At 41.4% G+C, this 72,089-nt stretch overlaps 2 protein-coding genes and 1 long non-coding RNA gene across 3 annotated transcripts; 1 reads left to right on the top strand and 2 right to left on the bottom strand.

Moving 5' to 3' along the window:
• Positions 1-2,875: 2,875 nt before the first annotated feature.
• On the top strand, positions 2,876-38,579 carry LOC311057420 (pancreatic secretory granule membrane major glycoprotein GP2-like; the record flags this gene model as incomplete). The annotated part of the gene is made up of 11 exons (XM_084074379.1): positions 2,876-2,915; positions 3,205-3,389; positions 3,811-3,962; positions 4,253-4,504; positions 4,598-4,748; positions 4,892-4,967; positions 36,320-36,344; positions 36,575-36,634; positions 37,515-37,558; positions 37,868-37,983; positions 38,511-38,579. 11 exons carry the CDS (start codon positions 2,876-2,878, stop codon positions 38,577-38,579), a joined length of 1,170 nt encoding a protein of 389 aa, XP_083930505.1.
• Positions 38,580-43,073: 4,494 nt separating this feature from the next.
• LOC311057421 (pancreatic secretory granule membrane major glycoprotein GP2-like) lies at positions 43,074-44,320 on the bottom strand (the record flags this gene model as incomplete). The annotated part of the gene is made up of 3 exons (XM_084074380.1): positions 44,051-44,320; positions 43,299-43,452; positions 43,074-43,160 (listed from the first exon to the last, which is right to left on the bottom strand). The coding sequence occupies exons 1-3, from the start codon at positions 44,248-44,250 to the stop codon at positions 43,074-43,076; spliced, it is 441 nt and encodes a 146-aa protein (XP_083930506.1). The 5' UTR covers positions 44,251-44,320.
• Positions 44,321-44,456: 136 nt separating this feature from the next.
• LOC311056568 lies at positions 44,457-45,801 on the bottom strand. The gene is made up of 3 exons (XR_014601892.1): positions 45,765-45,801; positions 44,919-45,121; positions 44,457-44,597 (listed from the first exon to the last, which is right to left on the bottom strand). It is a non-coding gene; the product is annotated as an uncharacterized lncRNA (long non-coding RNA).
• Positions 45,802-72,089: the final 26,288 nt, after the last annotated feature.

Raw genomic sequence — 72,089 nt, forward strand, 5'->3', positions numbered from 1 at the left:
AAAATTACATCTTCCATAAATAAATAAAAACATTAGTGACCGCCTGTCCCCTTGGCTGAGATGAGACAGATACTGGCCTCAACAAGAAACATATCTGCTGTAAACTGGCTGCAACTTGGCTTCAGCAATCAGAAATATATCCAAATTCGGAGAACAATTTGCTGAATTTCTGTACTGCCGCCGTGGTCTAAGTACCAGAATGCCACCTTACCTTGAGTAATGGTGTAATTCTAAAGGCATTTCAGCCCAACCTCTGTCTCATGCAGTCTCTGACCAAGGGCCAGATTCTGAAGTGCAACACACACTTTAACCCACATCCCAAAGGACCGTAACCTCTTTGCAGAGTACTGTATATCTCCTTGGCCTGCATTAAGGTTTGTCTAATTTATTCACTAATAATATCAATCCAAATGTTAAACATACATAACATATAAGAATCCGATTTTAAGTGCAATAAATGCCTCTGGTGCATTATTCTCATTACCTCACCATTGGGCGGGTGTTTTCAAACATAATTTGTTAGTAATCTCTTACAATAGAAGTGTATCATCTTGGCCTGTATTAAGGTATGCCTAAATGCTCTTCATTTCTATAGCACCTTTATCTGAAAGCATTTCACAATGTGCCAGGTTCCTTCCCATTCACACACACATTCGCAGCCAGAAGAAAGGATGGCACACTGCAGAGTCAAGCTGTGTGTGACACGATTCACCTGTTTGTGGTAGACGATGGAGCAACCATGCAAGGTACAGTATGACTCTTATGGGGGGCATTTAGGGGTTCAGTGTCTCGGTCAAAGATGCTTCCCCACACAGCCAGGAGGAGCTGGGAATCAAAACCGGGAACCCAAAGTTCCCAAACCGCTTGTCCACTTCCTGAGCCACATGGCAGCTGCCTTAATGATGAATGGCATCACTAAGACACACGACACGTAGCAAGACATGCACGAGACATTATTGACCAACTGCATGTAACATAACCCGAAGATAACAGTGAAACCTGGCCATTTTCAGATAACAGCCATTTCCCCCCCAGAAGGAAGGATGGATGGCACATTGCAGAGCCATTGGCACGTTGTCACGTTGTCACATTGGCACATTGCAAAGACATATTGTTGGATCAGTTACAAGATGACACAGGGATACTGCAGGTACAGTATATAAGCTCTTACTTGCAGGTGATACTCAAACACATCCTACTTCAGGTAAGAGAGGCAATTGCATTGGCCGATGGGATTGATGTGTTTAGGCGGTTCTGCACCTTTTTGTATCCGTAAATCATTTGTGATTCTCTTGGATGTGGGCATATCTGTGCATGTTGAATGAATGTTGCATTCATCCAGTTTACATTTTCTACGCATTGCTGTAGTCTGTCTAAATGCCTTTTTGTTGTTGTTTTCACAGGTTTGTGTCTGATCTCCAGGATGTGCACCATGGTGAGAGTGTCTGCTGTTCTGTTGGTCCTGTTCATTCAGACTGTTACTGCCAGCCCAGGTAAACTGCCTCTTAATGTTCTTTCAGTAGGATATACATGATATGATGCTTAATATTATGGGGTCTTGTAACCACAGCCATGAAACTTGCGTACACATGCCTCATGCACACACACACACACACACACACACACACACACACACACACACACACACACACACACACACACACACACACACACACACACACACACACACACACACACACACACACACACACACACACAGCACCACTAATTGTTATAATTGTTTCAGAAGTTTTCAATGTTAAAATTGTAGTTTCACCTTTTACTTTTCAAATCAATTCATTAAAGGTGCAGTCAGTGATTTTCTTTAGTTAAAACAAGTGCTAAATACCTCCATATTCTGATAGTAGTCATTGTTATAGAATTCTTGACTTTTATGTCCTACTAGGGCATCGCAATAGAATCTGTACATAACTGTAGTCCCAGGTTCGTGACAGAGGCATAGTACCCATTTCCTGTCCCATAAATTCCACCTCTTCTGTTATTTTGAAAAATCGCTAGTTGTCCTAGGATTTTTTAATAACTTGCTTATACCATTCTACACACAACCTAGGGACCAATATCTAAAAGGGATAGTTCACCCTCACAAAATAGATTAGTCACCCCATGGAGACTTGAATTCATGAATATGGATCATTTTGTTTTTGTCGCATTCCTAGGCCAATAATATGATGACTAGCGGACCGGTAGGCAGCGGTTCCGGTAGGGAACACAAAGGTTAAAACAAAAACATATTTTGAATTCAAGTCTCCATGGGGTGACTAATCGATAGGAAAAAAAATCCTTTTGGGGGTGAACTATCCCTTTTAGTCCCAAAAAGTATCACTTACACTAACTTTAATTTGAAAATAAATGTTTCTTTCTTTCTCTTTTTGTAATATGAATACAGCCGAAACCCTACATGAGCCTGAGCAATCTGTGACAACTGAAGACCAACCCGACCCGAACCCACCAGGTCCCATCGCGCCCCGACGGGTTCGACGTTGGTTTGATAACTGGGAAATTAACCTTTGGTGGGACGATCCAGGTGATGCTACACCAACAGATGCAGCTCACTCAAATGGTAACTACTGTATAACTACATTAATTGAAAACTTCAGGTAGCAGGTAACCACAAATACATATGTGTTGCCATCTTTACATGATTCTCTTTAGTTTAATAAAAACAAACCCCATAAAACCTTCCGCAATATGGGGTACAACTTGAGAGTATGACATCAATGTATGAGACCCGGGTACTTATAATAGGAAGGAGAAAGCTATTACTAGTAATAGGACGCACCCGCTATACAGTCAATACCACCTTTTACCATCAGGACGACGGTAAAAAACAGGCCCTATCTCAGTTCTGCACATAATGTGTAATGTGATAAGTGATGCCTCTCGAACTTTGACTGGTAGCATATTCCATTTTCATCTCTGAGGTGTTGTGTAGTACTGTCAATGTATTGTAGCATTGTCAATGTAGTCTATAGTGTGATATGTCTATGTATTGTGTATTTCATTATGTTTTGTGATTACTGTGTCCTGATGGCTCCTTGCTGCAAAAGGATTTTCCGCTAGGACAAATAAAGCATCTCTCTAATTCATAGGGTTAGGGCTCTATATGCCTTTTCTGTAACATCATGGTATTTCTATAAGGCTGAGTCATTTTCTGTATTTAGAGTAAATCTTTCCTCTTTTCAGAATTTCTTGAATGTGGCCAGAGTCAAATCCAAGTTGGCCTGCGACTGTCTAGCCTGGTGACCCATGGGTTGGATGGATTCTCCGGTCACCTGGACAACCGCAGCTGCACAGATTTCACAAAGCATGATGGGACAGTGTGGTACCAAGTGGCCCGTCAGGCTGACACCTGTGGAAACACACTGACTGTGAGGATTTGTCTGTCTAATTCGTGGCTCTAATCTCACGTGACTGTGGAAAATAATTCAATTCAATTCAATTCAATTCAATTCAATTCAATTCAATTCAATTCAATTCAATTCAATTCAATTCTCCATGTCTTCTCATGTTGCATGACCCTTTTTTTCCCTTTTTTCTACAGTATTGCTGATTAGAGTTTGGCTCAGATGGCTACTGTTGGCCAGACAGAGATAGATTCCGATCACTGTGTGTTTTATTACAGGTTAAACCACGGGAGTTTAGTATATGAAATGCATTCTGTTAATAGTAATTAACTACATTTTTGTATATTATTTCAATTCATGTATAATAATGTGAAATATACTGGTACTTAGTCCCCAGCTGGTGAGAAGATTACTCAGGTTGTCCACTTAACCTCTTGTCTTTCAGACCAACAGCACTCATGCCATCTATTCCAACACTTTATTTGTCTACCCTGCAAATAACACCTCATCAGGTCTTCCAGTGAGTTTTCCCTTCTCCTGTGTCTATCCTCTGGACACGGAGACCAGCCTAGATGTGGCCATCGGACCAGTCGGTCGGTAAGTAACGTAATTTATAGACAGTTTTATTTAAAGGTTTTTTACTCTTGTTAAGAAAACAATAGTTATAGGTAGTTAACACAAAAATGTTGTTTTTCTTTTTCACAATGTGTTTTGTAATATAATATTTGTTAATCTGTCATTGAGGTGATGGCCTTTGTCATTGCCATGCAATAGGTCACATTTAATATGTTATAAAGTCGTTTTTCAAGTGTCATGATATCCTGAAATGAAAGGATTTGTTCCAATACTACAAAACAGATAACGGTCAAATGTCATATTGTGTTCAGCTCCAAGGTTCGCAGTGCCCTTTCAGGTCAGGGTCCACAAGCCAGAGCCTCCATGTCTTTGTTCCACGACTCCAACTACACAGAGCCTTACCCACCAGGCCCGGTCACCCTGCCACTGGGTTCTGCCCTGCATGTAGGAGTGTCTGTGGAGCAGACCGAGACGGAGCGATTTGTGGTCGTTCTGGACAACTGCTATTCCACTCCCTCATCCAACCATAATGACTCCATGCGACACTTCTTCATCCAGAACAAGTACGTCTTGATCCTCAGCAGTTGGTTTGTGCCAAAAACTAAACTGAATAGAATGGCATACTGACCAGCATTATAACAATGTCTTTCTTCCAGGTGTGCTAGCAATCGTGGTCAGGTGACGGTGGATGAGAACGGCTCGTCCCTCCAGGCTCTTTTCTCTGCTCAGCTCCAGGTTGCCAACAGAGGCGTCTTCCTTCACTGCAGCCTCCACCTGTGTGACCAGACGACCTCCATCTGCTCTCCTGTAAGTCTCACACTTCCTCACTTCCGCACAATGTTAACAGCAGATCACTTTGAAGTGCTGGTGTCAGACCTTCAAACAGACTTATGAGTTCCATAATTTGACCAACTCTCAGCTCACTTCCATTACTGTTACATCTTTTGCAGGTTTGCTTGGGGAGGAAGGCTCGTTCAGTTAAGCTTGCCATGAACATCCAGCCTCTCACCATCGGACCAATCACCTGTGAGTATTAAAAGCTGCAATTATGAACTTGTATGTCCTACTAGGGCCTCGCAATAGAATCTGTACATAACTGTAGTCCCATTTTCCCATAGCTTTAATTTATTGGCTTATTCTGGTTCAAATCTGCTGCCAAGCTAATCAAACAAATGGCAAAATGAAGCGGAACAGGAAATGGGTATGACACCTTCGGGAAACTGGGACTACAGAGTTAGAGACCAAATGTCTACAACTCACAGAGGCCCCTTTTGGAACCTTGGTGCTTTCACGGAACCGGCTGCGAACCGACCCACGTTTATACCAGTTTTAAGCAGAACCATTGTAATAGGCTCTATGCACAGCAGTCATATTGGACAGAAATTGGGCCCCTTCATTGCTTCCTTCACAGGTGTTACCAATGACACTAATGGAGGCTCTGTTCCATTTAGTGTAGCACGGTGGTTCTCAAACATTTTAATTTCAAGGACCCCCATAACTCTCAGAGTTACACCCTCTCAAGGAACCATGAGGGTCCCTGGACCACACTTTGAGACCCACTAGTATTTCTAGTGAGCCAACATGCACAATATCAGCACCCTGACTCTGTTTGACCAGAATGGAACAGAGCCTTCATTAGTATCATTGGTAACACCTGTAAAGGAAGTCAGAAGAGACCCAATTTTTCTCCAAAATGGCTGCTGTGCATAGAGGCTATTGGAGGCAGCAGAGAGTTACAGAGCACCCAGTTGCCACTGGTAAGATGAATTGGAAGTTACAGTTTCCCTATTCGTTTCTATTTTTTTAAATGATGGTTTTTCGCTTGCTTTTGCCATCGTTTAAATCGCATCTGCATCTTCCAACCTGTAGAATAGTGACACCTTTTTTTGTATTTGGGAAGGCGATATCCAGGGTCCCTTGACGCTCAAACCACTCTCTCTCGTAGTCGCGGCTACCACTGTCTGGTCTCGGGCTAATAGCTCGTCACTTAGAAGTTGCAAAGATTTCTCAAAGGTACCCAGAACTGCAGTAGTAATGCGCGGAAAGCTGCATTCATTCGCGCGGATCGGCGTTGCCGTTTAACATTTTTAATAATTTAGTAAAACTTAAGCTCCTCTCTCACACTCTGCTCCACTTCCCATGTCCCGCCTCCCCGCGTTGTGATTGTCACGCAAGCATGTATGAGCTTGGCTAATAAGAGCCAGTAACGTAGGACGCCTAGCTTGTCAGTCACAACGCGGGGAGGCGGGACATGGGAAGTGGAGAAGAGTGTGAGAGAGGAGCTTAAGTTTTACTAAATTAATACATTTACAAAAAAGGTAAACAGGGTCCCAAAAGGGGCTAGTGACACGCCCACTTTGGTTCCAGGTTCAGGGCAAGAAAAACCAAGGGTCTTTTGGTTTAGTTTCCGAACCAGTTCATTTGTATCAAAATTAGGCGGGAAAGAAGAATGGAACCGGTTGAACCCCGGTGGAAAAGGGGCCTTTTGGAGTTAGTCCCCGCTTGGCCTGGGGAGCTTCATGAGCTTCATGCAGTACCAGTTGTCAATCAGTAGGTGTCCCAACCGACACCTGAATGTCTCAATGGAAGTTTAGGGAGACCAGCTCCAATCAATGCAGATTTACTAGTTTTGGGATGAAAATGATTAAAATTTAAATTAAAATAGGTTCCGGACAAAGTATATTTATCTCACAAGGAATATTAACCTTTTCCTTTTTTATCCTTTTTTCTGTCCCCCGGATCTTCAGGGAAAAACGTGGCGGACTGAACCAGAGGAGATTCTTCAATGATGCCAGGAGTCCCAATATATGACTTCAATTTTTGATTTGTGATTTCTGTGATTCATATTAATACTTAAAGGGCAAGAGGTAGAGGTTTGGGTTGTGTAGTTACCTTGCCATGATGTAACTCCAAAGATGGACAAGAAATCAAAAATAATTGCTCCATTGATTAGAAATGAATAATTCAAAATATGCTCCTCATTGACTTGAGGGGTAAAACAGCTCTCAGTCACTCTTTTAGCACATAAACGGACACAAACAAAGCTGATTCAGACAATATAGAACATCACAAACCCTGCACTGTTTATTTAAAAATGTCAACTTCCTGATGATTTTACTATTTGAAGATCCGGATCTGGATCCAGATCCACGGATCCAGTCCGGGGTTTTCTTCTTAACAATCAACAAGAAGTTAGCATTTTTATTTATTAAATAAACCGTACTGGGTTTGGTGATGTTCTATTGCCCTTCCTCTTTGTCTGGCTTACTTGTTGTTAACTAGTTGTACGAACTCTTGTTTTATTGTTGTACTGTTTTATTGGATCTTGTTTAGTCGATACACTTTTTGTATTAGCTCGTGCTCATTTGATTTTGCTATTTTGTCTCATCTGTTTAAGAAAATAGGTAGCTGATATATAGCACTTTTACCTTAGCGCTAGGTATACTCTTGGTTGCTTGTTTTTGCAGGAAATGCACTTAAGACTTCTGGTGATTAGTAGTTTCGTTCCCTACCTATGTTGAATGCACTTATTGTAAGTCGCTTTGGATAAAAGCGTCTGCTAAATGACTGTAATGTAATGTAATGTAATGTAATTGTCTGAATCAACTTTGTTTGCGTTCGTTTATGTGCTAAAAGAGTGACTTTAAGAGCTGTTTTACCACACAATGTAAGTCAATGAGGAGCATATTTTGAATTACTAAATACTAATCAATGGAGCAATTATTTTAGATTTATTGTCCACCTTTGGAGTTACATCATGGCAAGGTAACTACACAACCCAAACCTCTACCAAAGTGGTCTTACCCTTTAACAAAATCAGCATTTATTTTGTCAACATTTATACAAATGTTCTTTTGATTTCTATATAATATTCAACAATCAAATCCCAATCAATTAATAAAATACTTGAGCATTCATTTCTGCCTGTTTGTGTTTCCTCTTAAGTGCTGATAGTGTGTATAAATACATTATATCTATATGTACCAGTAGTGGCTCAGAAGCCTAATATCTCTCCCGTTTAAGGGGGAATTTCCCGTTAGGTTATAGTGCATGGGTTTTCAACTGGTGGTCCTCTGTAGGTATTGCATGTTGTCCCTGACTAGTTGAGAAACAGTGCAGTAAATGACCTGGTGACGTATGATGACGCGTCAATGTTGTCAGTTACTGGAAAGTCGGACGTCAATAACAGAAAAGGGAATTAGAATCTCAAGGGAAACTGTACCTGATTGCCTGGTTGAGTCACCATTATTAGGAAATGTGCCCATAATCAATGGCATGTGTCTGCTCGCTCATACATACGTTACAATGAATCAGTTAACATGAGCTTAATATGGAAGGTTAAGAGAACAGAATAAGGGCAACCATGGGAAAGGAATAGATCAGGGGTTCTCAATCTTTTAAATAATTACTGTTAAGGGCTTGATTTAATTCACCTCGAATTAACAAATTCAATTAAGCCCTTAACAGTCATTATTTAATTTCCCCCACACCACGCCCATACCCCCACTCCCAACACAACAGTGGTCCCCAGGTTGATTCTCAGTCAGGGTGGTGGTCCCTGGTTCAGAATCAGTTGAAAACCCCTGGGCTAGTGGTTAAGATGTTGGCTTTCCATGCGGGAGACCAGGGTTCCAAGGGTTATAAAACAGACAGAATAACAAACAGAGGAGATGCATTTATATACACAACTTGAAGCTTCACAGATGGAGAATGAGCTTGAGTACGGATGTACGAAAGCGAATAAGGGGTTTCTGGGTAGTTCTGACAGGGTATAAATAGCGCCAGGTAGATTGGTGTGTGGGCGGAGTAAAGTTGTGTTTCTCCGCCTCCTGAACATCTGTTGTTCCAACGCCATTTCATGGATATTTTTTAGTTTTTGTCGTATTCCTACAGTAAGCCAACAATTTGATGACCGGCAGCGGTTCCAGTCTCCTTTGTGTCTCCTACCGGAACCTCTGCCTACCGGTCGGCTGATCATCAAATTCTTGGCTTAGGAATGCGACAAAACATATCCACCAATTCAAGTCTCCATGGGGTGACTAATCCATAAATATTTTTTTTTGTGAACTATCCCTTTAAGATATTGGTCCCTAGGTTGTGTGTAAAATGTTATATGCAGGTTATTCAAAAATCTTAGGAGAACTATAGGGATTTTTCGAAATTATAAATATAAAAAAAGAAATAAATAAGGAATACAATTACCACAAGAGTCTCTCTAGCGCCCAATTTTGTTTTCGTGGACCAGTGATGGAGGGCCTGGCTCTGCTTATATCTGCTGATAAGCCTTCAACCTTTTGTAGTATTATGTGAAAGCATGTGTGAGTACATTCACTGATTCGTTGAGGCTTATTTTTTTCCCCTCATACAAACTTTTCTTATGGTGGTATTTTAGATATTCGTCCACTGATTGTGTTCGAGCAAGATGTAAGTGTTTTTCAAACTATTCAAAATGGCGGATCACGTGGCAGATTTGTACCTCATGAGGCATGTGTACGCAAGTTTCATGGCTGTGGTTACAAGACCCCATAATGTTAAGCATCATATCATGTATATCCTAATGTAAGAACATTAAGAGGCAGTTTACCTGGGCTGGCAGTAACAGTCTGAATGAACAGGACCAACAGAACAGCAGACACTCTCACCATGGTGCACATCCTGGAGATCAGACACAAACCTGTGAAAACAACAACAAAAAGGCATTTAGACAGACTACAGCAATGCGTAGAAAATGTAAACTGGATGAATGCAACATTCATTCAACATTCACAGATATGCCCACATCCAAGAGAATCACAAATGATTTACGGATACAAAAAGGTGCAGAACCGCCTAAACACATCAATGCCATCGGCCAATGCAATTGCCTCTCTTACCTGAATAGCAGGGCGGGAAATTGATACCATAGTGCACTTGGTGATACAAGCGAGAAATTTGGCACAGATGTCCTTCATATGACCCAAATTGATAATCAACCTCTGGCCACGCAAAAATCCTAAGATTTCAAGATGGCCACCACCGGTTTTCAAAATGGCTGCAACTGGGCCAACATTTTGGACACTTTGCTGGGGCTGTAAATCTTTGATTTCCCCCTTATTTTAATGTAGGAGAATATGTTCTGATGGTATTTCTACCAAATAAGATAAAAAATTATAATATTAGGTTCCAATATGGCGGCATATTTTCCAATATGGCTGCCGATAAATTGCATAAATGTACATTCACACGAGCTTGTAGCACATGTATTTGTATTAATTACCATACCCAGAATCAATTTATAGCACATTTTAAAGTGATTTGGTAGCTTTTTAATGACCTAGGGCAACAGACTTTTCAATATGTTCACCAATAAATACAAAAACTTATATATACTGTATATAGGGATATTTTCTCAAACAGGTGCTGACCCTTTTCTCTTTCCGTGGAAGGACAAAACTGTATGGCATCTGCTGAACGCATGAAAGAAGCAAAGACCTGATGACTTTGATCCAATAGCTCATGCATTTTTTTCAAGGGGGATCCATCTGAGGTTCTTCAACAGCTTTTTCAAGCCAAGTCTTTGTGTCTGGGTAGCTCAGTTGGTAGAGCTTTCACCTTCGGATCACATGGTCATGGGTTCAGTCAGGATCAGTGTATGAGTAGGTACGGTGAGTGTGGCGCTCCACCTCAGCAATACCAGGGGGTCTATAAGACCCCTGCGTTCTCAGCTGATACTGACAATAAGTCTCAGACTTACTTAATATGAACAAGTGCAACTGCTATGACAACAACGTCAGTATTTGAGCTGCGAATCATGATGTGTCAGATGCTATCCTCTGAGCTCTGCCTCAGATACTGACATTGTTGACATAACAGTTTCACTTGTTCAAAGACTTGGCTTGAATTAGCTGTGGGTTGCCTTTGGAAGGAGGGAAGGATCTCAGATGGATCCCTGTTCATGAAATTGCATCAGCTATTGAATCAAAGTCATCAGGTCTTTGCTTCTTTCATGCATTCAGGGGATGCCACACAGTTTCGTCCTTCCATGGAAAGGGAAAAAGGTCAGCATGGCAGACAACTTCTCCAAATTAGGTTCAACACCTTTTGCAATAAATGATAAACATATGCAAGTCATTGAGGAGTTCATAGTACTCATGTACGATAGAACTTCATAGAAGTAGTTCCTATAAGGAAGTGAATGCAAGTGAAGTGCATTCCAAGCAGGACATATACAGGGCCAGTCACTCTTGTGCAGTCCTGTTTGCCAAATTATGCCAGAAGCTGACACGATGTGGATGTAAAAAAGCATGTTCTGGACACTGCAAATGCTTTAAGTTTGGACTTATCTGCTCTACTTATAACAAAACAAAAAGTAAGCACTAAGCTTTACTAAGCTAATAAATCACTTTCAAATGTTCCATAAATGGATTCCGTGTATGGTAATTAATACACAGACATGTACTACAAGCTCATGTGGATAAACCATAAGCAGATGCATATTGGAAAACATGCCGCCATATTGGAACCTAATGTTATTTTTTATCGTACTTGGTAGAAATACCTCCAGAACATATTCTCATATATTAAAATAAGCCCCAGCAAAGTGATATAGTCCAAAACATTGGCCCAGTTGCAGCCATTTGAAAACTGGTGGTGGCCATCTTGAAATCTTAGGATTTTTGCGTGGCCAGAGGTTGATTATCAATTAGGGTCATATGAAGGACATCTGTGCCAAATTTCACGCTTGTATCACCAAGTGCACTATCGTGTATTGAAAACGGCATATTCCCGCCCTGCTAGAAGTAGAATGTGTTTGAGTATCACCTGCAAGTAAGAGCTTATATACCTACAGTATCCCAGCAACTCCCTCCTTGCTGGTGCTCCGGCATCAGCCATCAGACCTCTGGAGCTTGTTCAGAAAGCTGCGGCTCGTCTGGTGTTCAACCGCCCCAAGTTCTCCCACACAACTATCCTTCTCCGTTCTCTGCACTGGCTCCCCGTAGCAGCTCGCATTCAGTTTAAAACCCTGGTGCTAGCCTATAGAGCAGTGAAAGGAACAGCTCCTTCTTACCTCCGAGTTTTGGTCAATGCCCACACCCCTGCCCGACCACTCCGGTCTGCCACCTCGGGGCGACTGACTCCCTCGCCACTCAACGGTCCTTCTGGTCGATCGACACGGTCACGACTTTTTTCTGTTCTGGCCCCACAGTGGTGGAATGAACTTCCCACTGAAGTCAGGACAGCAGAGTCACTGCCCATCTTTCGCCGCAGGCTGAAAACCCACCTCTTCAGGAAACACTATCCTTCCTCTTTGCCTGGCCTACTTGTTGTTAACTAGTTGTACGAACTCTTGTTTTATTTTTGTATTGTTTTATTGGATCTTGTTTAGTCGATACACTTATTTGTTTTAGCTCGTGCTCATTTGATTTTGCCATTTTTGTCTCATCTGTTTAAGAAAGTAGGTAGCTGATATATTGCACTTTTACCTTAGCGCTAGGTATACTCTTGGTTGCTTGTTTTAGCAGGAAATGTACTTAAAACTTCTGGTGATTAGTAGTTTTCGTTCCCTACCTATGTTGAATACACTTATTGTAAGTCGCTTTGGATAAAAGCGTCTGCTAAATGACTGTAATGTAATGTAATGTAATGTAATCCCTGTGTCATCCTGTAACTGATCCAAGAATGTGCCAACTTGCCAATGTGCCAACGTGCCAATGGCTCTGCAATGTGCCATCCATCCTTCCTTCTGGGGGGGGAAATGACTGTTATCTGGAAATGGCCAGGATTCACTGTTATCTTCGGGTTATGTTACATGCAGTTGATCAATAATGTGCTCCAAATACATGAGTGAACTGGTGCATGTCTTGCTACGTGTGTCTTAGTGATGCCATTCATCATTAAGGCAGCTGCCATGTGAATCAGGAGGTGGAGAAGCGGTTTGGGAACTTTGGGTTCCCGGTTTTGATTCCCAGCTCCTCCTGGCTTTGTGATGAAGCATCTTTGACCGAGACACTGAACCCCTAAATGCCCCCCATGAGAGTCATACTGTACCTTGCATGGTTGCTCCATCGTCTACCACAACCATGTCACACACTCTCTGACTCTGCAGTGTGCCATCCACCATTCCTTCTGGCTGTGAATGTGTGTGTGAATGGGTAGGAAACTGGCACATTGTGAAATGCTTTTAGATAAAGGTGCTATAGAAATGCAGAGCATTTAGGCATACCTTAATACAGGCCAGATGATATACTTCTATTGTAAGTGATTACTAACAAATTATGTTTGAAAACACCCGCCCAATGATGAGGTAATGAGAATAATGCACCAGAGGCATTTATTGCACTTAAAATCGGAATCTTATGTATGTTTAACATTTGGATTGATATTATTAGTGAATACATTAGACAAACCTTAATGCAGGCTAAGGAGATATACAATACTGTGCAAAGAGGTTACGGTCCTTTGGGATGTGGGTTAAAGTGTGTGTTGCACTTCAAAATCTGGCCCTTGGTCAGAGACTGCATGAGACAGAGGTTGGGCTGAAATGCCTTTAGAATTATACCATTACTCAAGGTAAGGTGGCATTCTGGTACTTAGACCACGGCGGCAGTACAGAAATTCAGCAAATTGTTCTCCGAATTTGGATATATTTCTGATTGCTGAAGCCAAGTTGCAGCCAGGTTACAGCAGATATGTTTCTTGTTGAGGCCAGTATCTGTCTCATCTCAGCCAAGGGGACAGGGGGTCACTAATGTTTTTATTTTATTTATGGAAGATGTCATTTTATTTCTTCCTTCTATCTTGAAATAGAATTTATAATGGAAGAGGAAGAACATCAAGAACGTCAATTAATGTGCACTAGAAGCTCGGCCGCCCTTCGGGCGGCCGAGGGTCTAGCCCTTCGGGTGGCCGAGGGTCTAGTCGGGGACCGGCCTACACAGGAACGATGTAAATAGGGAATGAATGCTCCACCCTTTAAATCAAACCCCATTATACCTGTTGTCATAGGACCCGTTTTGGCCATCTGTTTGCCTGTGTCCATTTATGCCCATCTGTGTGTGCATTTATGCCCATATATGGAGCTATCTGTGTGGAAATAATCTATGATTATGAAAGATAATTGTGGATTATTATTAATGAGATAGTAATGTACTTTGTTTCAAATGTCCTGTTGGAGAAATTGGTAAGTTGGTCTAGTGGAACCTTAGCAGGCCATAATAGACCCCCTGGTGAGCTAGCAGCTTCAAAGGGCTCCTTGCATACCAAGCGGGGGAAGGTTGTGGATAAGGGACAATAGGTGGACAGGGCAGAAGGCCAGTGCTAGCCAGCCCTTGTGTGATAAGAAGCAGTACATGACCAAGCGCAAAGCCTTGTGGGTAACCAGAACTTCCTGTTGCTTAAGATCTGCCCTAAAGGCGGACCTTATGTGTGAAGTTGATATAATAGGCTGTCTGGGTACTAAACCTCAGATTCGATTGAGCTGTGCTAGGGTATGGGACCTAGTACAGTTTGCTAACAACTTGGCGAGAGAATGGATGGACTAAAGTAAGTGATAATTAACTATGTAACGATTATAACTCTGATGTGTTCATAATGGGATGAGGATTCACGTCATTTAATATTGTTGTTCTCTGTGTTTTGTTTTCTTACAGGTTTAATAACCTAACCGGTCTGTCTAAGTGATGTAACTAACGTCTGTTTATACCATAGCCTGACGCTGACTTAATGAACCAGCGCCAGGTCTATCTGTAACTGACCATGTAACTTATGTATTCGATTTATGTATTATGTGTGATTTAGTGAATAAATATCTAAAAGACAAACAGTTTGAGTGATTAGCTTAAACACCAACCTCTCTCGACCCCCTTTTTCATTGGGCTTTAGCAACCGTAGCTCACTGCTCAAGGCAGGAAGTACGTGATTTGCTACAAAAGTGAACAATCTGTGTCTGTGATATATGGACATCTCTGTATGTGTCTGGGTGTGTCCCTTTTATGCCCGTATATGGAGATCTCTGTGTCTGTCTGTGTCCATTTATGCCCATTATCCTAAAGGAGTTCGCTATAAACAATGTTGTCAGTAATGCCCTTGTCATTATCCACAATGAAAACTTTTACAGCGCTGGCTCTCTTTCCTCTAGGGAAGGCTGTGTAGAGTTGGCCATGAGCGAACACAGGTTTAGGCAAGTAGATGCCAACTCGTTCATTCTCTTGGCCCTGACCCTTATTGATTGTAACAGAGAATGCTAAGCGGATAGGGAACTGTCGTCTAATGAAGGTGAAGGGAAGCTCACCTCTGTCATAGTGAGGTATTCTTGGTAGGAAGATTGTTTCACCCCTGTTTGTGCCTACTGCAATCTCACACTCAATGACTCTGTCCATCTCTGTATCTGGTTGTCTGTGTCCCTTTATGCCCATAATGGAGATCTCTGTATCTGTCTGTGCCTTCGACTGTGTTGCAGACACAGTGCCGGTTCCCCCTTTAATGCAAACCCCATTATACCTGTTGTCATTGGACCCGTTTTTACTTTATTATGGAGATCTCTGGATCTGTCTGTCTGTTTCCCTTTCATGCCCATATATGGGGATCTATGTATCTGTTTGTATGTGTCCTTTTATGCCCATATATGGCATATATCTCTGTCGCTTTTTGTTTGTTTCTTCTTTAAGCAGAATATGCAGCCTGCATAAATCTGCATCATTCAAGTCATCATCCCAGTCCCACGCTTTGTTGCTCTTTTCTTTTTTGTAGCGGGAGAATTCAGCTTGAGTTTTTTTGGAGAACTTGTTTTTTGTTGGTCTTGTGCTGTTGATTTAGCTTGTCTTATGTTTGTCTCCCCCGTCTGCACCTCATCCAACTCAGATCTTGACTGATCCTTGTTTTCTTCAGTAAAAGCAGCACAGTTAATTAATTCTTCATCACCGATCTCATCAAAAAAACTGTCTCCTCCTCTGTCTGCTCCTCCTGTCTTCCCACCAGATGTTGACTGTTCCATCTGCTCCCCAGGAACACTGTCTCCTCCTCCGTCTGCTCCTCCTGTCTGGCCAGCAGATGTTGACTGTCCCATCTGATCCCCAGCAACAGCCTTATTAGCTTTCCATTTCGCATCCCAATCGAGTTTTGTAATTCTTTGGTTCATTTTTCTTTTTTCCTGCTCCAGTTTTTGTATATAAAGAAGGACTTGAGTCGATGTCTTGAAGGCCTGCTCCTGCAATTCCTTCCGGCTTTCCATGAACTTGCACTGATAATTTAGAAGTACCAAGTTGTTACGAATTATTTCTCCTTCACCGGGGTTTAGCTTTGGTAGCTTTTCTGGAGTACTCATTTTTTTGAGAGCTGCTTATAGACTATATGCAGAGGTCTGTCAAGAGTGCTGGACTTAGCTTAGAAGCCGGCTTATATACTTTCATCTGTCACCTCGGAGTGAGAGGAAGAAAGACTATAGTTTATGCCACACTCAGAGATTTTTTGTTGACTCATCTAGTGTATGTGATGCCTTTTATGAAGTTATGTCACAATGAGTCAGCGCTTGCTCCGGAACAGCCCGATGTCAGTCATCTCCGCATACGGAGATTCCAAACCTTTCGTGCCGGATCCGAAAAACTGTGTATCGGGTCGGGTCGATCGTTGGACAGAGTTTGGTTGGTTTGGTTGATGTTCTATAATGTCTGAATCAACTTTGTTTGCGCTCGTTTATGTGCTAAAATAGTGACTTTGAGAGCTGTTTTACCCCTCAAGTCAATGAGGAGCATATTTTGAATTATTAATTTCTAATCAATGGAGCGATTATTTTAGATTGATTGTCCACTTTTAGAGTTACATCATGGCAAGGTAACTACACAACCCAAACCTCTACAAAGTGGTCTTGCCCTTTAACAAAATCAGCATTTATTTTGTCAACATTTATAAAAATGTTCTTTTGATTTCCATTTTATCTTTTCTATATAATATTCAACAATCAAATCCCAATCAATTAATAACATACTTGAGCATTCATCTCTGCCTCTTTGTGTTTCCTCTTAAGTGATGATAGTATAAATACATTATATCTATATGTACCAGTAGTGTCTCAGAGCCTCTGCCTGATGACCAAAAGCCTAATATCTCTCCTGTTTAAGGGGGAATTCCCCTTTAGGTTATAATGCATGGGTTTTCAACTGGTGGTCAGTGGACTTAAACTTAAATGCTCTGCCTCCTGTTCTAGCTTTTTGGGGGTTTCCTGGAGCCGTAAGCATTTTTTCATACTGTGGACGCAATGGTGTTCTGGCTGGTTTATAGGGCTCGATGAGTTCTTTGAGATATACTGGTGCCTGTCCATTGAGAGCCTTGTATGTGAGGAGGACAACTTTAATCTCTATTCTGTATTTAACCGGGAGCCAGTGCAAAGAGGCCAATGAAGGAGTGATATGATCTCTTCTTCTGGTTCCTGTCAGTGTGCGCACAGCGGCATTCTGGACTAGCTGCAGGTCAAACGTGACTCGCAGATTCTTTACAGTGGCCCTGGAGGTCAAGGTAATACCATCTAGGGTAAAATTCTCATCGGCTAATTTATCTCTGAGGTGCTTAGGGCCAAGTACAATAACTGTACAATAACAGTTTTGTCAGAGTTGAGGAGTAGGTAATTACGGGTCATCCAACTCTTGATGTCTATAAGACATGCTTGAAGTTTAGCCAGTTGATCTGTTTCATATGGCTTCATCGATAGATAATATAATTGTGTATCATCTGCATAACAGTGGAAATGTATAGAGTGTTTCCTAATTAGCTCACCTAAAGGAAGCATATATAGAGTAAATAGTATTGGTCCAAGTACAGAGCCTTGTGGGACTCCGTATTTAACCTTTTTCACATAACGAAGGTGTATCGTTAACGCTTACAAATTGAAATCTGTCAGACAGATAAGACTCAAACCAGTTCAATGCAGCACCCTTAATGCCAACCAAATGCTCTAGTCTCTGCAACAAAATATGGTGATCAATAGTATCAAATGAAGCACTGAGGTCCAACAAAACCAGTACAGAGAGAAGGTTGTTATCTGATGCAATCAGGAGGTAATTTGTGACCTTCACCAATGCCGTCTCAGTGCTATGGTGTGCTCTGAATCCTGACTGAAAAGCTTCAAATAGCTTGTTGTTATGTAAAAAGTCACATAACTGCTTGGCGACTGCTTTCTCAAGGATTTTAGAGAGAAATGGAAGGTTCGATATAGGTCTATAGTTAGCCAAAATGCCTGAGTCGAGAGTAGGCTTCTTGAGGAGAGGTTTGATGACAGCTACCATAAAGGACTGTGGTACGTAGCCCGTCACCAGAGACATATTGATCATATCGAGTAGGGATGCACCAACCGGGGTCAGGACCTCTTTAAGTAATCTAGTTGGGACTGGATCCAAGAGACAGGTCATTGGTTTGGAAGATGTGATCATTAAAGTAAACTCAGCAGGCCTGACACACGTTGTATCTATTAGCATTGTCTTACTGTAATTGTGACTAGTGTAATATTTTAACACTGTACTTGTTTACACTGTAATATTTAACACATGTCTTAGTTACTGGTAACTAGATGGTGCAATAGAAAACTATAGTAGCAGAATGTGGACTGCTCTGGACTTGAGCTGGAAAATAACTACTGGTGACAAGCTGGTACAATAAAAAAAAATAACAGTCACCGCCTGTGTTGTGAACAACGGTAGATAATGCTGTTATAATGTCTCCATCTAGTGGTACATCTCTGTTCTTGCAACCAGGAGTAAACACTTAAATGATGATTGATTGTGTGTGTGTGTGTGTGTGTGTGTGTGTGTGTGTGTGTGTGTGTGTGTGTGTGTGTGTGTGTGTGTGTGTGTGTGTGTGTGTGTGTGTGTGTGTGTGTGTGTGTGTGTGTGTGCGTGCGTGCGTGCGTGCGTGCGTGCGTGCGTGCGTGCGTGCGTGCGTGCGTGCGTGCGTGCGTGCGTGCGTGCGTGTGTTTTTGACAGTTTTTGACTGGTTATTATGGTTGTGCTCTCAGTGCATTACTGTGTATCATCTACTGTCAAATACATTTTGACTTTTCAAAGGGATATTGATAATAAATATGTTTACAATGCTATTATTAAGTCTTGTATGGCATTAGCAGTGTTGGGGGTAACAGCGTTCAAATTAACGCCGTTAATGTAACAGAATACTTATTTGGGTAACGAGTAACCTAACAGCGTTAGTTTGCAATTAGGGTACTCGGTTACTAGTTACCTTTTCCAAAAGTAATGGCGTTACTTAGTTACATTTAAGACCTAATTTGTTGCCACAAATGAAAAGGAAAATCCATCCGACACATTTGCGAGGTTTCCTGATCAATGAGCTGAAAGCATTAAGCATTAATATATTGGATTTGTCATTGTTTGAAAGAGGGTCTAATGCTATACTGGATTCGGCCCTGACGCGCGCCAGTAAGTCGTCCATAGTGGTCACTGTCGGGGGCTGGTGGCATACAGTAGACATACTGTAGATAGGACCTCTGGAGACATTTGTATTTGGCAAATGAGTACAACACGTGCGTCTTGGCTGCATATAGAAGTTACTATGTTTTTTTGGCTCATCCAATGGGTCACATTTCAGCCACTATCATTTTTCCATCTAGCTTGTTAAAGGTAGATTATGAAGTCTCTTTGTTCATACAGCCACTATCGTCTTTCCTTCTTACATTTCAAGTGCTTATTATTTCCTTGTTGCAGGACATTTCTATGGTTGTTGGTTCATCCAAGGGTCATATGGTTACTCTCAGTCACAAAGAGGTACAAGCATAGCTGTACATTTTGGTCAGATTAGTCCATCTGCTTTGCATAGTTGGATCTATGAATTATATCATAAAGTCAACAACATTTCAGCACAAACCACACACACAAACACACACACACACACACACACACACACACACACACACACACACACACACACACACACACACACACACACACACACACACACACACACACACACACACACACACACACACACACACACAGGAGTGGGCACCAGGAGGCCTTAACAATGGTGATTAGGCAGGAAGTCATAGCTTCATAGTCCAGTGCCTGGACAATAGGTCATGTGTCCTTGACCATGGCATTGTAGCAAACACTTCCAGAGTGTCTGTAACAGATAAAAGTGTTTGTCAAAAAAAACAAGCTCCCTCAAAGCTCGGTCTCTGATCGCCATATATGCGTCATCTGAATTCAGTCTCGTAAACACTCCAGTCCATGGATTGAGGCGACCCTCCAGCATGGGTGCTGTGCTGCTTCAAACATATTATTGCTGTTGTACTTGTTTAGATTAGATGCATGTCCTTTTTGTAATTGATTATTTTTTGCTAGGTAGATGTATAGAATGGCCTGACCAGGGACTGGGGTCACAAATTAGCCTTGGCTATAAGCCCGACATACAATGCAACGGGAAGACCTTTTAGGTTGCGCGCGCGTGCATGAAGATTTTTTGCGCGGTTCTGGGCGGATTGGGTTCGTTTTTTTCCCAGTTTCTTTATTTTGGTTTTAGGGTTAGGATTAGGGTTAGGTTAGAGTTATGATATTTAATTCATATTTTTGCCTGATTTTACCGATTTATTATCAAAAAAAAGAATTTCTTTTTTTGATGGGGGGGGGGGCGGGTACCTGGGGGGTACCCGCCCCCACCAGCACCCCTACTTCCCGCGGTACTGTCCCCGTCAAAAAAAATCATGAACATAATTAAAACAATTCTAAAGTCTGGGAGTGAGGTTGAAAATGTTGACTTTAGGGAAGGGGTGATGAATGGACTGCTTTTACACCTGAGTAATTGGGGAGCGTGGACACAGACAGGGACATTAGGTCTCCCTGTTACACTGATGTTACATGGCCTACTTAATCACAACACAAGGTAAGGTTTTTGACACATACGTATTGATATGCAATAACGTGCCTTCAAAGAGATGCAATAGATACACGCACGTGTCACACACACACACACACACACACACACACACACACACACACACACACACACACACACACACACACACACACACACACACACACACACACACACACACACACACACACACACACACACACACACACACACAGATGACTAGTGTGACTCTAACCTAGCGTCTCTATATGAACAGCTTTTTCTTGTTTTGTCATTTGGACGTCTCCCAAAGTGAACTTCATGGGTAATTGAGCTCAGACAAACATCACATGACTCTGGCCAGATAGGATTCATTTTCATGTAGTTTTACTTCCTTATCATCTGTAGAGAGACATTTAAACCGGTGGTTCTCAAACTTTTTCATGTCAAGGACCCCCAAATTGACACTTATTACCCCACGGACCCCCATTTGAAAAGATAAGCCAGGGACCCCAATAAGAGAAGGTTTTTATGGCTCTCTAGCAGTGATTCTCAACCATTTTAATTTCAAGGACCCCCAGTTTGACATGCATTAGGCTACGGACCCCCATTTAATGGCATTTATACCTCTGGGACCCCAATTCATATTGTAAAATCAATGTTAATTTAACTCTGAGAGTTTGTACACACTCAGAGTTACAGACCCATAAGGGTCCATTTGGTTCCTGTCCATCATTTAGCTGGGGACCCCCTGGAACCCCCTCAAGTACCCCTAGGGGTCCCCGGACCCCACTTTGAGAACCAATGACTTAAACCATAGAACATTAACGATGAAAATAAACCGCTCACAAAATGTAAGGAAACTTGAATTTGGGCCATTATATCTCCCCTTTACTAATACCATTCAGTAAAGTGTTATATATCATTTTTATCGTTGATTAGTCTCCTTTACAACGAGGTACAGCTTGTAAGCATCGGGCATTCATGGAATGAGCAACACAGGCAAACGTGTGGGTAGCGCCGAGCAAAAATGTGCCAAAATCACCCAATATGCTTTTGCTGGTAATCGCTCTTGTTTTGAGCGACCTGCCAGCACACACCTGCTGAGAGGTGGGTTCTGCAACTTTGCGTTCTGCAACATGGGTTCTGCAACTTTGCTGAGTTTGTGTATGCTCCAAGCAGCAACACTGCCCCCATGGAAAGATGCCACGTTTGTCCCTTCAGGATAAGGCCCGTGCAATAGGGCAAGTGAAGCTGGTGTTCCGTTACGCAGATTACGCATTATTTGATGTCAGCCCTGGTAGCATTTGCAGGCCGGTGTGTGCCAGTCAAAGGTGTGTGTCTGGCACCTGAGCATGGGCCCTGCAACTTTGACATCTGTCTTTGGTACCGTTGTGCAAATCTTGCCTGTAAATCTATGGTTCCTCAGTGAAGCAAGGGGTCTGGGTTGTTGTCTTCCTTGTTGACTTCACCAGTCTCACAGAACTTAATCCTAAGTTTGGAAATGGTACCAGGGCTAACACCAAATAATGCTGTCACTCTGCATAACGGAACACCAGCTTCACTTGCCCTGTTGCACGGGCCTTATCCTGACAAAAGTGGCATCTTTCCATGGGGGCAGTGTTGCTGCTTGGTGCATACACAAACTCAACAAAGTTGCAGAACCCATGTTCAGGTGCCAGTCACTCACCTGTGAGACAGTCACACACCTGTGACTGGCACAGACCTGAAGCCCATTGAATGTCATGAATGTCACAACATTGAATGTCAGCAGAAAAGTCTAACAGGCCATTTTGGCACATTTTTGCTCGGCGCTACCCACACGTTTGCTTGTGTTGCTCATTCCATAAATGCCCGATGCTTACAAGCTGTACCTCATTGTAAAGGAGACTAATCAACAATAAAAATGATATACAACACTTTACTGATTGGTATTAGTAAAGGGGAGATATAATGGCCCAAATTCAAGTTTCCTTACATTTTGTGAGCGGTTTAGTCACACCATCACCGACGTTGTGTATATTTTATCCAAATAAATATATATTTGGGGGTCCTTGAGATGAAAAGATGTGAGAAACACTGCTCTACACCACAACATAATCATATTTGAACTGGGGACCCCCCACCCTGACAAGCACTTGGAATTGTAGGCATTACATTTAGTTTGATTCAGTTCCACAGATAAACATTGTGAAAATAGCCGATCTACAAGTTCACAACGCCTCGAAGTGCGAGGCGTTGTGAGCCTGTGTGTGTTTGTGTGTGTGTGTGTGTGTGTGTGTGTGTGTGTGTGTGTGTGTGTGTGTGTGTGTGTGTGTGTGTGTGTGTGTGTGTGTGTGTGTGTGTGTGTGCGCGCGCGCGCGCGCGCACACACACACACACACACACACACACACACACACACACACACACACACACACACACACACACACACACACACACACACTTCATGGGTAATAACACCTTCTCTGCATCCTCATGTTTGGTTGTTATTGAGCTCAGACAAACATCACATGACTCTGGCCAGATAGGATTAATTTTCATGTAGTTTTACTTCCTTAAAAATATATATATCATCAGTACACTGACTGCTATTTCTGTCTCTTAACAACTTAAAGGACAACTTTGTTTTTTTACAACCAATGTTTATGTTTTAGATTGTAATTAAAGTAAATAAAAGATGAGTGTTAAAAATTTTAAATTTACTGCTTTCTATAGTTTTAGCAATTTTCACAATCTTTTTTACAGTGTTTTCACAGTGGGCGGGGGCATTCTGTCCGGTGGCTAAATATGTATTTTTTTAACACATTAACCCGGCGTTTTCTTTATTATTATTTACAGTAGCTCTTCTAGCCCCCAATAACTCACATCTGGCCATCTCAGACAGCCGGACCTTTTTCATTGTGTAAAAAAGGCATATTTAGCCACCGGACAGAATGCCCCCACCCACTGTAAAAGATATCGCAAAAAATGCTAAAACTATAGAAAGCAGTAAATGAGAAAAAAATTACACTCATCATTTATTTACTTTAATTACAAGCTAAAATATAAACCTTGGTTGTAAAAAAACAAAGTTGTCCTTTAACCCCATGAAGACCTGAGGCCCATTCAAAAAAAGGCTCAAGGACCCCCAAAATTATAAGTATTTGGCCGCGTACCCCCCCTATCCTCAAAAACCTTTTGTCCCAGGACCCCCAGAAGCAAAGATTTGAGTTTAAAATTTTCGCTTTCACAAACATTTAAAGATTTGCAAACATTTTAACGATTTTCAAAAATAGCAGATGTAAAAGCTTCTAGCGCGGCACAAAGTACCCCCCTCACCCCCTAAGGACCCCTCTTTGAGAACCAATGTGCAACAGTATCTATAGTTCATAGCTTAAATCTAAAATGACACAGATGCTTTCCCATGCAGATTGAATGGGTTAAACATATCACTTTTGGGGTCCTTGACATTAAAAACACTGATCCACACACACACACACACACACACACACACACACACACACACACACACACACACACACACACACACACACACACACACACACACCTTTTGTATACGAAAACAGCAGATCTACACCATCATAATGCATCACTTTGTGCAAATCTGCTGGCTTGTACATCTGAGATGAGTAAATCTTTGAAAAATATATAATTTATATATATATAATTTATATATATAATGGGTAATAATCTTTGTATTTTTTTAACACAAATCTTCACTTCTAGGGGTCCCCTGAATCAAAACATTTTCAGATGGGGGTCCGCAGTCAAATAAATATCAATTTGGGGGTCTTGGACATGAAAAAGTTTGAGAAACACTGCTCTACACCTCAAAATAGTCATATTTGAACTGGGGACCCCCCACCCTGACAAGCACTTGGAATTGTAGGCATTACGTTTGATTCCACAGATAATCATTGTGAAAATAGCCGATCTACAAGCTCACAACCACACCTCGAAGTGCGAGGCGTTGTGAGCTTGTAGATCGGCTTTTTTCACAATGTTTGCTTCTTTCATAGTGTGTCGTGTGTGCGTGTGGCTGCGCACACACACACACACACACACACACACACACACACACACACACACACACACACTTGAGCTCGACCAAACATCCGATGACTCTGGCCAGATAGGATTGTTTTTCATGTAGTTTTGCTTCCTTAAAAAGATTATATATCATCAGTACACTGACTGCCATTTTTGACTCTTAACAACTTAACCCCATGAAGACCTGAGGCCCATTCTACAAATGTTTCTTAAAATCCTAACAGTTGTCTGAAGAAAAACGTATGTGGTGCTCAAACTTCTCAAGGACCTCCAAAATTAGAAGTATTTGGCCGTGTTAGAAGTATTTGGCCGTGGACCCCCCCCCCCCCCCCCCCCATCCTCAAAAACATTTTGTTCCAGGCACCCCCAGAACCAAAGATTTTAGTTAAAAATGATCACTTTCAAAAACATATACAGTGTATATAAAGTGACACGCTGTGAGCTTTAATGTGATCTGTTCTGATCTGTTGGCTAACAGATCCAGCTTTTACTTATGATGCTTGCAATAACACTTTAAGCCACAAGATGGCAGCATGCTGAAATTAAGATTAAAACCACACTAAGCTAAAATAAACCATGTATTAAAACTTCAAAAGTGTTCACGTGGACAGAGTGTCTATATACGTGCTCAGGAAGTTGCAAAACCAGACAGCATTGCGAAACCAGACAGTATTAATCGATGAAAGTTGAAGGAAAGTTCAACTGATGAAAGATGAACCAGGATGTTGGAACAGATGGCATGACCGATGGCGAAATCTAATAGTTTTCTAGAATCGCGTGACTTGGCTAAAAGTTTCACTCACGCCCAGAGGAGTACACAAATTAACCCAACGGACTGATTGGCTTAGCCAAGGGACCCCCCACAGGGAGGAGACTGGCAGAGCCAATTAGGAAAAAGACTCCCCTCGATTGTGAAAAGTATAAACGAGCTTGCACGCCGACGGGGAGACAGAATTCTCCAACTACTAACTTGCTTATCCGGTTGCTGAGCGCGTTCCTTAAAGACTGCTGTTGAACTGAACTGAACTGACCGTTCGTGATACCACAGGCTTGTACTTTTCATTGACATTTATATTGTATTCTGAAAATAACATTGCGGTATGTGTTATCTTTAATTCATATGCCATCTAAAAAGGGCTAACCTTATACAATTGTTTCTGTCTCCATGAACTGCGTGACCAACGGACAACAGTCATGGTGCAGCAACAGTTGGCGACCCAGACGTGATTCGTCCGGACCACAGTGAGTGGATGACCATCCGGTCTATTGACCCCGTTCCAGGCTTTATACAAGGTATCTGGTGGCACTGATCAAGGGTTCCCTGTAAAACAAAGTAAGCACATGTTCTGTGTAACAGTTAGAACTAGAGAACAAAGCGGGGCTTGCAACTCACCTTGTTATGCTCCAAGGGTTATTTTTTTATAACGAACAGGTACTGTAGTATACAACGTTTCGACCCTTCCGGTCTTTTTCAAGTGTAACAAAAAACTAGATATATCTTTTTATACGAAAAATGATAAGTTGGTTATCAGCCCCACCTGGTGATTAGGGGTGGTACCAAGACTTTTTAGAACATTCTAGAATATTTATTTTTTTAAATACTTCTTTTATACTATATATATATATATATATATATATATATTAGAGGTGTAACGATATAGTAACTGCATCGAAAAATCGTTTTGAATCTTCAACGATCTACTATATCGATATGCAAACAGCAAAATATCGTATCGTTTGACTTTGTATCGTATCGAATCGTTTTGCAAAGCAAATAATCGTATCGAATCGTTTGGCAATGCAAATAATATATTTTATCAATACAAAGTACTTTTAAGAAGAAAAAAGAGAAAGAGTGCTTTATATCTAGTATCCAGGTATTTATTTTTCACACAGATTTTTTGGGTAAATAAATAGTTACTATATCGATTTTAAATCATTTAATCGAATCATATCGTTCTAAATTAACCTGTCCTGTATCGTTCATGTATCGTATCGACTAAATCACTGAATCGAAACGTATCGTATCGTTCTAAATTAACCTGTATCGTTCATGTATCGTATCGACAACCAAGTATCGTGATACGTATCGAATCGCTGTTAAAACGTATCGTTACACCCCTAATATAATATATATATATATATATATATATATATATATATATATATATATATATATATGTATATAAAAACAGTAGTAGATAAAACTCATTAGACCTACAAACAAGTCCTACAAAAATCTGAGTTATTTTTGCTAAATACTTTCAGAAAAATATAATTTTGACCCGGTCCAGATCCTAGTCAGAGAAAACAAAAAGGAATAACCCAAAATAAAAAGTTTTAAAGACTCTACATATAACCATTGGCTTATTTATAGATAAGGCCTAATATCAAAGTCCTCATTGAGTCCTGTTGGTGCCATAGTTTTGAGATAATGGATCCACCATACTTCCCTCCTCAATAGGAGATTATCTATATCTCCCCCTCGTCTCGGAAGATGTACTTTCTCTATTCCTATAGTGTCTTAAAGATGAGACATTGTGGTGTGCCTTTTTAAAATGTAAAGCTACTGGGCTTTCTCTATTCCCATTACGTATGGTACTCCTGTGTTTTTAAAGCCCGTGTTGTCTTACCAACATAGGCTTTACCACATGGACACCTGAGTATGTAGATTACATGATTCGTTGTACATGTTATTTTGCCTCTTATTTTTTCTCTTGCCCCATTGATGGGTGATAGAAAAAAAAATGCATTTTTCTGTAAAGTGACACTGAGCACATGAACCACAACGTCGGTTTCCATCTGGCAGGTCATCTAAAAAAGTTTTTTTTAGGAGGCAGATCAGATTTGACCACCATGTCTCTGTATATGTGATCTCTTGTATAATAGTCTAGGGGGGATCTGAAAAGACTTATCCAAAGATAAGGATCTGAACTGAGAAGATGGCAATGTTTTTTTTTTAATCATTTTCTTAAAAAGGTTGCCTACAGGTGAGTATTGTGTAACACACACTGTATAGGTTGTGCAGAAGTAGTTTTATTTTTTCATAGATTGTAAGCACTCTTCTTGTTTTTTTTGGCATACTTTCAACGCTGCCTTGTCTACAATGTGCTGTGGGTACCCTCTTGTTTTGAACATGGTTTTTAAAGTATCTGTCTGTTCCTGAAAAAAACATGTCTGTATTACAGATTCTACTTATCCTATAGGGCATAGCAGTAGCGGCCATTTTCTGGTTCCACAAAAAAAAGCCAATGCATTTTCACATAGAGATTTCCAAAAATAATGATATCAATTATTTTAAGCCTAGAATCAAATCATATGTATTTAACCCCAGTCTGTAAAAAGTCCTGCGATGTACTGTACTTGCTCTGTTCGTTTTAGTCAATGATGACTATGTCCTTTAATTCCTAGGCTTCTTTATTTATATCAACCAGTGAACCACATGTGTACAATGTTTGTCAGAAGCATGAACTCTACTGTATATAGAACTCACTTCCTGTCTCTTTGCATTCATTATATAGGTACTGACACTACTGACACCTTGTGGCTACAGACAATAGATCATGATCATAGCCTCAGACGAGTTTTATAAGAAGTTGATACTTATTTTATTCTTGTTTCCCCAGATCCTCCGGTACGATTTTCATAGGACAAGGTGAGTAAAGTGGTGAATGATTTAGAAATTGTAGAGGAGTGAATGGTGAGGCGCACTGCATTACACAGATAGACATTGTTTGGTATGATAAATTATTGAACATTTCATCGACGGGTCCTGAGTCCGGGACGATGCTGGGAATGTCTAATAATCTATCAAGGAGTTAACCATATAACTTGACCAAACAAATCCCATTCACTAGGACTGGATTGGGGAGGGCATTGTTAGAACATCACTGACTATTGACTTCTCTAAGAAGAACACCTTATTGGCTTGCCACAAAACTGAGGACCCCCACCACTCAAATAGCAGAGAGTGGCTCCAACCTCTTTTTGTGAGCGGAAGTAGCCAAAGGTAGTTGCTTAGAGTTAAGACCTGGGCAACCAGGCACATAGAACTGGAAAATACGGGTTGGGTATTAGACGTCTGTTTTTTGTGTAGACCTAATTTCACCGGGTTAGATTCTGTCTATATTGTAGACTGAATCTAGCCGATTGAATTTAATCCATTATTCCCTTGATTTTAAAAAAACAACTGTAAGTTGCACAACTGATGTCCAATTATTGGACTAAAATAATTTGAATAGCCATTGATCAAAATACAGTATAGTTTAGATTTAGCCTCGATCTAAACGTTTAAATCAAAATCATGTATCAACGCCTAGATTTAGACCAGTTTTAAAACATTTATTTTAGTCATGTTGTTTGAAAACGTTTATTTTAAGATGCTAACGTTATGTTTCAAAATGATTAGATCTCACTATTATAGCTAAATAAAGCAGTTTGCATTAATGGTGATATAGGCAAAAATATTTTTGAAAAATGTATAAATAAATAGCAAAAATAAGGGCAGTTTGCACTAATGGTGATAGGGTAATAAAAACTGAGGAACGAGTGAAAGCCATATAGACTGGGAGCCAGGCCCAGCCCTCAGGATGTTCTCTGCTAACTTTTTTTCACTATTATTTCCTATTAGCATATACCTTGGGCCATCACAAGTTCATACTGAACACCCCCAACTCAGGGCCGTTTGGCCTCAGGGGCGCCAAAACACCTTCTTTGGTGCATGTTTCTGGCAAAATGGTGTTAATGGCAATATTAATTTACTAAATTGTCTTACACATAATGAAATTCGGCCTACATCCACTTAAATATGACCTACATGTCATGTGTAAGACAATTTATGTAATTTTAGTAACTTATAATTGCTATTACATAATTTCGTCAGATGGCTCGAGTTGGGGGTGTTCAGTATGAATGGCCCAAGGTATATGCTAACAGGAAATGGTGAAAAAAAGTTAACAGAATATCCTGAGGGCTGGGCCTGGCTCCTGGACTAATAGAGTTATAATGGTGAAAGCAGTACCAAACCGCAGATTGTTTTTGGAGGTCGGCTTATTTCTCTCACGAAACTTAAAACTCAAAACTATTTACAAACTATAGACCAATCTCATTGCTTTCACAGATTTCAACAATTCTAGAAACATATTTGTAGACAGATTGGATCACTTTGTGTTAAGAAATAACCTCTTAACAGAGAATCAATACGGTTTCAGAGCCAACAGATCGGCCGCAAAGGCACTAATTGAATTAACAGAAGAAATCATTAGTAATACTGATAAGATGTATACAGCAGGAGTTGTTGTAGATTTAAAGAAGGCTTTTGACACTTTGGATCACGATATCCTCCTAAAGAAAAAGGACAAATATAGGTTCAGAGGGGTTGTGTCAAATTGGCTAAAAAGCTACATAAAAGACAGAACCAGTTTGTCCAACTTGGACTGCAAATAAAGCTGTGGAACAATTACATGTGGTGTCCCTCAGGAGTCTTCTTAAGCCCAAAACTATTTGATATATCAATGATTTGTGCCTGTTATCAAAAGGTACTGAAATGTGTATTATTTGCTGATGACAAACATATTGTACAGGGGAAGACATCTAGCAGCTTAGGGAGATTGTAACAACAGAAATGGGTAAATTAAAACATTGGTTCAATAAAAATAAGATATCCCTAAATTTAAATAAACAAAATGCATGATGTTTGGAAACCGGCAGATAAACAGACATCCTCCAGTTGATGATAAACATTTCAATAGAAAGAGTATATGAAAAAAATAATCTTAGGGGTCCTGTGCTGGCTAAGAGCATCTCAGTTATAAGTAGAGCGAGAGATGTACTAAATCTTAAGTCATTGCACACCCTCCACTGTGCAATAATATTAACATATATGCACTACTGCTCGGAAGTATGGGGTAATAGACAATACATTCACTAGTTACACTTAAAAAAAAAGAGCAACAAGACTAACAACATAGGCTATCGGGACCACACACACAGATTGTTTCTGGAATCACAATGTCTTAAAGTTTAATGACCTAATAAAGTTTAAAACTCTGCAGGTAATGCATAGAGCTAGATATATCCAACTTCCTGTAAAGGTATGTAGTAACTGGAGCTAATAATATGCTTGACTATGCCACCTCCCGCTTGTGGAGGGGGCAGGAGGAACCCCTAAACCTTAGAATGTTCAACACGGTGTAATATGACCAACTTCCCTTAAACGGGAATAATTTACCTGAGGCAGTTTGTGTAAAAATAGAACATACTTTATTAAACAACTATGTAATACAAGGAGTATTACTATATCAGGCAATGGTCAGTAAGGCAAAGATGTTATCAAATAAAGTGACAAGTTAGTTATTCTAATAGGGAAGGGTGGGTCGGCCCGTACACACAGTACTACCAAGGTAACTATTGGGGAAAGAGGGGGACAGGCCTGGCACCAAACTCATGCAATAAAACAAAGTAATCAATACAAAAACATAATAATGATATAATACTTTATTGTCAGTTCACTGAAATTTGTCTTGCAACCCAGCAGCCATGTATGCAGCACAAATACAAATACAAGTTACAATGAATGTCACAGGTACGAGTACACAGTTACTAAAAACAAGGCACGCTTGGTCACAGTGCAGTGCACCGGTCATGCAGTGTCAGGAATTAACTTACACACCAATAAAACTAAGGTCCCACAGTGCAGTCCCAAGAGTGGAAAGTTAGCCGTGTGTAACAGGGCGGACCCGGCCTTGAACACGGTTACACTGTAACATAAGGAGAGGAGAGAAAAACGATTAAAACCATATGTCACCATGAAGGAAATCTATGCCTAACGTACCTACTATCAAATGAATGAACTCAAAATAAACAATAAATCAAAGTAAAATTAACAGTGGAAACAGTGGCTGGACTGGTCCCTTTAAGGAAACAGACAACACATTAGCTGCCCTAGTATTGCCCTAGTATTTCAACATAATGCAAAAACTATTCAAATCATTAAAAAGAACAAACAGCATAAACCTACTTTGATTTGCGGTGAATGCACACAATGCAGCACAATGCAGGGACAAGGGCGGGGGACAATTCCAGCAACACAGCTACAAGATAGTGATGTTACAAAACTAAAAATACATTAAAATACACAAAGAGGCATACACTGCGTCTAGGTCCACTTGGTTATAGCCTCTTTCTATGAAGCGGTTGGTGAGAAAATTAATACATTTGAATAAAACACAACAATGTTGATAGAAATTAAAGTGCTATAGGCATGGTAGCATCCATGTGCTCAAACAGTAGGCTAACAAACAAAGTAGTAGCATGTGCTCAAACAAACAATAGGCTAGCAGTAGCATTAGCTGCAACAGACAAAAGGGTAGCCTTACACATGGTTATGATGTGCTACACAAAGTTGAGCTTTGGCCTACCATGCTTTCTCCTTCACCCTTCATGAGAGGGGAAACACCATCCTCTGCAGCAGAGTCAAATGGCTCTCTAGTGGGAGGAACTAGACTTTTATACTTCCTGGTCATGTGACTAGGTCAGGTGCAGTAGGTGCACCATTCACCTAGATTCCGACACGTACAACATACATTTCTGGATAAGGAGGGGGGCTACAACCTCAGGAGACCACTGAACTTTAAATGACATGTGATGCGAACTAATCTGAAAATAATGTGCATCTCTTCGTATGGTGTACAGTAACTATATGGAATCAATTAGAGAAGGAACTACAGTACAGTATAAACATTAAGCAATCTTTGAAAATCTTTGGGGAAAAAATCTCAGGAAAAAATCTTGGGGGAAACAAAAGAACTCTAAAACACTAAAAGAACTGAAAAACGTTAATAAAAACTATGCAAACTAAGCAATATATGTATCTTTATACTCAAAAAAGCACAGTATACAGCATTACAGATAACATAAGGAGAACATAGCTCTGGTCCATAGCCTAGAAGGAGTTCTCCTTAAGGCTATGGAACTTTCGAGCCTTTGCGCATGCCTCTCGTCTCGTCTGCAGTAAAAATAAAAAATACACTTAAGCTACTCACCAAAACAAAGACGGTTTTATGGAGTTGAAAGCCAACTCTACTAAGTGAGAACACTCTGAGCCCCCCACCTCACGTCTAAAATACACTTTTTGTCCAAAATGGTTGTAGTTAATAATGAATGGCTCAAGCTGCTCTCAGAGCCCTTTTTAAGTACAGGTGATGGCCCAGACCCCGACCCCTGGCTCCCAGGAAGACAAAGGCATATATCTGCATCGCTATGGGCGAGGGGTGCTCTGCTGAATGGATACGTGGCGATTGGCTACCTGCCCGTGAATGAGACAGGTATTGCTGCAGACTGCAGTCTCATGTCTCACCCCTCTCGTGTCAGCACATGGGAGGCGGAGAGAGAGAGAGAGAGAGAGAGAGAGAGCGAGCGAGCTTGCAAAGCAGAGGATTTGAAATGTGCCTAATTTTTCGGTGATAATTAATGAACTGCTGTGTCATTATCAACCGGTCAGGATGTCCGGAGAGATTTATTTTTTCCGGTCTTTGTCCCTATTAAAAAACGGTCAAAACCGGCAAGACCGGAGACTGTGTGCAGTCTGGATGGATGCGCTGTGAGGCGTGTAAATTAACGAAAACGAACAAAAAAGGGGGGGAAATATATTTGTTATTTACTTTTGTTTATTATTTACTGTTAATTATTATTATATTTATTTTATTTTATTTCTTTATTGAAAATATTACCAGGGGTTCAACCTTACCCTTTTTTCAGGGACTTTGACAATTATTATTATTGATATTATGATTATTATGATTACTATGAATGTTATTGTAATATTATTGTAAACATAAACCAAACGAAGGAATTGTATGTACATATATGTATATACATACATATACATATATATATATATATATATATATATATATATATATATATATATATATATATATATATCAGGGGTCGCGCTAGGATTTTAATCTGCCGGTCCCAATGTCCGGAAGGATTCAAATTTACCGGACATCTGACAAAAATAACGGTCATAATTATTTTTATGCATTAATGACAAGCAGGTGCGTAAATACAGCATAACACTTAGGCCTACAGCATTATATTTTGGATTGAGCTATTTGAACATGAACCATCATAATATACACATTTTATATAGCAGGGTCATCGAACACAAATACATTAAGTACCTACATTACCATTTGCGCATGCTGCGTGCGTAATGGTTTCTCAATAATCAATTGCGTTTGTATGCATTTTCTAATCAAAGGGCACTGCACAAAATTGGGCATTTCAAATTAATCCTTCATAACGTGGCTCAGCTGACCTGTTAGGGCAATAAATTATAGACCACTACTCACTCACAGGAGGAGGTTATGCTGTATATGTAGCCCCCACAGTCAAATTAGCCAAGAACCGGCGTGCAACAGACCTGCCAATCGGGCTCAGCCCTATTGGCATGACTGGTAACATGTCGGACTGGCGAGTGGGACCCAGCTCACTGCGTTCCACTACAATCTGGCGTAGTCGGCAGGACGAGGAGCGTAATATCCTCGCGTGAGGGACATGAGGGACGTCGTGTACGGTGGTCCGCGGCGTGAAGTGCGAAGCGCGAGGACGCGCTCCAAAGATCGGGGGGGGGGGTGATTATAGCCCCCACAGTCAAATTAGCCAAGAACCGGCGAGCAACAGACCTGCCAATCGGGCTCAGCCCTATTGGCATGACTGGTAACATGTCGGACTGGCGAGTGGGAGCCTCGGGTTCAATCCCAGCTCACTGCGTTCCACTACATATAGTTAGACAGAGGATGCTGTCCGTGCGTCTATTGGGACAGCCGTGGGAAAGTTGATGAGTTGTGAGAATCTTGTCGTCTCCACATAGAGCTATTCAGTTCAAAGTGGTAACGTAGAGTTAAAAATAGGTCCACGATTATGATTAACGTCATGTTTCACCTCGTTGCCATAGTTGCAGTAGCCTATAGCTGTTGTGAAGAGTATTTACGCATCTGTGTTAGATTTCATCTTCAACCTGCACTGTTGTTAAACTGTAGGGCAACTTGCCAACTTTACTCACAAGTGCCCTTGTATTAGCCTAGTATCTGTGACATATTCTAACTCGTAATGATACAACTTGTGTGTGACTGGCTGTTAAATACACAACTTTATATAATGTAACTTGTAAGCGGACCGCGGACTGCCGAGACCGCTGTCTAGTGCAGCACATTTTACACTGGTTATTATTAACAGGTAATAGGTGTAACCTAACAGCGGGTGACAAACTCTGTTCTTGCTACCGCTCTCTCTCTCTCTCCCAGAAACACGTGACTCCATAGTCTAAACCAGTTGTGCATGATTGGCCAATACGCTTGTGCAAGGACGCGCTGTGATTGGCCAGTAGCCACTTTGAGTGACAGTTGGGGCAAACGCTCTCACCAAAACATTATTTACTATTCTGTCCCTATCGGTACATAACTCGAACGGCGCTGAGTCGACTAGCAGACCATCGGCCGGTCGACGCGGGCACTCGCGCCTGGAGGCGGTCGGGCGCGTCTCCTCGGCCTCAAGGTCTGCTGAGTCGGTGCGCCTCCGTTATGGTCCAAAACTATACTTTATCGGGGAAAAAAAATAGTCTGCGGTTGTTTGAAAAAGGCACTTCCGCGTTGGCCACAGAAGGGGGCGTGTTTATAGCACAACTGGTTTAGACTTTGTAATGTCGCCCCAGAAACACACGCACGCTGTTAAGAGAGAGAGAAAAAAAGAGCGAGCGAGAGGGCGAGAGAGAGAGAGAGAGAGAGAGAGAGAGAGAGAGAGAGAGAGAGCGAGCGAGCTTGCAAAGCAGAGGATTTGAAATGTGCCTAATTTTGCGGTGATAATTAATGAACTGCTGTGTCATTATCAACCGGTCAGGATGTCCGGAGAGATTTATTTTTTCCGGTCTTTGTCCCTATAAAAAAACGGTCAAAACCGGCAATTATCGGACTAACGCGACCTCTGATATATATATATATATTTTGTCCTTGTATACTTGTCCAAAGGATCTGAAAATAAAGCCGAACTGAACTGAACTGAACACTGATTACCCAACGACACATCATGGCAGCAACGTGTCTGAGACGCTAAAGGCAAGCGGTACACTGAACTGATAAGAACAGAATTGCAAAAAACATTCATTCTGAACTCAGTACATTGCATAGGTGAGTGCTAAAGGATAATTTATTTTAAGGAGATGTTTATGTGTTGAAATAGTTGGTCATGTAAAAGTTAGCATTAGCCAACTACCAGCTAGCTCACGCCCAACACTATTTAAATGGCAAGATGACTGAAGAGGTGAGTATTCTTTGCTTGTTGATTTTAAAACGTTTCTTAAACCACTTGCAAGCGTATAACTGCTAAAGTTAGCTGCTAGCTGCCAAGCCTCCAATTGCAAATATCAAATATAGCATTCAAGTGACCCTGAATTATGTTGGTGGTTGTATGTCTTTACACATTGTTATGCCTTTCAGCACCTCAAAAGATGATCAATCACCAGTGAGAACACAAACGCATGTTGACATTATGTTGACACACCAAAATGTAAGAGTTCCGGAAATTATGACCATTGATGTTACTCAACATTGTATTTCAAATGTTTAAATATTTCTCTTTTATAAGTCTTATTCAAGGGTGTCCTCCTCCTTTTTAAACAACTATTTCATTTAAGGGTGTGTCCTCCTCGTTGTAGATAATATTCAACCCTGATTTATGATTTCCGTCCTCAGGTACCACGCCAGCTTCACAGAATACCACGTTGACAGCCCCTATCCACACCTCAACACCAGGTCTTACTAGCAATCGGCTGTAAACACCACAGAGGTGTTTAAAACAAATATGTTATGTCTCCTTGGTAGATCAGCAAAATTGTACATTTGAATTAAACTGCAATTATAATTTCCAGGAGCCTCTTGTATCACCTATGTTGAGATGTAACAAATTCCTACTAAGTTAGCTCGTGCCAATCAGCAAGCTAATGTGCTCACAGTAACAATTAGAATGGAATACTTTTTATTAGCCACTTGTACATTCAATTAAATGACATGACTACAAACTGAAATGTCTTATATCATATAGAAATGCATCTTTCTAATAATCTCAACACTAGTTAAGAGTCCTTCCAGTGTTGTTTACTCCCCTATGAAACTCGTTAATATGAAGGAGGAGGTCAACAAGGGAAAGGGAGTTCAAAAAGACAGCTGTATTCAAAACTAGTGATGTTGCAGTAATTGTCAGTGCTAAAATTATTTTTAGTTCATTTTCATGTACAGCCTACACTCTAGATTACATAACCTCTGCTATTGATACTATATTGATTGTTTGGCCAGGCTACGGAGGAACAGGGCTGTTGTGGATCCATTTACAGTGGAGTCAGTACTGCTATATGGGGCTGAGACGAGCTGTGAGATTAATAATGACACATACAGGACACAGAGATCACAAGGTATGTGTAGATGGTAAAGTGGAGAGATTTGGAGATGACATTGAAAACATTAAGTTGGATGTGTTGGATTTCATTATCTTCCACCACCTAAAAGTGAATTGTGGCTTCAGTCCGGTGCAAGCAAGTCAGGACTACACAATGTAGATTTTGATTTACTATAGCTGTGAGCACAATAGTGAAGGTGTAATTAAGACATGTAATTGACTTTGTTTTCTCCTCAACAGGCGTACTCTGAGCCAAAGCAGTGCCAGGACGTCACAACCACAAGGTAGAATTTTATTGAGTTTCGCAGTGATATGGTGAATTTGTAAGTGAGATGAGTAAGTCCCCCCACCAAACAGAGAATCTTAGCCCTACTCCAATGTCTTATTTATTTACTTTACCCCCAACAGTCAATCGAAGGCTTACTCCAGGCCTCAATGAAGACATAACGCCACATATATATAAAATAACTTTGTCAGTGCTAGTTATGTTGCACACGTGTGACTGACATGTACTAGATAACTACTGTAATGTCTACTGTCAGTCTGAGAGTTTTATGTCATTGTTTAGATTTTTGTCATTGTTTTGATTGCAGAAGCCGTTCGGAAGACATTCAGAGAGGCATCAGGACCTGGTCAGCGCTGCCATCTCGACCACTTCAAGCAGGCGCCTGGTCGAAGTGGTGGAGGGGGTTACAAGAAGAAGAAGAGGGCAACGACTTGAAGCAAATCCAATATTATTATTTGGTCAAAATGTTTTGTGAAGACTTGTCTTTTTTTTGTTGTTTAAAGCAATTCAAAACGATTGTACAAGCTTTGGTATGTTTATTTGCTGAAATGTGAAATAAATAAGTATTGTGATTGAAATTATAGTTGAAGGATAGTTATGTTCAAATAGAAGATAACATATCCACTACCTCACACACCCCACCGCTGCTACCTTACTTACGTACGTACATACTTATAATAAATGTAGTATTTATAATAATAAATAATAATAATGGACTTTATTTATATTCCACTTTACATTCGTAAAAATCCCAAAGTGCTACAATAGGCAGTTGCATAAAAAGAAACATCACACCATTAAAAACATCTGAGAAACTGAAACAAAACAATGAAAACATGGGGGCATAAAGCCTAGAGGTAAAACCAGTGTAGCTAAAAAACAAATGTTTTGTTAAAAAGGTAGGTCTTTAGTCCTCTCTTAAAGGAGTCAACCGACTGTGGTGCTCTCAGGTGGACAGGGAGGACAGGTTCCACAGTTCGGGGGCGGCCGAGCAGAGGCAGAGGCCTTGTGAGTTTTGAGGAGGTTGGTGTTTGAAGAGCGGAGGTTGCGGGTCCAGGTTGTAGGGAGACTAGTTCCTTGAGTTAGGAGGGAGCGTTGCCGCGGATGCACTGATGAGTCAACAGGGATATCTTGTATTCGATCCGGAGAGTAACGGGAAGCCAGTGGAGTGAACGGAGGATGGGTGTGATGTGTTTGTGTTTGCTCACTCTCATCAGGATCCTAGCAGGGCTGTTCTGGATATACTTTGAAGGCTTTTGCTAGGGATGTGCGTTGCAGTAGTCCAACCTGGAGGAGACGAAGGCCTGGACGAGTTTTCCTGAATCTGCTAGCGTGAGTGTGGGACAAAGTTTTGAGATGTTTCTGAGGTGGAAGAAGGATGTTTTAATAGATGTTTGATGTGGGCCTCGAAGTTGAGGGTCCATTTTCACCCCCAGGTTGGTGACAACCGGTGAGAGGGGAAGGTCCTGTCCGGAGAAGGTGATGCTGGTTATGGTGGATGTTTTTATCTGGTGTGGGGTGCTTTCATCTCCTAGCTCTCCTGCTGTGAAACTAACTGTACACTCCTCATACTGCTAACAGAGAGACTAAGACTGACACCAACAACACAAACTTATCCATTGCCGCGATACTAGCTGTGGGAGCCACCCTCTGTGTAATACAGTATATGTTGCCACAGGGGTGTTCAAACAGACTAGAAGGTCCAGGAGGGACAACAACGCATTGATCCATATGAGATGAGCCACCTACAAGAAGACCACGGACAAAACATAATAGAATGACCCAACTAAAGGAGGCTATCTAAAAAAAAAAACGGAGGGCGCGGCACTTGGACCTTGCAAAAGGAACGGGAGTCCCCTCCGGGAAACACCTGAAGGAGGGTCTCGTAAATAATAGCCATGTGAGGTGAAAGGTTTGTTTAAAGGAACTACAGGACTGCCTTGTGTTGTTTGGGCCTGGATCCAGTTCATGTATGGAGCAAGATGTTATGTACTGTTGATCATCAATGGATGATAAAGGAGGGATTAATGTGATTTGTTCTGATCTGTTGGCCTGGCCTTCTATAATAGGTTAACAGATCCAGCTTTTACTTATGATGCTTGCAATAACACTTTCGGCCACAAGATGGGGGCATGCTGATGCAATTGCATGCTGCAATTGCATCAGCTGACCATTGTGGGAGTATGGGATTCTTTTTTACCCTCTAACACTAACCATAGGTGAAATTCACCTGAAGACCACCCTGTAGAAAAAAAAACAGGGACGGGCGACAGGGAAACAAACCTACCTTCTATGACGTCAGTGAGCATCCTGAAGGTACCCAAGGACCCGCCCACCTCAGACATCAGGCAGCATTATGAAAATCACCTAATTACAAATGTTCGGGTGACATTCACCCATGGCTAGTGTTCTAGGGTTAAGATTGCTGTGGAACTGAACTGACCATTCGTGATACAACAGGCGTGTACTTTTCATGGACATTTACAGTATATTGCATTCTGAAAATAACATTGCTGTATGTGTTATCTTTAATAAATATGCCATCTAAAAAGGGCTAACCTTATACAATTGTTTCTGTCTCCATGAACTGTGTGACCAACGGACAACGGACATAATGCAGCAACAGCTTGTACATGAACCAACCCCCCCCCCCCCCTTTGCCCCAATTTGGGGGTCCTTGACATGAAAAAGTTTGAGACGCCACAGCTCTTCACGGAAAATAGCCGATCTACTGTACACACACACACACACACACACACACACACACACACACACACACACACACACACACACACACACACACACACACACACACACACACACACACATTTTAACAATTTATTTATGTCCACACAAAAGGAAATGTATACAAGGACACAAATATTACAGTGCAGCAAGGTTACATCCACAAAGTCAAGGCATATGTCCTCATGATACAACAAGCATGTCATGTGACCCAGCCATGTCACTCCAAGGGCACCAGCAGCTACTGTATAGTGTCTCCGCATGGCGGCTGACAATCATAGCAGAGACAGCACAACACTCTGCCAGCCCTCCTTCCTCGTTTCTGGGCATCCTAAGTTGTCGAAACCCGCTCTAACAACCAGTCTGCGGGCAGCATATCACGGGCTGGACCACCAGAGGAAACAAAGTTCCCAGTCCACTACTGCACTGCCGCCCGGTGTCAAAGCGCTCTCTGTAGCTGCTCCCACGAGCCCGAAAGTCCACCCATTGTTAAATCTTGGACGTACTACATTAAATGTTAAATGTGCACCTACTAAATTAACGGTGGTAGTTACAACGGGGCAGTTTAAACGGCATGCCCCCCCCCCCCCACACACACACACACACACACACACACACACACACACACACACACACACACACACACACACACACACACACACACACACACACACACACACACACGACTGATTTGTCTGAAGTTGGATCTGTTTGTCTTTTATTTGTATATAATAGCAGCATTATGCCTATTATGCCTATAATAGCAGCATTATGCATATCTAACTCCCGAACACAACAACAGAGTGAATGGCGCTTCCGGGTTCGTTCTACCCCAGGCATGCGCAGACTGCGCATTCTCTTGGTGAGTTCATAGTTATTTATTGCCAATCTGTTGATCTGGAGTACATTACATTGGCCACTAGATGGCCTCATCCCCCTGATCAAAGAGAAAACAATATCATCTTTATTTGTACATTAATGTATCAGGCAATAATGCTATAGCAATCAGTTTAACACAATTCTGAAAATCACACTTGGTTGTTTAAGAGTCATACAAATGTTTGTTTGTAAGTAAGTATAGAATTAGAGAGTGTGAACAAACAGTTCTTACTCATTTATCATGTGACATAAATCATATAAATCTCAATCTATCTGATCAGATTTGTATGTGTATTTTATTTTTTCTTCCAGCTCCATTGTCAAAATGCCACTGTTCTTCCAAATGATTTTTTAAATGCAAAGTAATCCCAAAAGTAACTGCAAAAACTCTCATTCCTGATCTTGAGCAATCCAGCAGGCGACTTCACTACTTGACCTGCAACCAACCTTGGAAACATGCCCACTGGTTACCATACATACAGCCTTTAAGGCAGGGGTGTTCAATGTTTTTCAGGCTAAGGACCCCGTAACTGAGAGAGGGTTGAAGCAGGGAGGGACCTCCGACTACATATTGTATACATTTGTATTGCAGAGTCAATTTTTTCTTTCATAGATTTCATACATAGATGTATAGACTTGTTTGACAACATTATAATCAGTGTTGGATTCATGTTAATGTATTTTCATAAAAGGACGACTTCATCCATTTTCAACCTTACCTTCATATACTTAGTCCTCACTAATGCTCATTATAATATGGTACCACCCCTGCATTATCAACACATTGTACATATAGATAAATTGTAACACACTATCATCACTTAAGAGGAAACACAAAGAGGCAGAAATGAATGCTCAAGTATTTTATTGATTGATTGGGATTTGATTGTTGAATATTATATATAAAAGATAACATAGAAATCAAAAGAACATTTTTATAAATGTTGACAAAATAAATACTGATTTTGTAAGTATTAATATGAATCACAGAAATCATAAATCAAAAATTGGAGTCATATATTGGGACTCCTGGTATCATTGAAGGGCCTCTGGTTCAGCCTGCCACATTTTCCCCTGAAGATCCGGGGGACAAAAAAAGGATAAAAAAGGAAAAGGTTAATATTCCCCGTGAGATAAACATACTTCGTCTTCGACTTTGGGACACCTACTGGTTGACAACTGGGACTGCATGAAGCTCATAAAGCTCCTCAGGCCAATCAGTGACTGCCTCTAAAAGGCCCCTTTTCAACCGGTTCCTTTCTTCTTTTCTGCCTAATTTTGATACAAATGAAATGGTTCAGAACCCTAAAAACTGGTTCGGAAACAGAACCAAAAAACTGAACCCTGAACTGGGAACCAAAGTTGGTGTGTCACTATTCTACTGGTTGGAAGATGCAGATGCAATATAAACAATGGCAAAAGCAATCGAAAACTCATCATTATAAAAGGGAAACTGTAACTTCCAATTCATCGAACCAGTGGCAACTGTCAACTCTCTAACTATCTGCCGCCTCCAATTACAATGGTTCTGCTTAAAACTAGTGGAAAACGCGGGCCGTTTCGCATCCGGTTCCATAAAAGTACCAAGGTCCCAAGAATCAAAGTTATTTTGGTGGAAAGGGGGCCCCTGTGAGCTGTAGACTGTAGTTCCCGTTTCCCCAAAGGTGGCATATTCATTTCCTGTTCCGATTATTTGTTTCATTTGTTTGATTAGCTTGGCCAGAAACACATATGAAGGAGCCAATTAATTAAAGCTATGGGGAAATAAACCGGAACAGGAAATGGGTGAGTACCCTTTTAGGAAACTGGGACTTAAGTTATGCACAGAGCTTAATGCGAGGCCAGGTTTGACATCCTGGATAGAACATAAAAGTTCACAATTGCAGCTTTTAATACTCACAGGTGATTGGTCCGATGGTGAGAGGCTGGATGTTCATGGCGCTGGAAACTGAGCGAGGCCTCCTCCCGACACAAACCTGCAAACAGTAATGGAATGTTGAGCTGAGTGTCGGTCAAATAGTTATGGAAGTCATAAGTCTGTTTGAAGGTCTGACACCAGCACTTCAAAGTGATCTGCTGTTAACATTCATGAAGGGAGGTAGTGTGAAACTTACAGGAGAGCAGGCGGAGGTCGTCTGGTCACACAGGAGGAGGCTGCAGTGAAGGAAGACCTGGGAGCGGTAGCCGACCTTGAGCTGAGCAGAGAAATGAGCCTGGAGGGACGAGCCGCTCTCATCCACCGTCACCTGACTACGATTGCGAGAACACCTGGAAGAAAGACGTTGTTATGCTGCTGGTCAGTCATATTTCATTGTATTACATTTCTCTTTTTGATTACGTTTTTTTTTTTTTAGCACAGACCATCTGGTGAGGATCAAGACTAGCTCTGGTCCATAGCGTTAGAAGGAGTTCTCCTTAACGCTATGGTACCTTCGATTCTTTCCCCTCGCACCGCGGTAGCGCAGCCTCTCGTCTGTAGTAAAAATAAAAAATACACTTTTGCTACTCACCAAAACAAAGACGGTTTTATGGAGTTGAAAGCCTACTCTACTAAGTGGGAACACTCTGAGCCCCCCACCTCACGTCTAAAATACACTTTTTGGCCAGACAAGAAAATAATCTGGTCAATAGGAAAGTTCCATTGACCAGATCTGTAGAGGGCACTGTAGAGTAACCAAAAACACGTTTTCCTTCCGGAAAACCCTAAAACCCTCTTTGTTTTGGTGAGCAGCAAAAGTGTATTTTTAATTTTTTACTACAGACGAGAGGCTGCGCTACCGCGGTGCAAGGGGAAAGAATCGAAAGTACCATAGCGTTAAGGAGAACTCCTTCTAACGCTATGGACCAGAGCTAGATCAAGACATACCCTTTCTGGATGAGGAAGTGTCGCATGGAGTCATTATGGTTGGATGAGGGAGTGGAATAGCAGTTGTCCAGAACAACCACAAAGCGCTTGGTCTCGGTCTGCTCCACAGACACTCCTACATGCAGGGCAGAACCCAGTGGCAGGGTGACCGGGCCTGCTGGGTAAGGCTCTGTGTAGTTGGAGTCGTGGAACAAAGACATGGAGGCTCTGGCTTGTGGACCCTGACCTGAAAGGGCACTTTGAACCCTGGAGCTAAAAACAATATGACATTTGACTGTTAGCTAGTATTTTGTAGTATTGTGACTTAATCCGGGTGTTAACTACCTCTACCTATTGTTTTCTTAACAAGATGAACTAACCTTTAAATGAAACCGGGTATAAATTAACTTTCTTACCGTATGCTTTGTCTCATGACCACATCTAGGCCTGTCTCTGTTTCCATAGGATAGACACAGGAGAAGGGAAAACTCATTGGAAGACTTGATGACATGTTATTTGCAGGGTAGACAAATAGACTGTTGGAGTAGATGGCATGAGTGCTGTTGGTCTGAAAGACAAGAGGTTAAATGGACAATCTGAGTAATCTTCTCACCGGCCAGTATAAGTACCAGTATATTTCACATCATTATACATACTATCTCTCATTGGCCAACAGTAGCCATCTGAGCCCAACTCTAATCAGCAATACAAAAGTCATGTAACATGAGAAGACAGGAGAGAAATGGAGAATTGAATTGAATTGAATTGAATTGAATTGAATTGAATTGAATTGAATTGAATTGAATTGAATTGAATTGAATCAATTCAATTCGATTCTTTTCCACAGTCAAGTGAGGTTAGAGCCAAGAATTAGCAGACAAATTCTCACAGTCAGTGTGTTTCCACAGGTGTCAGCCTGAATGGCCACTTGGTACCACACCGTCCCATCACGCTCTATGAAATTCGAACAGCGCCGGTCGTCCAGGTGACCCGAGAATCCATCCAACCCATAGGATACCAGGCTAGCCAGTCGCAGGCCAACTTGGATTTGACTCTGGCCACATACAAGTTCGGCAGTTTGTAATGGATGAGCTGAAAAGAAGAAAGATTTACTCTCAATGAGAAAATGACTCTCCCTTATAGAAAAAATGGCCGCAAATGGCCCGCGGGCCGCCTATTGGGGAACCCTGCATTACACATTATGCACAGAACTGAGATAGGACCTGTTTTTTCAGAAGTCCTACACACTTCGGTACCGTCGTCCTGATGGTAAAAGGTGGTATTGACTGTATAGCGGGTGCGTCCTACCATTAGTAATATCTTTCCCCTTCCTATAAGTACCTGGGTCTCATACATTGATGTCATACTCTCAAGTTGTACCCCAGCTATCTTGTGGATTATTTTATAGAGTTTGTTTTTTATTAAACAAAAGAGAATCATGTAAAGATGGCAATCCATATTTACCCTCGGTTGTAGGCTGTGTTGTTGAAGGGGGTGTGGGTAGAGACCTTGAAGAGCTACCTGAAGTTTTCAATTAGCAATAAAGATGAAAAATAAACATTCAAGTCTTCAAAGCCAGCAAGTATTATTATTTATTTTTTTCAGTTCACAACAATATGGTAACAAGAAGAGTGGGCACCTCGATGTACACTTGTCCTTAGTGCCCAGGCTTCTTGTATCCCATAACAATCCATAAAGTACAGAGTGAGAGGAGCTTCATATAAACCATATTTACCATCGGTTGTAAGCTGTGTTGTTGGAGGGGGTGTGGTACCCTTCTCCTTATGCCTGGACAGTGCAGCAATGAGTGAACCCTTCCCATTCTTCTTTGCCCACTTCAGTAGCACATCAAGTACACCCTTCCCCTTCTTCTTTGCCCACTTCAGTGTAGCATGAACTGCACCCTCCCCCTTCTTCTCAGCCCAGTCCAGTACAGCATCAAGTGCACCCTCCCCCTTCTTCTCAGCCCAGTCCAGTACAGCATCAAGTGGCTCTGTCCCCTTCTCTTCAGCCCAGTCCAGCACAGCATCAAGTGCCTCTGTCCCCTTCTCTTCAGCCCAGTCCAGTACAATATCAAATGCCTCTGTCGCCTTCTCTGCAGCCGAGTCTTGTACCACTGCCCCCTTCTCCCAAGCCCAGTTCAGTACAGCATCAATTGCATCTGTCCCATTCCCCATAGCCCAGTTCATCACAATATCAATTGCATCTGTCCCCCTCTTCAAAGCCCAGTTCATCACAATATCAATTGCATCTGCCCCCTTCTCCCAAGCCCAGTCCAGCACAATATCAAGTGCCTCTGTCCCCTTCTCCCCAGCCCAGTCCAGTACAATTTCAAGTGCCTCTGCCCCAATCTCCCCAGCCCAGTCCAGTACAATCTTAAGTGTCTCTGCCCCCTTCTTCCCAGCCCAGTCCAGTACAATCTCAAGTGCCTGTGCCCCCTTCTCCCCAGCCCAGTCCAGTACAATCACAAGTGCCTCTGTCCCCTTCTCCCCAGCCCAGTCCAGTACAGCATCAAGTGCCACTGTCCCCTTCTCCCAAACCCAGTTCAGTACAATATCAATTGCATCTGTCCCCTTCTCCCAAGCCCAGTTCAGTACAATATCAATTGCATCTGTCCCCTTCTCCCAAGCCCAGTTCAGTGCAATCTCAAGTGCATCTGTCCCCTTCTTTACAGCCCAGTTCAATACAATCTCAAGTGCATCTGTCCCCTTCTTTACAGCCCAGTCCATTACAATCTCAAGTGTTTCTGTCCCCTTCTCCCCAGCCCAGTCCAGCACAGCACCAAGTGCCTCTGTCCCCTTCTCCCCAGCCCAGTCCAGCAGAGCAGCAAGTGTCTCTGTCCCCTTCTCCCAAACCGAGTTCAGGACAGCATCAATTGCATCTGTCCCCTTCTCCCAAGCCCAGTTCAGCACAATATCAATTGCATCTGTCCCCTTCTCCCAAGCCCAGTTCAGCACAATATCAATTGCATCTGTCCCCTTCTCCCAAGCCCAGTTCAGAACAATCTCAAGTGCATCTTTCCCCTTTTTTTCAGCCCAGTTCAGTACAATATCAAGTGCCGCTGTCCCCTTCTCCCAAACCGAGTTCAGGACAGCATCAATTGCATCTTTCCCTGTCTCCCAAGCCCAGTTCAGTACAATATCAAATGCACCAGTCCCCTTCTTCCAAGCCCAGTTCAGTGCAATATCAAATGCACCAGTCCCCTTCTTCCAAGCCCAGTTCAGTACAAAATCAAATGCACCCGTCCCCTTCTTCCAAGCCCAGCTCAGTACAATCTCAAATGCACCAGTCCCCTTCTTCCAAGCCCAGTTCAGTGCAGCATCAATTGCATCTGTCCCCTTCTCCCATGCCCAGTTCAGTACAATCTCAAGTGCACCCGTCCCCTTCTTCCAAGCCCAGCTCAGTACAATATCAAATGCACCCGTCCCCTTCTTCCAACCCCAGTTCAGTGCAGCATCAAGTACACCCGTCCCCTTCTTCTCAGCCCAGTTCAGCGCAGCATCAAGTGCACCCGTCCCCTTTTTCAAAACCGAGTCCAATGCAGCATCAAGTTTGCCCGCCCCTTCAGCCAAGTCCAATGCAGCATCAAGTCCTACCATCCCCACCGAGCTAAGTGCATCTGCTACCTTATCAAGTGGTAACTTCTTCACCACCGCCACCACGGGTCTCACAATTGAAGGCCATGAAGGCGCACTCCATGAAGGCGCACTCCATGAAGGCGCACTCCATGAAGGCGCACTCCATCCCCAACGCCGAACACGGAGGGACTTGATGTGACCTGACAGGTTCTTCTTGGGTTGGTCTTTAGTTTTCATATTTTTCTCAGGCTCATCTCGGGTTTGGCCTGTATTTATAAAAACAAACAAACAAACAAACAAAACAAAAAAACGTTTTGTTTTTTTAATTAGTTAATTAATTCAAAAAGTAATAAAAGGTAAAACTATAAATACCGTACACACAAATGTAACATACACATTTTTAAAGTTATAAAACAAATTCATTCTATTCTAAATAAATTCCACTAAACAAAGCCAAACGACCATGCCGATTTTTCTCCATACTACTTACAGAGGTATTAAAGCAGCCTCCAATAATACATTGTTTTTTTTGTATTGTCCCTGTCAAATAAACATATATATATATATTTGTTTTATATTAACTCCCCATATTCAAGGAATATTTGAAATTTGAATATTAATTTACCTGGCCTAATTGCTACAGAGTGTTTGTTCGTTAACAGGCGTCTCTTTGTCGCTCCAGCTCTTTGATAAACAGAAAATAAGTTTTCAGCCAATCACAAACTTTCAGCCAATCAGGAGAGAGTACCCATTTATCAGCTTCATTTTTATAGTGTTCAATTGTGTCTGCTCATTTCTTTCTGTCATCACTTTCAATTGCACTTGTTTAATCTGTATCCTGACTGAGTTCTCTATCACGATTGGATAAAATTGGTATCCCGACCTGAACATGCATTTTCTGTTTAATAAAGAGCTGGAGAGACATGGAGACTCTTGTTACTGAAAAAACACTCTATATCAATGAGTACTATCAGCATATAGAGCTATTTAACACTAATAAAAATCACACCTGTGTGAAGGTAGCGGCGCCTTTGATATATTTTGTCATAGATATGTGTTTCTACTAGAGAAACAATATTAAAAGGCTTCCAGTGGCACTAAATAGTGCCATTGGAAGCAAATCACCAAATGCATTCCAAGGTAAGTGGAAAAAACTGATCTGTCATAGCTGATAGAGTGGGTACCTAAAAAATAAACTTTAGGTACCTCAGCTTCTATCTTCGTAGCTTTTTGTAGCAGATATACCTTTAGGTATAGAGCGGATATTAGCCCTCTATACCTGGCTTTTGCGTCAACGTTCTGATTGGTCAGGCTCGCCAAGGTTCTGATTGGTCAGGTCCGTCAACGTTCTGATTGGTCAGGTCCGTCAACGTTCTGATTGGTCACTATTCATGACATCACTATGTTACTATTCATGACATCACTATGATGTCATGAATAGTGACCAATCAGAACGTTGACGGACCTGACCAATCAGAACGTTGACGGACCTGACCAATCAGAACCTTGGCGAGCCTGACCAATCAGAACGTTGACGGACCTGACCAATCAGAACCTTGGCGAGCCTGACCAATCAGAACGTTGACGGACCTGACCAATCAGAACGTTGACGCAAAAGCCAGGTATAGAGGGCTAATATCCGTTCTATACCTAAAGGTATAGAGCGGCTAGCGCCGCTAAAAATAAAACAAAATCACTTAATCCTACCTTCACCTTCAATATAAGAACAAAATATGAATGAGAGTGAAACAGACGAACCGATGACATTGCAATTCACTGTGTATAGCAGCCATACTAACTGACTGAGAAACCACAAAACCCCATAATGTTAAGCATCATAACACCGTAAATCCTAACATGAGGAGAGTTTGAGGCAGTTTACCTGGTCTGGCCACAACAGTCTGTACGAACAGGTTCATGTTGGGTTGGTCTTTACTTGTCACATTTCTCTCTGGCTCATCTCGGGTTTGGCCTGTATTTATACAAAACAAACAAACACACAAACAAACAAACATAAAAACATTTATTTATAAATTAGTGAATTAATTCAAAAAGTAATAAAAGGTAAAACTATAAACACCGTACACACAAATGTATCAAGAATGTTAAAGTTATAAAACAATGTTGTCATTCTATTAAAAATAAATTCCACTAAACAAAGCCAAACGACCATGCCGATTTTTCTCCATACTACTTACAGAGGTATTAAAGCAGCCTTAATGACCACTGTAGGAATATGAAGCCAAGTGACCACACAAGGGCTGAGTCCATGCACCTAAGGTGCGAGACCTTGAATTCATTTTTTTTGTCACATTCCTAAGCCAATAATTTGATAACCGGCAGAAAGATTCTAGTGTCTCCGGTATGAGAATCAGCAAGTCTAGACTCCTCCGGTCATAAAATGATTGGACAAAAACAAAAAAAGCTCCACAAATTCAAGGCTTCACAGGGTGTGTAATTGATAGAAAATAAGTAATTGTTTGGGTGAACTACTCCTTTAAGACTGAATAGGGGTGGGGGGCGGGTGGTGAAATATACACATTAGTATTGTGTAACAAGCATAGTATGAATGTATTTATCAATTTAATATTAAAGGTAGGGTAAGTGATATTTTTGGTCAAAACAAAGCGTTTTTTTTTTTTTGTTAAAAGGTTAAAGCACTATATTCTGATACTCATTGCTAAAAGGGCTGGTAACTTTCCTCAGAAATGAAAATGATATTCAAATATTGGTCTTAAAAATTGGCAGATATTCAAATATATTCGAATATTATTAGTATTATTATCATGAAAAAACAAAAGAGCTATTTAACACTGATTTTAACCAAATAAAATCACGTAATCCTACCTTTAATATAAGAACAATATATGAATGAGAGTGTAACAGACGAACCGATGACATTGCAATTCACTGTGTATAGCACCCATACTAACTGACTGAGAAACCACAAAACCCCATAATGTTAAGCATCATAACACCGTAAATCCTAACATGAGGAGAGTTTGAGGCAGTTTACCTGGTCGGGCCACAACAGTCTGTACGAACAGGTTCATGTTGGGTTGGTCTTTACTTGTCACATTTCTCTCTGGCTCATCTCGGGTTTGGCCTGTATTTATACAAAACAAACAAACAAACAAACACAAAAACATTTATTTTTAAATTAGTGAATTAATTCAAAAAGTAATAAAAGGTAAAACTATAAACACCGTACACACAAATGTATCAAGAATGTTAAAGTTATAAAACAATGTTGTCATTCTATTGAAAATTAATTCCACTAAACAAAGCCAAACGACCATGCCGATTTTTCTCCATACTACTTACAGAGGTATTAAAGCAGCCTTAATGACCACTGTAGGAATATGAAGCCAAGTGACCACACAAGGGCTGAGTCCATGCACCTAAGGTGCGAGACCTTGAATTCATTTTTTTTGTCACATTCCTAAGCCAATAATTTGATAACCGGCAGAAAGATTCTAGTGTCTCCGGTATGAGAATCAGCAAGTCTAGACTCCTCCGGTCATAAAATGATTGGACAAAAACAAAAAAAGCTCCACAAATTCAAGGCTTCACAGGGTGTGTAATTGATAGAAAATAAGTAATTGTTTGGGTGAACTACTCCTTTAAGACTGAATAGGGGTGTGGGGCGGTTGGTGAAATATACACATTAGTATTGTGTAACAAGCATAGTATGAATGTATTTATCAATTTAATATTAAAGGTAGGGTAAGTGATATTTTTGGTAAAAATAAAGCGTTTTTTTTTTGTTAAAAGGTTAAAGCACTATATTCTGATACTCATTGCTAAAAGGGCTGGTAACTTTCCTCAGAAATGATATTCAAATATTCGTCTTAAAAATTGGCAGATATTCGAATATATTCGAATATTATTAGTATTATTATGAAAAAACAAAAGAGCTATTTAACACTGATTTTAACCAAATAAAATCACGTAATCCTACCTTTAATATAAGAACACAATATGAATGAGAGTGTAACAGACAAACCGATGACATTGCAATTCACTGTGTATAGCAGCCATACTAACTGACTGAGCAACCACAAAACCCCATAAAGTTAAAGGAGAATTTTGGACTAAGTTTTTCTTACCTTTTCTATGATGTTATGATATGAATGGTACAGTAGAAACAACTCCATCCCGGGTCCGCCACAGCTTAAAACGTGCGCGGATAGGCCTTGCGTTAGATCGCATATTTTAATTTCTTTTTTTTTGTGAGATTTGACGTTCATAGTGACAGAACACTATGCAACCCAAAAAAAAACAACCTAAGTCTCGCTAGACGAGATTGAAATCTCGGGATTTCAATCTCGTCTAGCGCGGCTTCTGTAAAAAAAAAAAAAGCTATTCAAATATGCGATCTAACGCAAGGCCTATCCACGCACGTTTTAAGCTGTGGCGGACCCGGGATCGAGTTATGAAAATTTTCTACTGTACCATTCATCCTAAGATACCATAACGTCATAGAAAAGGTAAGAAAAACGTAGTCCAAAATTCTCCTTTAAGCATCATAATACCGTAAATCCTAATATGAGGAGAGTTCGGTGCACTTTACCTGGTCTGGCAGTAACAGTCTGTACGAACAGGACTAGCAGCACACCTGGCACCACCATGGTCCACATCCTGGACATCAGACACAAACCTTGGGGGGTAAGGGGAAAAAAAAATATAGACAGACTACAGCAATGCATATACAATTTAACTTGGATATACAGTATGCAAACACACAGCATTCACAGATTTGCACAGATAATAGCATCTTAAATCATGTAGTGATATAAAGTAGCAGAACTTCCTAAACACATCAATTCCATCGGCCAATGCAAATGCCTCTCTTACCTGAAGTGGCTTGTGTTTGAATATCACCCCTGGCAAGTGCGAGTTTATATACCCATCCTATCCCTGTGTCATCCAATGGGTGTAGCTGATCCAAGACATGTCACTGCAATGACTCTGCAATGTGCCATCCATCACCCCCCCCCGCCCTGTTATCTGGAAATGGCCAGGTTTCCTTGTTATCCTCCAGGTAGACATTCATAACAATGTCGTCCACATGCAGTTGGTCAATGAGGCAGTAATGTGCTACAGAAAATATGAGTGATGTGCAGGTCTGGCTTTGTGGTGAAGCACCTTTGACCGAGACACTGAACCCCTAAATGCCCCCCATGAGAGTCATACTGTACGTTGCATGGTTGCCTCCATCGTCCGCCACAAACAGGCCAATCATGTCACACACTCTCTGACTCTACAATGTGTCATCCATCATACAGGTTTTCTTGTTATCCTTGTTGCGGGTTCTTAATATTTGCTGTCAACAAGCAGTTGGTCAATGAAGGTCAAAGCAGTGATTTGCATGTCTGGCTTCACTGTGTCTTAATTGAGGCTTTCTAGGCAGCTGTGGCGGAGATAGAGAAGCTCTTTGGGAACTGGAAGGTTCCCAGCTCTTCCTTACTTTGGGGTAAAGATACTGAACCACTAAATGATCCCAATGAGGGTCATAGCTTGCATGGTTGCCTCCATCGACGGTGTCTGCGAATGTGTGTGTGTGTGTGTGTGTGTGTGTGTGTGTGTGTGTGTGTGTGTGTGTGTGTGTGTGTGTGTGTGTGTGTGTGTGTGTGTGTGTGTGTGTGTGTGAAAGGGTAGGAAACTGGAAGATTGCGAAAATGCTTTAGATAAAGCTGCTATAGAAAGGCAGAGCATTTAGGCATACCTTAATACAGGCCAAGATGATATACTTCTATTGTAAGAGATTACTAACAAATTATGTTTGAAAACACCCGCCCAATGGTGAGGTAATGAGAATAATGCACCAGAGGCATTTATTGCATCTCAAACATTCACACATTCAACTGCCCATAACTATGGAACGGATTATCACAACGGCACACTTTTTTTCTCCCCGATTCTCCGAGACCCATTGTTCAAAGGTTAGTGAAAACGCTCGGAAATCTCTGGCAAGGGCAGCTATAGACGATGTTTTAACTCTGGTGGTTAATGAGTTAAGAGGAACACACACAACAGTATATTTTACACACAGCTCGAACACACAATTAAGTGACAGAGAAGCGGGGCATGGCACATTAATCTGACACTCCAAGTCCGACATATGTTAGGCATAGTTTTGTTTTTGTGAGGTCAAGGTTAAGGTAAAGGTTAGGGTTAGTTTGTTGTGAGGTAAAGGTTAGGGTTAGTTTGTTGTGAGGTTAAGGTTAGGGTTAGTTGTGTGCACTGTTGGACCAGTGGGACTTGGGAACAATGGACCATCAGACTAATGCCATGGCACCAAGGAACCTAACATGCAAACTAGAATCTAGCAATGACTGAACTAACGTAAGGGTTCTTAAAGTATCTAGCACTCATTATCCAAAACAGTCGGTGGACATCACAGTTGAGTCAACAAGGAGAGGAGAGTGGCAGAGGGGAATTAGGAGAGGGGAAATATAGGCAGAGGTAGTGACCATGACAGTACCCTAGGAGCCCCGAGACAACATGCGGAGTTGCGAACACTCCCTTGATGCTAAGCCGAGGGCTGGTGGCCTAGGTGGGACCTCTGGAGAAATATGTAAAACAAAAGGGTACAACACGTGCTTACCAGTTAATAGTTACATCCTTGTTTATTTCTTTGGCTCTCTGCTCACATGGTCAGTATCATCTTTCGGTCTAGCTAGTATCCGCATTGCTGTCGTCTTGGGTGCATGTAGAAGTTACTACTGTATGTTTATTTTGGCTCATACAATGGGTCACATTTTGGGCCACTATCATTTTTCCATCTAGCTTCTTACAGGTAGATTAAGAAGTCTCTTTGTTCATACAGCCAACTATCGTCTTTCCTTCTTACATTTCAAGTGCTTATTATGTCCTTGTTGCAGGATATTTCTATGGTTGTTGGTTTATCCAAGGATCATATAACTCTCAGTCACAAAGAGGTACAAGCATTGCTGTACATTTGGTCAGATTAGTCCATCTGCTTTGCATAGTTGGATTTATGAATTATGAACATACTTCATTGTACTTCAAGTCAGGGGTCTGCCATGACAGTTGTCACATCAGGGGCCATATTAGGGTCCCCTGGGGGGCCACAGGCACAGTGTTGCTCCAATCTGCACCAAACCTGACACAAACACTGTTGAGGGGTCTGCCATGACAATAATCACACAAGGGGCCAAGTCAGGGTACCCCGGTGGGCTGTATACATGGGAGTGCAAAATGCTTTTAAGTCCACACTTGACAGGACTTGAACACATACTGAACCTGCGAAGCAGCATATTAGCCGCTGGGCATAACGTTTGCGGCACTGTCTAGACTAGAGATATCTCTATCGTCATGGAGATGGCCAAGGTACTTGATTTCCAGGCAGACAGAGAGACAACTGTCACACAAGTGAAAAGCTGGGACGGCCAATATCTTGTCCTCATTGCTTCGCACTATCATGACACAACTTTTTTTTTGCATTGTAAATTATGTCATGATCGTTGCCATAATTTGAGCAGCCTTTCAATAGCTGCTGTAATCTTCCCTACAAAAGGTGATTAATGCTAGAGTTAGACAGCCCGTATTGCACTTATTTCATTCACTATAGATCATCCATGTAAACGTTGAATAAAATAGGAGACAAGATCCCACCTTGCAGAACAGGCGTTGCTAACTGAAAAATGGGTAAAAAATTGGGTTAACCTGCATTTTATGATTTGCGTACCAAAACACCAGTATAAGTATGCCTCTATCAAGCAGCTTCTGAAACAGTCTGGAATGGTTGATCCTGTCAATAGCTCTAGATGCATCAATAAAGAATAGGAAGACTCAATCATTTATTTAAGTGTAAGTAGTACATAGGTCTGTGCCTGTGTTCATGTTTGGTTGTCATTGAACTCAGACACACATCAGATGACTCTGGCCAGATATGATTGTTTTTTAATTATTTTCCTAAGTACACTGACTGCCATTTCTGTCAACACTAAAACAATCATATCTGCCCCGAGTCATCTGATGTGTGACTGAGTTTAATGACATGACAACCAAGCATGAGGATGCAGAGAGGGTTGTGTTCACATGAAGTTTACTTTGGGAGACGTCCAACTGAGACGACAGTGCCTTAAGAGAGCCTCACATGTGTGGATTCCACACATTACAAACAGGTGACTGGCACTATGCCATCTAGGAACCTTAAATACTGTATCTCTATTTGAACAGCTTTTTATTGCTTTTTCCGTTGAACGTCTCCCAAAAGTTCATAGGAACACAACCTTCTCTGCATCCTCATGTTTGGTTGTTATTGAGCTGACAAACATCAGATCGGGCCAAATATGATTGTTTTTCATGTAGTTTCACGTCCTTGTCTTCTAGAGAGACATTTAAATACACACTGGATTTCACACATTACAAACAGGTGACTGACACTATGCCATCTAGGGACCTTAAGTGTCTCTATTTGAACAGCTTTCTCTTGCTTTCTTGCCCCCCCCCCCCCACCCCCCCAAGGGGGTCCCCCAGCAAAAGCAGTTAATGTAGCATCACAATCATTTTAACCACTTTATCCATTTATATTACTCAAAAACAGCAGATCTACAACGTCACAGTGCGTCACTTTGGGCCACTTTGCGAGCTTGTACATCTGCTGTATTTTTTTTAACACAAATCTTCATTTATACGTCACGATGCGAGGCAGGGCGGTGTAGGACCCAAGTGCGAGATGAGAGACAGAGGCAATGCAGCTCGAATCAAAGTGTTTATTAACACTGTCACAAAAGGAGTTGGCAGCAATCAACGTCAGGTACAGGCAAAGTCAGTCACCGGGTAAACAGATAGAACAAGAAATAGACAATAGAGGAGTAAAGGGAAAACTAGACTGGGAAAGCTAGGGGAATATAACACAAGGCAACAATAAGTGAGGAGACAAAGACTGGCATGAACTCACACGACTATAATCAACGAACCAACAGGGAATTGAAGACAATCAACACAGGGATTGGCTGGGAGACTAACAGGACACGGGTGGAGAACATAACTAATCAAAGGGAGGTGAGTCAAGACAGGTATTAACAACTAGACAGGAGACAGGAAAACTAGGACATAACTACAATACACAATAAAAGTACAAGGAGAACCAAGGCAAAAGGCAACAGAGTTACAACAACGCAAGAATAAATACAGAACATAACTAGAAAATGTGCTCCTCGGAGCACAGGTCTCCGCCAGTACTGTTCCTGATTAATCCTGTCTTACCTCACTTCAAAAGATATAAATGATCTTTTGAAGTGACACACCTATTTATAGGTCTCTATTTCATCATGCGTCTCGCTAGCCAGTCAAAGCACACCCTTTCAACATATTGTCACGTGTCACGCGAAGCTTGACCAATGTTAGCATGGTGGACACACGGAAGGACGAGAACGAAAACATACACAGGCCTACAGAACAGCCCTTAAGAGTCCAACACCATATAAGGGCATACAAGGTCCAAATAACAAGGGCACAGTGCACGGCCCGTGACATTATAGGGGTCCATGATTCAAAACATTTTCAGATGGGTGTCCGCTGCCAAATAAATATCAATTTGGGGGTCCTTGACATGTAAACGTTTGAGAAACACTGCTCCACACCACAAAATTATCATATTTGAACTGCCCCCCCCCCCCCCCCCCACCCTGACAAGCACTTGGCATTGCATTTTGTTAGTTAAAGGAATGGAACTTACTGCCCAACTTACTGAACTTACTGCCGTTTGTTTAAATGAGTTGATATACAAACTATAAAAAGTGCTCCTCGGAGCACAGGTCTCCGCCAGGTCAGGCAGGTTATTGTGGGCCAGCAATGTTCGGAATTCGCCAATCAGGATCACTTGACTATAGAGATACTGTGTACTGATTTGCGTGATGTTTGGATAAAATCTGTAGGAGTAATATAAAAAAATGGGTTTTGCACAAATCTGCCTCCTGGTGGCGCTATAACAGGGCCATGTAAAAAAATTGGGGCAGAGGTTCTGAATTGGCATCCAGGGAGTGTGTGTGCACAGTTTCACAGCGGCCAGGCCAACGGTGCCGGAGATTAGCTGATCACAGACAGATGGACGGACGGAGGGACGGACACACGGACGGACGGACGGACGGACGGACGGTAAAACACACTCTCTCGCCATGCCTTTCGGCCTGGCGGAGACAATAATAAATAATATCTAACACATATAAATGTGTTAGATATATACTTTGGAGTGGATGCATGTGTCCAGATGCCTGTCAGACGGTCAGACAATGATCCTCTGCATGTCTAAGATGGAACAAACGGGTGCAGCCAAAGTCTACACGCCCTCAGACCTGACGTGAGATCTGAGTGGGCCGTACGGGTACGCTGAAGTCAAAGTCACGATAGATTGATAAATGCAGAAAGTTGCGGTGATCTCGCCGTACGGCCATTATTTGGTCTACACCACGTTGATAAATGAGGGCCAATGGACCCTCAGACTAATGCCATGGCACCAGAGAACATAACATGCAAACTAAAATCTAGAAATGACTAAACAAACATAAGGGTACTTAAAGTAACTAGCGCTCATTACCTAAAACAGTCGGTGGTCATCACAGTTGAGTCAAAGAGGAGAGATGAGTGGTAAAGAGGAATTAAGAGAGGGGAAATACTGTATAGGCAGAGGTAGTGACCATGACAGTACCCCCTCAAAAGGACGGCATCCCAACGCTCCGGGAAGTTCAGGAGACCCGAGACAAGGTGCGGACACTCCCTGGACACGAAGCCGGGGGCTGGTGGCATACGTGGGACCTCTGGGGACATTTGTAAAACAAATGAGTACAACACGTGATAGTTAATTACATCCTTGTTTATTTATTCAGGTTTCTTTGGCTCTCTGCTCACATGGTTAGTAACATCTTTCCTTCTAGCTTGCATCCGCATTGTTGTCATCTTGGCTGCATGTAGAAGTTAAGTTATGTTTTTTTTGGCTCATCCAATGGGTCACATTGTGGAGACATTATCATTTTTCCATCTAGCTTGTTAAAGGTAGATTATGAAGTCTCTTTGTTCATACGGGTGCTAACCGCACGCGGATGCCACGTAGTCGGAGAAAAGGTCTGTCGGATTAACGCATGCCTCCCGTTCATACAGCCACTATCGTCTTTCCTTCTTACATTTCAAGTGCTTATTATTTCCTTGTTGCAGGACATTTCTATGGTTGTTTGTTCATCCATGGGTCATATAACTCTCAGTCACAAAGAGGTACAAGCATAGCTATGAAAGAGGCAAACATTGTGAAAATAGCCAATCTACAAGCTCACAAAGCCTCGCAATTCAAGGCGTTTCGGCTATTTTCACAACGTTTATCTGTGGAACCGAGTCAAACTAAATGTAATGCCTACAATTCCAAGTGCTTGTCAGGGTGGGGGGTCCCCAGTTCAAATATGATTATTTTGTGGTGTGGAGCAGTGTTTCTCAAACTTTTTCATGTCAAGGACCCCTAGATTGATCTATTTGGCTGTGGACCCCCACCTGAAAATGTTTTGAATCAGGGACCCCTAGAAATGAAGATTTGTGTTAAAAAAAATACAAGAAAAATTTAGCAGATGTACAAGCCCCCCCCCCCCCAGCTCACTTTGAGGACCAATGGTGTGGAGGGAAAAGGGGGTGGGAGGGGGGGACACGCCAAATATAAACCTTTAGGGGGGACCCCGGTCAGTGAAGTACTGTACTGTATATGGGTTTAAATTTAGTCAATGTTATTAATGTTTCTCTCTAGATGACAAGGGAGTAAAACTACATGAAAAACAATCATATCTGGTCAGCGTTTTTAGATGTTTGTCAGCTCAATAACAACCAAACATGAGGATGCAGAGAAGGTTGTGTTCCTATGAAGTTCACTTTGGGAGACTTCCAACGGAAAAAGCAAGAAAAAGCTGTTCAAATAGAGACACTTTAAGGTCCCTAGATGGCATAGTGCCAGTCACCTGTTTGTAATGTGTGGAATCCACACATGTGAGGCTCTCTTAAGGCACTCTCGTCGCAGTTGGACGTCTCCCAAAGTAAGCTTCATGTGAACAGAACACAACCCTCTCTGCATCCTCATGCTTGGTTGCCATTGAGCTCAGACACACATCAGATGACTCGGGGCAGATATGATTGTTTTACATGTAGTGTTGACAGAAATGGCAGTCAGTGTACTTAGGAAAAATAATTAAAAAACAATCATATCTGGCCAGAGTCATCTGATGTTTGTCTGAGCTCAATGACAACCAAACATGAGGATGCAGAGAGGGTTGTGTTCACATGAAGTTTACTTTGGGAGACGTCCAACTGAGACGAGAGTGCCTCGTCTCTGCCGTTGGGGACGGGGACGGGGACGGGGGGGTTTCAAGGGGTCCCCCAGCAAAAGCAGTTCTATTATTCAAAAACAGCAGATCTACAACGTCACAGTGCGTCACTTCGTGCCACTCTGCGAGCTTGTACATCTGCTATATTTTTCTTGTATTTCTTTAACACAAATCTTCACTTCTAGGGGTCCCTGATTCAAAACATTTTCAGATGGCGGTCTGCTGCCAAATAAATATAAATTTGGGGGTCCTTGACATGTAAAAGTTTGAGAAACACTGCTCCACACCACAAAATAATCATATTTGAAATCCCCCCCCCCCCCCACCCCCACCCCACCCCTGACAAGCACTTGGCATTACATTTTGTTAGTTAAAGGAATGGAACTTACTGAACTTACTGCCCAGTCGATGTGTCAATGCAACCTGCTGCAATTTGTAGTGCAAGGCAGATTAGCCTATAGGGTCCCAGTTAAGGTCATGGAAGTGGACAGCAGCTCCTACAGAGTATATGAATGAATGATTTATTTTCGTGTCTGGCTGCCTTTCACAGCCCATCCCTTACGGGATTATTAAAACAGTTTAAACAGTTTTTCCAGTGGCAACATGCTGACACAAAACAAATAATAAACAAAATAAATAAATACTGTATATACATAACTCTGATCAGAAGTACAATTTAGTATTCTAATTTTCAAAATAGAGAGTGGAGGGCAAGAGGGGGAGAGAGAGAGAGAGAGAGAGAGAGAGAGAGAGAAAAAATAACACAGAGAGAATGAACAGAAGACAGACTTGAATGTTTAACTTAGACAATACAGTGAACTCAAATATCGTATCAATACAAAGAACTCAAAGATTAGGGGTGAGAACAAGTTGGTATGATCCATCACAGTGCAACTATGCATAAGTTGCATGTTTTCTTCGGTTCCAGGCTTTATGGATACAATTTGAAATTGTGAATGTATGGTTATCAAATAAATATTTAACTAGATCATTATCCAGGGACAGACCTACATGTACTTTGTCAAATAGATTTTTTTTTAAGTCATGATAAAATGGGCAGTACAATAGAAAGTGGGTTTCATCCTCCACTTTACCAAGGTCACAATAACCACATAGTCTTTATTCTAATTCTGTTCCAGTGTACCGTCCCGTTTCAATATGTAGTGGCAATATTCCAGAGCGAAACTGTTCACACAGCGATCGCTGACTCTTAGATAGTATAGTATAGTATAGTATAGTATTTCATTTTTGCCACGGACAAAATAATCATCTTACCAAAAACACATTGGCCTAGCCCTAAATGTATACTAATGGACTCCTAATGTGTCATAGGGTCTATTCCAATGTGCTGCACATTTTAAAACAATAGTATGTCTGCATTAACTACTGAGCCACTTAACAACCAACAGATTAAATCCTAATTATTTTGGATAATAATAATTGGGTCTTATCAGTACAGACAATGCCTCAAACTCAAAAGGGCCACTTAGCTGCAAAGGTGAGTGGGTGCGTAGTATACATCATTTGGCTATTGGCTAATGTAGAGATTGCTGGAAGACAGTGTTACTTGAGGACAGAAGGAGATCAAGTTCTACCAGCTAAACCATTTGGTTTGGCAAAGTACGGTAGCCAGTGGATTCCATTAAGGTATTCTCTGTTGATGAGAAAGTCTAAGGCATGCACGTATGTAACAAAGGAAAAAAGACACACCCTGCAAGCTACATTTGATTTGTTTGGATTTGTTTGACGTGATAATTACATGATTACGATCACAGAAACGTCAAGGATAAAATGTCATGGAACACTGGAACAAGGAAACTTGAGACAAAAAGGATAGCCTACATGATGAGTGATTAATGAAGGGCATGCCAGGATTTTAATAGAATGCAGTGTCACAATATAGTTTAATGTGAAGGCATGCACCTAACTTTCATCAGACGTGAGCTAACTTTTAGGTTGGAGGAAGTCCTAGGGCTAGGCTGTGGATGGAGGGTTTCCATGGATTATGATTGTGGAGTGTTATTATAATTGTCAATTATTGAAATGCCAAACATGGAATATACTTGGGCCATGCCACATTTAATGCCTGTCTCAGGACTGCCACCAGCCAGTCTACAGTGGATAACTTCCCAGTCTCCAGGTTTTCGAAAGTATAGCTACCACTTTAACCCTGACATCCTAATTTTGGGCACGTCATTATAGGCTAAAAATATAAGAAAATGACTGATCTGCAAGCTCACAACATGTTGTGATTGATTGATTTGGATAATAATAATCCAGCTTGTAGATCGGCTTTCCCTCCCAAATAATATTTGATTTATTTATTTGAGTGGCTTGTTTTAAAATGTGTAGCGCTGCGCTGTGGAATAGAGTAGACAATATGACACATCAGGAGTCCATTATTATATATTTAGGGCTAGGCCTATGTGATTCTGGTATATTACCCTTTTGTAAAGCATATTTAGCTATTTTCACAGAATTGAGGCAGTTATTAGCAATCATTTCCTTTAGCTGTCTTGTTGTCTTCACCTGATGCAATTGTGTGTACAGGTAAGTAAACATGTGCAATAGGCCTACTAAAAACCTCCTGCAACTCATGTAATGTGCATGTTACTTTACAAATCACCAAAGTTATTCAAACGCATTTTTATATGTTTCTACATTATAATGAAGTATAAATAGGTATATCTCGATTTTTTGGTTCAAAATAAAAAATGTGCCATGGACATAGACATGTCTCCCCCACTGGGGACATGTTTGTCCGTGTACGGACATGTTGATGACCTCTGTTACTGGTTCATCCAAGGCGTCATATGGCCACATATCAGTCACTAGGAGGAACAAGGACAAAGCGTTGGCTGGGCCAGGGGTTCCCAAACCTTTCAGGCTGCGACCCCCCAAAATAATAATCATATTTGAACTGGGGACCCCCCACCCTGATTTAGTTTGACTCGGTTCCACAGATAAACATTGTGAAAATAGCCGATCTACAAGCTGAAACGCCCGAGGCCAATTTGGTATTAAAAAAGGTCTTAAAAACAATAATACAATAATATGAAAAAAAGAAAACCATCATATATGAGTAGTAATAAGAAAGAAGGATACAGTATGTACAGTAAACAGTTGGGTGGGGGGGGGGGGGGGTCGTTTCCGGTAGTAAGCTTAGACGTTTCACTTTTTACAGGGGCCATGAAGTTACAATGTGCAGCCACCTGTATAGGTGCACTTTTAGAGCGGTTTTGAAGGAGGGTAAGGAGTCACACTTCGTTATGCCTGTTGGTAGAGCATCACAATTATACAATGACAATAGGATGCATAAAACAAAATAAGTAAAGATGAACAGATGCAGATGATATATTTTGTGCTCATATTAACAGCAGAGAACATGTAGGCTATACTGGTCTGCCAGTGAGTGTGGTGTACATGGATCAAATCTCTTAAAAAGCTGATACTATAAATGTTATTGACTATAGGCTCAAACCACATAGCCCAGTTGATACCTACGTACAGTACCTCCTACATGTTTTCAAAATCTGACAAAGATTTTGAATAGCCAACATATAAATGGATAAAGTGGTTGTGATGCTATATTAATTACTTTTGCTGGGACGGACAACATCACAGGACATTCATGGTGTAGTCCCTTTAATCGGTCTCAGGTCCCGTCCTAATGGGTTAAGCCTAATGGCAGTCAGTGTACTAATGATATATATATATATGTTTTCATTAAAATGTCTCTCTACAGATGACAAGGAAGTAACACTAAACAATGTGTCATCGTATCTGGCCTGAGTCATCTGATGTGTGTCTGAGCTCAACAACAACCAAACATGAGGATGCAGAGAAGGTTAACCACATGAAGTTCACTTTGGGAGACGTCCAACTGATAAGAAAAACACAAGAAAAAGCTAGCGTGATCGTGTGTCACATACTGACATACTGACAAAGACAAACTGCCGGAGTATCAAGGCTACAATCAACCAGCATGCACCAATGCACCAATGCACCAATGGACACGTGAGCTGGATGCCCGCAGAGTGCTGTATGGTCAGTTACACCATGGCCAGCACTTGGCAGGGACCACATGAGTACCATTACCTCCACTACAACCTACACATGACTGTCTGTACCATTACCTCTACTACAACCTACACATGACTGTCTGTACCATTACCTCCACTACAACCTACACATGACTGTCTGTACCATTACCTCCACTACAACCTACACATGACTGTCAGGTACTATTACAGTACCTCCACTCTGTACCATTACATTACTGGCAGTCATGTGTAGGTTGTAGTGGAGGTAATGGTACAGACAGTCATGTGTAGGTTGTAGTGGAGGTAATGGTACAGACAGTCATGTGTAGGTTGTAGTGGAGGTAATGGTACAGGCAGTCATGTGTAGGTTGTAGTGGAGGTAATGGTACAGGCAGTCATGTGTAGGTTGTAGTGGAGGTAATGGTACAGACAGTCATGTGTAGGTTGTAGTGGAGGTAATGGTACAGACAGTCATGTGTACGTTGTAGTGGAGGTAATGGTACAGACAGTCATATGTAGGTTGTAGTGGAGGTAATGGTACAGACAGTCATGTGGTCCCTGCCAAGCGCCGGCCATGGTGTAACTGGCCATACAGCACTCTGCGGGGCATCCAGATCACGTGTCCAAGCCAGAGCAGTTGGTGCATGCTGAGTGATTGTAGCCTTGATACTCCGGCAGTTTGTCTTTGTCAGTATGTCAGTATGTGACACACGATCACGCCAGCTTTTTCTTGTGTTTTTTCTTATCAGTTGGACGTCTCCCAAAGTGAACTTCTTGTGGTTAACCTTCTCTACATCCTCATGTTTGGTTATTATTGAGCTCAGACAAACAGATGACTCGGGCCAGATATGATGTATTGTTCATTGTTTAGTTTTACTTCCTTGTCATCTGTAGAGACATTTTAATTAATATATATATATCATCAGTAACCCTCTAACCATTTAACCCATTAGGACCTTAGACCGATTAAAGAAATCAGTGGTGCTCAATCTTTTTCATGTCAAAGGGGTGCATTTCTCCTTTCCGACATGTCGCCTTTCCGACGTTGACGAACCCTATACCTAACCCTAACCGCACGCGGAAGCCACTAGTCGGAGTGGTGAGATGTCGGAATGGAGAGTGAACACCATGTCAAAGACCCCCAAAGTTATATGTATTTGGCCCCACCCCACAAATATTTTGTTCCAGGGACCCCCAGGGACCCCCAGAAGCAAAGATTTGAGTTACACATTACCAACTTCAATTATATTCAAAGATTTGCTGCGGCAAAATATATTATCAATTTGGAGGTCCTTGACATGAAAAAGCTCTACACGACAGCTCTTCACGGAAAATAGCCGATCTACAAGCGCACGCACGCACACGCGCGCAACTGAGCTATGTGGTTTGAGCCTATAGTCAATAATATTTATATTATCTTTTTTGATCCAAGTACACCACACTCTCACTGCCAGACCCTATAGAGTATAGCCTACATGTTCTCTGCTGTTAGCACAAAATATATCATCTGCATCTGTTAATCTTTACTTCCTTTGTTTTATGCATCCTATTGTCATTGTATAATTGTGATGCTCTACCAACAGGCATAACAAAGTGTGACTCCTTACCCTCCTTCAAAACCGCTCTAAAAGTGCACCTACAGGTGGCTGCGAATTGTAACTGCATGGTCCCTGTAAAAAGTTAAAAGTCTAAGCTTATCACCGGAAACGACCCCCACTGTTTACTGTACATATCCTTCTTTCTTATTACTACTTGTATATACAGTATGATGGCTTTCTTGTTTTCATATTATTGCACATTATTGTCTTTAAATGTCTCAATGAATTGAATACACAGGACGTTTATGGAAACAAGCCCGGAGGGCTTATCTGGGTCATCCTTTTAAAAATGTGTATCATCAGTACACTGACTGCCATTTCTGCCTCTTAACAACTTACCCCATGAAGACCTGAGGCCCATCCTAAAATCCCAACAGTTGTCTGAAGTATGTGGTCCTCAAACATGTCAAGGACCTCCAATATTATAAGTATTTGGCCACGGATCCCCCCCCCCCATCCTCAAAAACATTTTGTTCCAGGCACCCCTAGAAGCAAAGATTTGAGTTAAAAAAGTTCACTTTCAAAAACATATATATATATATAAAGTGACATGCTGTGAGCTTTAATGTGATCTGTTCTGTTCTGATCTGTTGGCCTGGCCTGCAATAGGCTAACAGATTATGATGCTTGTAATAACACGTTAGGCCACAAGATGGCAGCATGCTGAAATGGAGATTAAAACCACACTAAGCTAAAATAAACGTTGTATTAAAACTTTAAAAGTGTTCACGTGGACACGTGGAGTGTCAACGTGCTCAGGAAGTTGCAAAACCAGACAGAAACCAGTTCTCTAACATCAGCTGACTTGGCTAAACGTTTCACACACGCCCAGAGGAGTACACAAATTAACCCAGCAGACTGATTGGCTCAGCCAAGGGACCCCCCACAGGGAGGAGACTGGCAGAGCCAATTAGGAAAAAGACTCCCCTCGATTGTGCAAAGTATAAACGAGCTTGCACGCCGACAGGGAGACAGAATTCTCCAACTGACTTGCTGATCCGGTTGCTGAAGACTGCTGTGAAACTGAACTGACCGTTCGTGATACAACAGACTTGTACTTTTCATTGATATTCATATTGCATTCTGAAAATAACATTGCTCTATTTGATTCTTCCAGTCCACAGTGGATGACCATCCGCTCTATTGACCCCGTTCCAGGCTTTATTCGAGGTATCTGGTGGCACTGATCAAAGGATCCCTGTAAAACGAGGTAAGCACATTGAAAAATATATATAAAAATATATATATTCAAAGATTTGCACACATTTTCACGAATTTTCAAAAATAGCAGGTCTACAAGCTTGTAGCGCGGCACTCGGTGGCGCGCTATGAGCTTGTATATCTGCTATTTTTGAATAGCCCAAAGTGTAAAATAATGCTTTTTCGCTCAAATCTAAAAATGACACAGTTCCAGGTCTTAATGGGTTAATGTGTTGAAAAGCTAAAAATATCGAATGCAATTAAATGTGTTTCTATCTGTTTTCTATCTGTTTTAAACACATGGGACATTTAGAAAATAGAGGTCGTTTATAAAAGATCCTGTGACGAACAGTGGGTTATTCTGTTGACGTTATTCTGTTGACGTACTAACAGAATAGACAAAAGGTCCTACGACGTACTGTAGGCCACTTAAACGACACACTGCTAAAAGTAGTATATGTATTTAACCCCAGTCTGTAAAAAGTCCTACGACGCATTGTAGGCCACGGTGCCAGACTTATTTCTGGCTGTGTGGTCCCAGTGCCAGGATTTGGCGATTCTCTTACCTCTTCAAGTAGTCACAGAATATGTATCTATTGATCCCCTGATGGTTGCTAATCACTGAGAGTTTCAGGTGTGGTTTCACAAATGACATTTGTTGTTTGATGTTTGAAAATAGCATGTTTCACTCAAAAAAACAAAGAAAAAAAGATCATTTTTTCTTTGTTTATTTTTTAACATTGAAGTGAATGGAGCAGCAAATCTTTGGATCGCGTTATCTCCTAGTTCCTTTGTGATAAACGAAAAAACAAATAAGAAAAGAAAATTAAGAGACGTCAAAAGACGTCATTGGCACACAATGAGTTAAGTGACGCAATAATGCTAAAAGTGGTATATGTATTTAACCCCAGTCTGTAAAAAGTCCTGCGACGTAGGCTACTGTAGGCCACTGAAGCGACGTACGGCTAAATATTTATATCTAACCCCAGTCTGTAACGAACCTCAGACGAGTTTTATAAGAAGTTGATACTTATTTTATTCTCGTTTCCCCAGATCCTCCGGTACGATTTTCATAGGACAAGGTGAGTAAAGTGGTGAATGATTTAGAAATTGTAGAGGAGTGAATGGTGAGGCGCACTGCATTACACAGATAGACATTGTTTGGTATGATAAATTATTGAACATTTCATCGACGGGTCCTGAGTCCGGGACGATGCTGGGAATGTCTAATAATCTATCAAGGAGTTAACCATATAACTTTACCAAACAAATCACATTCACTAGGACTGGATTGGGGAGGGCATTGTTAGAACATCACTGACTATTGACTTCTCTAAGAAGAACACCTTATTGGCTTGCCACAAAACTGAGGACCCCCACCACTCAAATAGCAGAGAGTGGCTCCAACCTCTTTTTGTGAGCGGAAGTAGCCAAAGGTAGTTGCTTAGAGTTAAGACCTGGGCAACCAGGCACATAGAACTTTACAGGAAAATACGGGTTGGGTCCCAGTGAGCCACAGTCGAATATTAGAAGTCTGTTTTTTGTGTAGACCTAATTTCACCTGGTTAGATTCTGTCTATATTGTAGACTGAATCTAGCCGATTGAATTTAATCCATTATTCCCTATATATTGATATAAAAAAAACTAAGTTGTACAACTGATGTCCAATTATTGGACTAAAATAATTTGAATAGCCATTGATCAAAATACAGTATAGTTTAGATTTAGTCTCGATCTAAACGTTTAAATCAAAATCATGTATCAACGCCTAGATTTAGACCAGTTTTAAAGCATGACATTTATTTTAATCATGTTGTTTGAAAACGTTTATTTTAGGATGCTAACGTTATGTTTCAAAATGATAAGATCTCACTATTATAGCTAAATAATGCAGTTTGCATTAATGCTGATAGGGTAATAAAAACAAACTTTTCACTAATATTTCCTATTAGCATATACCTTGGGCCATCACAAGTTCATACTGAACACCCCCAACTCGAGGCCGTTTGGTCTCAGGGGCGCCAAAACCCCTTCTTTGGTGCATGTTTCTGGCGAAATTATGTTAATGGAAATATTAATTTACTAAATTGTCTTACACATATGAAATTTGGCATTGGAGTATCCTGACACATAGGGGTAAGTAGAAAAATAGGATTGTGATGCTTGCTACCATTATATTTTTAAATATGACCTACAAGGTCATATTTCATATGTGTAAGACAATTTATGTAATTTTAGTAAATTATTATTGCTAGTAACATAATTTCGCCAGACGGCTCGAGTTGGGGGTGTTCAGTATGAATGGCCCAAGGTATATGCTAACAGGAAATGGTGAAAAAAAGTTAACAGAGAATATCCTGAGGGCTGGGCCTGGCTCCTGGATTAATAGAGTTATAATGGTGAAAGCAGTACCAAACCGCAGATTGTTTTTGGAGGTCGATTGGCTTAGTTCTCTCACGAGACTTAAAACTCAAAACTATTTACAAACTATAGACCAATCTCATTGCTTTTACAGTTTTCAACAATTCTAGAAACATTATTTGTAGACAGATTAGATCACTTTGTGGAAAGAAATAACCTCTTAACAGAGAATCAATATGGTTTCAGAGCCAACAGATCGGCCGCAATGGTACTAATTGAATTAACAGAAGAAATCATTAGTAATACTTAGGGTTGTCCGATATTGGCTTTTTTACCGATAACCGATATACCGATATTGTCCAACTCTTAATTACCGATACCGATATCAACCGATACCGATATATGCGGGGATTATTGTGATTAGGGTAAGCTCAAATTTCATATCACACACACCATATACAGTAAGAACTCCTGTAACTTATTTATAAAGCAAAAAAAATATATATATTTTTTTTTTTTCAAAAACCGATACCGATATTTTCCCGATATCAATTTTTATGCTAATATCGGCCGATAATATCGGGAGGCCGATAAAATCGGACATCCCTATACTGATAAGATGTATACAGTGGGAGTTGTTGTAGATTGAAAGAAGGCTTTTGACACTATGGATCACGATATCCTCCTAAAGAAAAAGGAAAAATAAGGGTTCAGAGGGGTTGTGTCAAATTGGCTAAATATCTACATAAAAGACAGAACCAGTTCGTCCAACTTCGAGACTGAAAATAAAGCTGTGGAACAATTACATGTGGTGTCCCTCAGGGGTCGTCTTAAGCCCAATACTGTTCATTTGATATATCAATGTAAAATCAATACTATCAGAGATAGTATTGATAACCTACTACTCTCAGCCCCTACCGGACCGCCCTCCGACGTAATATCCTCAGAAGTGGCTGTACGACACAGTGTATATTTGGACAGTTTCTCCTCGGTCGAGCTCTCCGAATTCACTTTAATGATCACATCTTCCAAACCAACGACCTGTCTCTTGGATCCAGTTCCAACTAGATTGCTTAAAGAGGTCCTGACCCCGGTTGGTGCATCCCTACTCGATATGATCAATATGTCTCTGGTGACGGGCTACGTACCACAGTCCTTTAAGGTAGCTGTCATCAAACCCCTCCTCAAGAAGCCTACTCTCGACTCAGGCATTTTGAGAGGGTTTTTTCTGCAGACTGCAGACTAGGGGCGTATCCTATTGGGGGCGTATCCTATTGGGGCGTTTCTCATTGTAAGGGGGCGTTTCGTATTGGGGCAAACGCAGTCCCCACAACATCATTTACGATTCTGTCCCTATCGGTACATAACTCGGACGGCGCTGAGTCGACTAGCAGACCTTCGGCTGGTCGTTACGGGCACTCGCGCAATAGGATACGCCCCTAGAGTCTGCAGTCTGCAGATAGACTCTCTTGGGCATTTTGGCTAACTATAGATAGACCTATATCGAACCTCCCATTTCTCTCTAAAATCCTTGAGAAAGCAGTCGCCAAGCAGTTATGTGACTTTTTACATAACAAGCTATTTGAAGCTTTTCAGTCAGGATTCAGAGCACACCATAGCACTGAGACGGCATTGGTGAAGGTCACAAATGACCTCCTGATTGCATCCGATAATAATCTTCTCTCTGTACTGGTTCTGTTGGACCTCAGTGCTGCATTTGATACTATTGATCACCATATTTTGTTGCAGAGACTTGAGCATCTGGTTGGCATTAAGGGTGCTGCATTGAACTGGTTTGAGTCCTATCTGTCTGACAGATTTCAATTTGTAAACGTAAACGATACACCTTCACTACGCGAAAAGGTTAAATACGGAGTCCCACAAGGCTCTGTACTTGGACCAATACTATTTACTCTATATATGCTTCCTTTAGGTGAGATAATTAGGAAACACTCTATAAATTTCCACTGCTATGCAGATGATACACAATTATATCTATCAATGAAGCCAGATGAAACAGATCAACTGGCCAAACTTCAAGCATGTCTTATAGACATCAAGAGTTGGATGACCCGTAATTACCTACTCCTCAACTCGGACAAAACTGAAGTTATTGTACTTGGCCCTAAGCTAACCTGACCCTGCCAGAGGTGGCGGTATTGAGTAACCAGGTTCCTCAAGACAGCTACATCTGAGATCGCTCAAGCTAACACCGTACCGCTCCCGGTACGGACCAATCAGCGTGAGCTAAGGGCGGGATCTGGGCAAAAGCGGCTGTGACGCCATAGAAGCGACTGTTGTTTTGTAGTTTCTTCACTAGTCAACATGGCCGCTACCATGAGCAACACCGATATGACGATAGATGCTGCAATAACATTAGTTATTTCTCAACTGGACAATATTTCTTCTTTGAAAGAAGAGCAAAGTATGGCACTGAAGGCTTTTCTGCGTGGAAAAGATGTTTTTGCTCTCCTCCCGACTGGCTTCGGCAAGAGTTTAATTTACCAACTAGCTCCACTGGTAGCGAAAGAACTGGGGACGAAGCCGAAGCCTATATTGATCGTCTCCTTTGACTGCCCTCGTAGCAGATCAAAGCGGGTGATGATATCATCAAAAGAAAAAACGAAATTACCTACCTGGGCTCTATCTTGGAGGCTGACCTCTCTGGTGACAAAAATGCTGAAAAAACGATCAAAACGGTCCACAAAAAAACACGCTATTTGCGGAGTATTGATCGTAAAGTCAGTAAGAAGACTCTGAAGACTCTTGCAGTGGCCCTCATACAAGGTCATTACGATTATGCATGTACTTCATGGTATCACAACACCACCAAGGCCTTAAAAACAAGGCTCCAAACATCCCAAAACAAACTTGTAAGGCTACTTCTTGGCCTCAACTACAAAATCCATCTAACCCCTGATCATTTTGATAGGATTGGATGGCTTAGGGT

The sequence above is a fragment of the Gymnoscopelus microlampas genome (assembly GCF_963454915.1).
Source record: "Gymnoscopelus microlampas genome assembly, chromosome: 12".
NCBI classification, from domain to species: Eukaryota; Metazoa; Chordata; class Actinopteri; order Myctophiformes; family Myctophidae; genus Gymnoscopelus; species Gymnoscopelus microlampas.